This window comes from Glycine soja, chromosome 12, assembly GCF_004193775.1.
Source record: "Glycine soja cultivar W05 chromosome 12, ASM419377v2, whole genome shotgun sequence".
Lineage (NCBI taxonomy): Eukaryota > Viridiplantae > Streptophyta > Magnoliopsida > Fabales > Fabaceae > Glycine > Glycine soja.
The window spans coordinates 7,526,366-7,598,030 of record NC_041013.1 but is presented as its reverse complement, the minus strand read 5'-3'; the positions used below and the strand labels follow the sequence as shown (position 1 = coordinate 7,598,030).

General features: G+C 32.7%; 6 protein-coding genes across 11 annotated transcripts; 4 read left to right on the top strand and 2 right to left on the bottom strand.

Moving 5' to 3' along the window:
• The first annotated feature begins 682 nt into the window (after positions 1–682).
• Positions 683–1,562, top strand: LOC114378168 (germin-like protein 9-3). Its single transcript, XM_028336715.1, has one exon. The coding sequence runs from the start codon at positions 745–747 to the stop codon at positions 1,366–1,368; it is 624 nt and encodes a 207-aa protein (XP_028192516.1). The 5' UTR covers positions 683–744; the 3' UTR covers positions 1,369–1,562.
• Positions 1,563–14,449: 12,887 nt separating this feature from the next.
• Positions 14,450–21,566, top strand: LOC114380588 (bifunctional nitrilase/nitrile hydratase NIT4A-like). Its single transcript, XM_028339718.1, has 5 exons — positions 14,450–14,691; positions 14,957–15,136; positions 18,013–18,306; positions 20,215–20,496; positions 21,120–21,566. The coding sequence occupies exons 1-5, from the start codon at positions 14,547–14,549 to the stop codon at positions 21,269–21,271; spliced, it is 1,053 nt and encodes a 350-aa protein (XP_028195519.1). The 5' UTR covers positions 14,450–14,546; the 3' UTR covers positions 21,272–21,566.
• Positions 21,567–22,981: 1,415 nt separating this feature from the next.
• Positions 22,982–26,648, bottom strand: LOC114380231 (uncharacterized protein At5g41620-like). The gene is made up of 3 exons (XM_028339229.1): positions 25,639–26,648; positions 25,394–25,516; positions 22,982–24,557 (listed from the first exon to the last, which is right to left on the bottom strand). Exons 1-3 carry the CDS (start codon positions 26,128–26,130, stop codon positions 23,193–23,195), a joined length of 1,980 nt encoding a protein of 659 aa, XP_028195030.1. The 5' UTR covers positions 26,131–26,648; the 3' UTR covers positions 22,982–23,192.
• A 7,597-nt stretch (positions 26,649–34,245) lies between these two features.
• On the bottom strand, positions 34,246–39,034 carry LOC114380508 (photosystem I subunit O-like). Of its 4 annotated transcripts, none has more exons than XM_028339603.1 (5): positions 38,852–39,034; positions 38,473–38,548; positions 38,170–38,349; positions 36,267–36,371; positions 34,246–34,415 (listed from the first exon to the last, which is right to left on the bottom strand). In XM_028339603.1, exons 1-4 carry the CDS (start codon positions 38,925–38,927, stop codon positions 36,281–36,283), a joined length of 423 nt encoding a protein of 140 aa, XP_028195404.1. In that variant the 5' UTR covers positions 38,928–39,034; the 3' UTR covers positions 34,246–34,415; positions 36,267–36,280. The 4 variants fall into 4 exon arrangements, with proteins under 4 accessions (XP_028195404.1, XP_028195405.1, XP_028195403.1 ...); XM_028339604.1 differs by having other exon boundaries at positions 34,246–34,409; XM_028339602.1 differs by lacking the exon at positions 34,246–34,415 and adding an exon at positions 36,053–36,173.
• A 1,998-nt stretch (positions 39,035–41,032) lies between these two features.
• LOC114380407 lies at positions 41,033–49,502 on the top strand. Of its 3 annotated transcripts, none has more exons than XM_028339445.1 (10): positions 41,033–41,114; positions 45,085–45,258; positions 46,734–46,900; positions 47,070–47,174; positions 47,393–47,449; positions 47,606–47,686; positions 47,905–47,939; positions 48,142–48,231; positions 48,342–48,501; positions 49,063–49,502. In XM_028339445.1, coding segments are annotated over exons 1-10 (990 nt in total). In that variant the 5' UTR covers positions 41,033–41,113; the 3' UTR covers positions 49,183–49,502. The 3 variants fall into 3 exon arrangements, with proteins under 3 accessions (XP_028195246.1, XP_028195245.1, XP_028195244.1); XM_028339444.1 differs by having other exon boundaries at positions 41,047–41,114; positions 45,090–45,258; XM_028339443.1 differs by lacking the exon at positions 41,033–41,114 and having other exon boundaries at positions 45,032–45,258.
• Positions 49,503–58,435: 8,933 nt separating this feature from the next.
• Positions 58,436–70,537, top strand: LOC114379841 (nicalin-like). The gene is made up of 14 exons (XM_028338622.1): positions 58,436–58,971; positions 60,280–60,449; positions 61,614–61,717; positions 62,103–62,169; positions 62,834–62,926; positions 63,005–63,169; positions 63,278–63,418; positions 63,505–63,582; positions 63,952–64,064; positions 64,138–64,198; positions 65,289–65,456; positions 67,942–68,043; positions 69,952–70,041; positions 70,127–70,537. The coding sequence occupies exons 1-14, from the start codon at positions 58,698–58,700 to the stop codon at positions 70,187–70,189; spliced, it is 1,689 nt and encodes a 562-aa protein (XP_028194423.1). The 5' UTR covers positions 58,436–58,697; the 3' UTR covers positions 70,190–70,537.
• The last annotated feature ends 1,128 nt before the right edge of the window (positions 70,538–71,665 follow it).

Below are 71,665 nucleotides of genomic sequence, written 5' to 3'. Positions count from 1 at the left end.
TTTGATTAGTAAGTGGACAACTACTATAAGTAATGTGTAATAGCATTCTGTTAAATAGTTAATGAGAATAATTCATTTTTTCATCATCTGTGTTAGCATTCCATTTTTCTCTCTCAGTTCTCTCTCTTTAGTTTCCCTGACAATTAAGTTGTACAATTCCTCATTTTGCAATCAGTTTCAAAAGTCATTTAGTGTTGGTATTCGTTAAAACTATTTTTCAGTGGACATGAGTTTAATTATGTTAAACTATTAAAGTAAATATAATCTCTCCTGATTAATTTCTTTATACACACACATTGTTAATCTGTGATTAGATGTAGATCAATTAACCAACCTTATCAAAACATTGTACTAGGAATAAGGCTGGACACTATAATTAATTTAGGCGCCACCCAATAACATTTACCAAAGATTCGATGCATGACAGCCTCATTTTTAGCATTGTTATTGCAGTATATATATATACTCCCATGGTGTCTTGCATGTACTTGTTAAATGGCACAACCAAAAACTACAGCTAAGGCTACTTTGTAATCTCCAATAATCTTGGGTATCGTCCGAATGGCCTGCAGGTAGATAGATAGAAATTAGAAATCACCTCTTCCCTTCTAAAAAATTCCCAACCAGATAATAACCCTATATATAGAGACACACACATCATCCCTAATATCCAATATTTGAAGGTGTTCAACATTACTACCACTTTAATTTGCTATTAACTGTGTGTAATATATAAAGCAAAGGATGTCTAATTCCACCACCTTGAAAGTTGTCTCAGTTGTCATATCAGCTTTTGCCATCGTGCAAATGGCACTTGCGGGTGACCCAGACATTCTGAGTGACTTCATAGGCCCAATAAATGGCATGATACCAGATGGGAACTTTTTCACCTACACAGGCTTCCGTGTCCTGGTAGGTCAAAACTCACCACCCTCAACTTTCAAAGTATTGAAAGCAACCATGGCAGAGTTTCCAGCACTGAACGGACAAAGTGTGTCTTATGCTGTTCTTCAGTTCCCAGCAAATACCATCAACCCACCCCACACTCACCCTCGTTCTGCAGAGCTTCTTTTTGTTGCACAAGGTTCTCTTCAAGTAGGGTTTGTGGACACCACCAACAAGCTCTTCACGCAGAGCCTTCAAGCTGGGGACATGTTTGTCTTCCCAAAGGGTCTTGTTCACTTCCAACACAACGCCGATGCTAGTAAGCCTGCCCTTGCTATTTCGTCCTTTGCTAGTGCCAACTCCGGCACGGTTTCTCTTCCCAACACGCTCTTCAACACCTCCATTGATGACACTGTCTTAGCTTTGTCCTTCAAGACTAACGTTGCCACCATTCAGACTTTGAAGAAAGGCTTTGCTCCTTAAACCTGATATCATGTTCATGGAGGCCTGCTTAATTTGTTTCGTTCCTTAGTTTTTAACCTGCTGTTTTTTTTTTCTTCTTCTTTATTTGATTGTTCAATGAGTGCTTAATTGTGCAATTGTTTGATCTTGTTATTGTTTTATGAATAAGGATATGAAATAACAGCATCATTAACATTAGTGCTTTTCACGTCTTACCTTTCTTATTCGATGGCTCATGACTTCAATCTTCTTGACATTGCTTTAAAATATTTATTAAGGGGGATCGATAAGCTAATCTCTTCATAATGCCTATTTCACTTTCACATATCACATTTGTTTTTATTTTTAAAGACATTTAAAAATAATAATTTCTAAGCACTCTCGATGTAAACTAACTAATTAAGAAATTATATAATATTTATGATCTGTAAAAAGTAATTATTTATTATAAAATACAATAAGTTTATCATACATAATAACTTTATCATACATAATAAAAATACAGTATATAATTGATCGTGGATATGGCCTATGCTTGGTATTGCTGCCTGGACACAACCCGACCAAGTCACAAAGCATAAAATAGGTTTTAGAGAATACACTAGGGGAGATTGATGATTATTGAATCAAATTCAACGATGACCATTTTTCCTTACTCGATTTCCTTTTAAGAGAATTATCAACTTCCTCCAAAATAGTCTGAACCAACTATATTCAACAATCTACTTCGATGGTAACCCTTTCAACTTCGGTCATAAGCATTTTCTCAATCACTACTTTGAAAACATGCAAAGTGGGATACAGAGACTAATTTGAAGCCATTGCTAATATGATTGAGAAATTGATTGAGAAATTACCGACGAACAAAACAAGGGTGTCAACTCATTCATTGCTTTATATAACAAAGTAAGTGAATATTTGTAAAGAGAAGGTTACAATTGAAGAGAAAATGAAGAAAATTGAAGCTAAAAAATGACTTTTGAGATATTACAAGACTCGAAATACAAAGTTTGACACATATGGGGAAATTATAAAAAAATGGTTTTTTAATTAGATTAGATCAGATTTTATATTTGATTTTAAAAACTGATCAAATCCAATTTATTTTTAAAGACATTTGAAGAAAGGCTTTGCTTCCTAGCTGCCTGATCATGTTCGTGGGTTTCAACGTCTGTGCCTGCTCTGCTTCGTTCCTTAGTTTTTAATTATTTTTTTTCTTTATTTGACTGTTCAATAAGTGCTTATGTTCAGTTTTTTTTTTTATTTGTCTATTACTTTATTAATAACGATATGAAATAAAATCATCGATAACATTTCCTCATTCATTGTTTTTTGGTGGATGCGTTTTTTTTTCTTGTTTTAAAAGGATTTGTATGACGGACCCAAAAAACAACCGGGGTTAAATAATTTTATCCTAAAATTAGAATAACTGTATTAAAAGTTAGATTCATTTTTTTTCAATTTTGTTCTGTACACAACAAAACTTTGATTAAATATATATTCTTTCCATTATTTTTTACTAATTATATGTGTCTTTGCATTATGTTTTTCCGTCGATGAGGTTCATTCGTCCTCTCTCATAATAAAATAAAGTATTAATTAAGTTTTTACTTCCTGAATTTTTTAAAATCTTAACTTTTAATCTTTAAATAAAAATTTGACCGGTTATGATTCTTTAACTTTTCTTTCTGTTAAGATTTTAATTTTTACCGTTAAATTATTCTGTTAAGACATACACTCAGAGTGTCAAATGTCATTTTTTAATTATTTAATGATAGCTCATTTTCTAGTTATTTTTAGCCGTCAAAAATTGTTTCGCTAAGGCAAACTATGTACGCACGGCCCACAAGTTTGAACAACCCAAGAATTCCAAACCCTCCATTGCCTTTCCCCCGGATCCAAAACCCTCCACTACCTTTCTCCAAAAACAAAAAATAACCAAACAATATATAATAGCAAAAAATCCTCAAACGATAGAGAAAATGTTTCAGAACTGAGGCTATTGATAGAGAGCTTTGTGCAGCAAGGAAATCTGCAAAATATTATTGATGATTATTGAATACAAGGTTGCATACACAGTGCTTTATATCCAGCTTAACAAACTTAGTAACTAACTCCATGCTAACTAATTGCCAACTAATCTAACTATCCTTTAACTGAAATAACTAACTTCATTTCTTCATACAGCTTTAATACCCCTCAAGTTGGAGAGTAAATGTTAATGAGTCCCAACATGCGGATAAAGAAAGAGAAAGCTAGAAGCATTAAGGGTTTTGTGAAGACATCAACAACTTGGTGTTGAGATTTCACATGAACAAGCTTAAGGATGTTGGACTGCACTAACTCACGAATGAAGTGATAATCAATATCAATGTGTTTGGATCATTCATGATGAGCTAGATTGGATGCTAGATCAATTGTAGATTTGCTGTCACAGAAAAGCATGGCAGATGGGATGGTAATCTCAAAGTGCAGTAGCAATTGTCTTAGCCAAATTACTTTACTAGAGACTGAGGAGAAGGCTTGATATTCTGCCTCTGCTAAAGATTTAGACACAGTGGGTTGCTTTTTTTATTTCCATGATATTAAAGCATCTCCTAGAAACACACAGGAACTAGATGTCGATCTGTGTGTGTCCAAACATCCTCCCCAATCAGCATCTGCATAGGTAAATAAGTTGAAGGAGTTACTTGCTGGAAAATGAAGACCCTGACCTGGAGTGCCCTTGATATATTGTAGGAGATGATACACAACATCTAGATGAGGTGTCCTTGGATGTTGAATGTACTGGCTTAGCTTGTTAACAGCAAATGTAATATCCGGCCTTGAAATAGTTAGGTACATGAGACGACCAAGTAAACGCCTGTACATTGAGGGATTGGGCAGTAAATCACCACTGGGCATGTTGAGCTTTAAATTTGGATCCATTGGAAGGGAAGATGGTTTGCAGCCAAGAAAACCAGTATCCTCTAATAGAGAAAGGGCATATTTTCGCTGAGTCAAGACAACGCCCTTGCTGGACTTTGCAACTTCCAGGCCCAGAAAATATTGTAAGGAACCAAGGATCTTCAGTCTAAACAAAGCTTGAAGCTTGGCCTGAATAGAATGAACACATGTAGCACTTGGGCCAGCAAGCAAAATGTCATCTACATAGACCAACAGAACAACCAGGGAAGCACCTTTGCCAATGGTAAAAAGAGAATAGTCATTCTTTGATTGAGAGAAACCATTAGCAATTAATGTTGTTGAGAGTTTACAAAACCACTGTCTAGAAGCTTGTCTAAGGCCATAAATGGATTTGTTGAGCCTGCAAACAAGATTTTTATCAACTGAAGTGTACCCTTTTGGAAGTTCCATATAAACTTCCTCAAATAGATCACCATTCAAGAAGGCATTATCTACATCAAGTTGTAAGATTGGCCAGTTTTTAGCAGCTGCAACAGCCAAAAGGACTCTAATTGATGTAAGTTTAGCAACTGGAGAGAAAGTATCAGAAAAATCAATACCAGCTTGTTGTGTGTAACCCTTAGCTACCAATCTAGCTTTGTGGCGATCCACAGTGCCATCAGGCTTGAATTTCACTTTGTACACGCACTTGCAGCCAATGCATTGTTTACCAATTGGAAGAGGAACCAAAGTCCATGTGTTATTGGATTCCAAAGCTTTGATCTCAGCTGTCATGGCTTGGTGCCACTCTGGAAAAGGAATAGCTTGATGTTAAAATTGTGGCTCATAGATGGTGGAAACCTGAGCAATGAAGTCCTTATAAGGAGAGTTGAGATGAACCAGAGAGCAATGATCTTGTATAGGGTGAGATTTCTGTCTAGGTTGAGGTCTAATGTAATCAAGAAGATAAGGTGGAGGGTTTGATGTTCTAATGGATCTTCTCAAAGAAGGAGAAGGCAAAGCAGATGAGGCACTAATGGTAGTATTGACTGCAGAATCAGATAATTGAATAGGCAGGTTATTTGTGGCATGAGAAATATTGGGTTCAGAGATATTGGTTTCAATGATTCTAGGTTGAATGGTTGAGGACATAGATTCAGGAATAGGTAGGGAAACAGCTAGGTCACTAAGGAAATCAGGTTCTTGAAATGTATTTGGTAAAGTTTGAAAAGGGAAAATGTTCTCATGAAAAACTAGATCCCTTGAAACATAAAATTTTCTAGTCTGCAGGTTATATTGCCTATACCCCTTGATTCCTTGTGGATAACCAACAAACACAGAAGGGATTGCTCTTGGGGAGAACTTATTCCTCTCAGAATTCAAAGTAGCTACAAAGGCAAGGCAACCAAAAGATCTCAAAATTGAATAATCAAGTGCAGAACCATAAAGAACTTGGTATGGAGTATTTTGTTTCAGCAATGGTGAAGGCAATCTATTGATAAGGAAAGTAGCAATAACCACGCACTCTCCCCAAAAGGTACTAGGCACCTTGGACTGAAAAAATAATGATCTAGCAACATTAAGTAAATGTTGATGCTTCCTCTCAACAACAGAATTTTGTTGAGGTCTTTCAACACAAGAAAACTGATGTAAGGTGCCTTGAGATGCTAGGAAATTTGTTAGAGCTAACTCCTGAGCATTATTTGATCTTAGACATTTGATTGAAGCTGCAAATTGAGTCTTTACCATTGCAAAAAACTTCATGATTACAGTTGATGCTTCATATTTATGTTTAAGCATAAAAATCCATGTAAATCGTGAACCGTCATCCACAATTGTTAGAAAGTATTGATAGTTAGCATAATTTGAATGCTTATAAGGTCCCCAAATGTCACAATGAATCAAGTCAAAGGGCTGAGCAGAAACATGATTAACAGAAGGGAAAGATAGTGTACGAAACTTAGCAATAGGACACACGTAACAACTTTTGGTGGAGAACTCATTAGGTAAGGCAAAAGAAATTTTATCACTCAATATTTTTAAAACACTATCTGATACATGGCCAAATCGATTATGCCAATTAATGGCTTGAATACAAGTGCTGGAAACAAAATTTATACAGGAATTATGATCAGAAACATTGCAAGTGGAATGAGTATCCATGAGGTTCAAGACATAAAGTCCATGAAGGAGATCCCCTCTACCAATCTTCTTGCAATGAGGCATTTCCTGTATGACAAATTGGTTGGAAGAAAAACAAACAGAATAAGCTGAATTGGTAAGGAGGGCACTGACTAAAAGGAGATTAAAGGTAAAGTTGGGAATGAAAGACACATTATAGAGAGTTAGAGAAGGAGATAAATGCACAATGCCAACTGCAATGACTGAGACAACTGCATTATTAGGCAATTTAATATTCGATTTGAGACATAGTGATAGGAATCAAATAGATCAATGGCAAAAAACAATGCGAGTGCTTGCACCCGAATCAACAATCCAACAATTTTGAGGAAACTTAGTTAAAGAAGCAGACAAGATCATACCAGTGTTAGAAGATTCAATATCAGGAGTAGCAGCATTTGAAGTGTGTGCTTGAAGCAAACTCATGAGTTGGCTATATTGTTGAGCAGTGAGCTGAAAGTCATGAACAGAAGTGGATGTTGAGACTTGATTCACTATTTTTCTTTTAGTATTAGAATAAGAAGGTTTATTCTTCTTATAATTGGGAGGAAAACCATGTAACTTGAAACACTTATCTTGAGTATGACCAAGTCAACCAGAATGTGCACAGAGAGGTCTATTTCTAGAAATAGCACTAACCTTGTGAACAGACTGATATCTGGAATCCTTAACCGCAAAAGCATGAGATTGTGAAGCATCATTTATGGAGTGGAGAGCAGAAACAAAAGTATCAATCTCTCTCTATTTTTCTTCTTGAACCACTAGAGAAAAAATTCGATTAATGGAAGGGAAAGGATCCATAGAAAGAATCTAACCCCAAATTGAACTATAGGATTCATTGAGTCCCATCAAGAAATGTATGGCATACTCCATCTGCGCATAGTCATGCCAAGTACGAATGCCATTACAGGTGCATGAATGTGCAAACTTTAATTTAGAAATTGATTCCTAAATGGATCGTAGCTTGGAATAATAGGATGAGACAGACATAGAATCCTGCTGCAGATTTGCTAGTTCATGTTTCAAATGGAAAATCAAGGGACCATTCCTCTGTTCAAATCTCTCCTTAAGATCATTCCAAATAGCTTGAGCAGTGGAACAATGAAGGATGCTTACTTGTATCTCCTTTACAAGAGAGTTGAGAAGCCAAGAAGCAACGATGTTGTTATTTCGCTGCCACAAAGCATGACTGGAGTGCTCTAATGGAGGTTCGAGAATGGAACCATCCACAAAACCGAATTTATTTTTGCCAAGAAGAGCCATCTTGATGGCTTTCTTCCAAGAATTATAATTCTCTCCGGATAAAGGATGAGTGACAAGGCTCAAACTAGGATTATCACTGGTTTGTATGAGAAAGGGATTAGAATCATCCATGGCACCCATGAAACCAAAAAGAAAAAGGAGAAGAAAAGCTAGAAGGAAATCAAAGAAAGCGGAAGAAGTGTATTTGTTCTTATACCATATTGATAGAGAGCTTTGTGCAGCAAGGAAATCTGCAAAATATTATTTATGATTATTGAATACAAGGTTGCATACACAGTGCTTTATATCCAGCTTAACAAACTTAGTAACTAACTCCATTATAACTAATTGCCCACTAATCTAACTACCCTCTAACTGAAGTAACTAACTCCATTTCTTCATACAGCTTTAATAGAGGCCCTTTAAGATCAATGGAGGCAAGAGGTTGGCAAAGCTTCTCGACTTCGTCAATGAGGGAGAGGATGTCAAAATCTCATTACAGGGTTGCCAACGAAGTTGGGGCTTAGGGGTGGTCCACATTCATCCGCTGGTCTCGAAGATATTAACTCATGTTTATCAATCGCGTCATCTGTTCATTTCGTTGAGATACTTGTTTCACTGGTTAGCGATGCTAATCGGCAAGTGCACCGAGTCGCACAAGTAATATAAAATAGTAAGAACCGAGTATCGAGTCCACAGGGAACTTGTTTCATTTAGAAAGCATTCATTCAGTAGGTAAACATTTGTATAAAGCCAGTAAATATAAAAAGAGAAGTTGTGTCTACAGGTTTAATTTAACTACAAAATTAACTATCTAAATGTGAGAGATAAATAGATGATTAAAACGGTGAGTCTTTCTACTAAACAAAATGATGTAATTAAGTGTTTTTCTCTATTTAAGGTTGTTTCTGTGTTCTATGCCGAAAACGACTACTCAAACCAAGATCCCTCTAGTGAATGAGTCTAATTCTATTTAAACTTCGTTCTAGATTCCTCTTTGAACTTAGCCTAAATGAATTGCATTAAGATTACATCATATTATAAACTAAATCTCTGCACTCCGTGTCCAGACATACAGTTCTCTAGCCTGCTCTATCTAGTTCTAAGGATTTAAAACACTTTCCAATGCTAAAAATCCTAACTTTACACACAAATGGTTGATCAAGCCACAAGCATGCAAGAATTAAATACAGATAGAAGCAATGAACACATAAAAACATCTTTAAATAGATAATGAAGAGTTTTACATCAAAGATCAGTTGAAATCCCCAACTAGAGATTTAGCCTTCCATTGCAAGTTAGCACCTTTCAGCACCAAGATGAGGTTTTTGAGGGAAACTTAAGATTACAAAGTGGTAGGGATGTCTCCTCCACCTCTAAAAACCTAACAATCACTCCTAAACCTAAAATCCTCTTGAAAGCTGAGGCCTTACTCTGTTTTTCGGCACTGTCACATCTCTCATCCAAAAGAACTCTCTGAGCCCCCGAAAAACTCCCTATTTTTTGTCAACTTCAGTCTTTTAAGGGTTTTTTGATCCTGAAGGCTCGTTTAGCGTCATTTTCCCGCTAAGCGCGAGTTAGTCGATTTTCGCTTAGTGAGTTGGGCGTGAGAAGAGACAAATGACTCGCTGAGTGAGCTGATGGCGTGTTGGGCACGTGCATGAATGGCAGATTCTCTTCCAGATTCTTCCAACTCGCTAAGCAAGCTGAGTGCCTCGCTTAGCAGATGTTACTCGCTAAGCGCATATGCCTTGCTTAGCGAGACACCAGCTGCTTCAACCTTCTTCTTCTTCATCCTTTAGTCTGAAACTGAAGTTGAACCACATTAATTCACAATATTGGGAATATCTACTGAGTAAAATTAAACTAAACATAAAAATATGTACAAACCTACAAAAAGAGCCATAAATTGGGGAAAAGATATAAATTTCATGAAACTTTTCAATACAAAAGTTAGTCGTAAATGACGACTAACATCGTCTCGTCGATGTTGAGATCGCAACCACTGATTTCACCAAGAGAGCAAACCCTCCCACTAGCGTCGAGATTGCAACCAATGACAAAGACAAATTATTCAAAGTTTAAATGTGTACCTGCACAAGGGCAAACAAATAACTTTTGTCATTGAGTCTTTCTTTAGTGGTCTCTCTTTCATAATCTATTCAGCAAGCAAGGATGAGGTACTTACTAAAGGCAATCCAACACTCAAGTAAGGTCTCAATCAAAAACAATAAATGAGAGTATTAAATATGTGTGATCATAGTCTTATCTCAATATTCTCATAATTATTGATACATACCTTAATGGACCTTGTATTCATGGGATTTCGTATATCATTACCTAGTTAGTTAATGTGCCTTTAATCATCATTAGGAGGTTAAAACAACCTCTAATGATTGTTATTAAGACAATCTTGGTGATTTGTTAAGTGGGCAGAGAACCACTTGAGTATTTGACCAAATACTTGAGTACTTTTAGAAGGATCACCTTTGAATTCGAATATCTGAGTATTTTTAGGAGGATCGCCTTTTGGTAACAAGGTAAGGAGAGTACTTAAGTATTTAGTTGAATACTAGAGTACTTCTATAAGGATCACCTTTGAAGACAAGGTGAGGAGAATACCATGGTATTCAGTCTAGTGAGGAGTATCATGGTATTTGGCTAGGCCGAATACCAAAGAACTTTTATAAGGATCACTTTTGGTGACAAGGTGAAGGTGATGAGAGTATGCAGGTATCCTCTTGTGATTTAAAAATATTTCATACAATTTCTAAGTAAATATAATTTTATAGGATGTTAAGGAAAAAAATAAATTTTGTTGAATCTTTGGTATATAGTTGTGTTAATACCCAAAAAAAAAGTCTAATCGCTCGTATCTACGTAACTTAAATATAATTATTTCTTGTGAATAAAATTTATGGTCCCTACAACAAAATAATTAAAACTAATTTAATTTATAATATTATCAATGAATCAATTTAAAACTATTAAGTGATAGAAGTAGATTTAATAATAATTTTGAATGTATCTTATTATATATTCATATAAAAGAATTACTTACTATATAAATATTAATCAACAAATTTTGTATTAGAAGTTACCAAATAAAGATTGATTCAATTGGTAAAGAGCAAACTCAAACTTCCATAAGTATTCTTTGAGTCTTGAGATCTTTTCTAACCCTAGTGATCCCCCGGGGACTCGAACCCAGCTAATCAAAACTTTTACTTATCAAGAAAAAAAAATCAAATATTATTTTGTAAATAACTATATTAACTAATAGATTTAAACTATTTTTTAATATAAATATTTCAACCTCATAAATAAAAATCATTCATCAAAATATGAATATATTTATTAAATTAATTTTAATATATTTATGTAAAAAATTTACATTATCATATAAATATTAATCATCATTAAATTTTTGTGTATAAAATTATAAGTAGGCATGACAATAAAACTCGTACTCGCCCGAACCCACCCTGATTTTAACAGGGAATATCCAAGTTGTTCGGGTACGAATTTGGTTTTTGGGATTACTCAACTTTTTTAATTGGGGTTGGGGATGAGAATGTTATTACCCGCCTCATTCTCGTACCTGTTCCGATGATGAAATTAGTAAAATTTTATTTATTACTTGTTAATTTTATTTTAGAATTTTTACATAATTTAAGATTTTTTTTTATGATTTTTGTAGATAAATGTGTTGTAATGAATTTATTTATATATAAGTAGTTAAAAATAAATGTGTAACAATCAAATTTTTTTTTTCTAAAATCATAACTTCAATATATTTTTTTAAAAAAAAAACTTATTTTACGAGAGAGACGGGAATACCCGATACCCAACAAGTACATAAATGAAATAACAAATTTCAACTTGTCTAGACATCTGGGTATGAGTATCGGGAGTCAGGGTTACAATACTTATCCGTATCGTGTCCCGTTACCATTATCTAATTATAAACATTCATTAAATTAACAAAAAGTTACATTATTATATAAATACTAATAAAAAATTGTATGTGAAAATTTTAAACACATAATCAAATATTATTTGATAATAAATATATTAACTAATTAGATTTAAAATATTTTTTAGTATAAATATTTAAGCCTCATAAAAAAGAATCATTCAACAAAACAAAAATATATTTATCAAATTAATTTTAATATATTTATATAAAAAAATTACAATATCATATAATTATTCATCAACAGTAAATGTTTTGTGAAGTTAGATGCATACAATAAATCAACAAAAAGAAAGTGAGTGAAATTATACAATAATAAAATTAAATTATATAGATTAATAGGCAATAAGATATCACACAAATTTATCATTCAATTAATATAAAAATAACATTCTATATAATACACGGCATAATATATATTAAATATTTTTAAAAATAAAATAACTTGATGATAAAAGTACATTAATTTTTTTATGATTTGACTCAATCAAAATTATTTCCCGTGAAATAAATTTATGTCTTTATCATAAAAAAATTAAAACAACAATTTTTTTTAATACGTAGTTATCATTCAATTAATACTGAGCATTATATATAATACTGAGCATAATTTATTATAAATATTTCAAAAAAAATGAAACAACATGTTAATAAAATTACAATAATTTTCTTATGATTTGAGTCAATCAAATTTGTTTTTGTGATAGATATTTCATGTCTCTATCATAAAAAAATTAATTTAATTTATAATATTATTAATCTATCATTTTAAAATTATTACTGATATAAATATATTTAATAAGTAATTTTAATAAATTTTATTAATAATTATTAATGAGAAAAAAATTGGATTTGAAGGTATTAAAACAGAATCAAATATTGATTTTGTAATTAATATATTAAATAATTATATTTAAATTATTTTTTGTATAAACATGTCAATCTCATAAATAAAAATCATTCATCAAAATAAAAATACGCCTATTAAATTAATTTTAATATATTTATTCTATATTTATATTAAAAAAATTATATTATCATACAAATATTAATCAACATTAAATTTTGTGTGTATGAACTTAGATGCATACAGTAAACCAACAAAAAGAAAGTGAGTGAAATTATACATTAATAATATTAAATTATAGAAATTAATAAGCAATAAGTAATTGTACAAATTTATCATTCAATTAATATAATGGTATATTTAATAAATAAAATTAAATATATCTTATTATATAAATATATACAATGGTTTTAATGATTGCATATGCTAATATAATGAATGTTTATAGTTATTATATAAATCTGTGAGTAAATAAAGAAAATATAAAAAATGAAAGAGGAAAGTGAGGGAGAAAAAAAAAAGGAAGAGAAACCTAAGGATGAGAATGGATAGGTGCGGGATAAGATCTTATAATATTGGTTCTCATATCCACGTTTACAAAAGATTCTCCTACCCGGTGGTATACTTGTGCATATAACAACTTAATTCTCATTCTTGTACACTTTAGGTACGTATATAATCATGCTTGCATTTTATTTATGTATAAAAGTTAATATATCAATAAAAATTAATAAAAATAATTATTACAAGTAAATTAAAAATGAAGTCTTAAATTTAGAAAAAATAACATTAAAAACATCGACACTTAAAAAATGTATTGATTTGATGTACCCGTACTCATAGCGGCATGAATTTATTGATAAATATCTGTTTCCGTACCGGGTCTCAATATACGGGTAATTATCCCACTCCCCTCTCCTTAGGAATATTTTTGGTGGATATCTATAGGATTCGAATACAAGTTGTCCATCTTAAAGGGAGTTAAGCAAGAGAAGATAATTTCTTGTAAAATAAAAGAAAACATAAAAAGAAATTAAGAGAGAGAAAAGAGGGAGAAAAAGAGAGGGGCGATAGGATGAAAGTAAGAGAAATTGTGTAACTTTTAAAATAAAATAAAAAAATATTAGGATATGACAAAAAAACCATGTTTTAGGACACATCACAAAATTAACATAGGTTATTTAAATAATTTTACGGGTCTATTCTATTCTTCTTTTTTATATATAGTAGATATGTTTACATTTTAAAATGTTTATATATAAGAAACATTTTGTTATGAATTCATAAAATATCATGATCGATTCTATGTGTTGGGATTGTGATTCCTTGAAAAAAAATTCAGAAAAATGTCTTTCAATCTATCGTAATAGAAATTATTATACTTTTATTTGGTAAATATAATTTTTTTAGTAAGAAAAGAAAAATATTTTAGCATAATTTTGCAGATATGTGAAAATGATAGGAAAAATACATGAGGTGCCATATTTATTTTTTGTGAAAGAAAGAGATTATAAAGAGATAAATTCGATAAAACAAATAAGAGGGATAATTATTATTTTTCAAACAATTAATATGCTGGTCAAAATTAGTTTAGAGAGAGTATAAAAAAATAGTTTGAAGAGGATAATTAGTACAACCTTGCACATAATAAAAAAGAATACTCTCACCGATTAATATATATATATATATATATATATATATATAATATTATTTTCTTAGTTTTAAATATAAGAAAAGTTTAATTAATTTCATCTTATTTAATGTTATTATATTTAAATACTTTTTTAGTTAAAATGTTAGTTTTAATGATTTTTTATATCAATTTTCAATTGGAGAAAAATAATTTTTCAATTAAAATTGGTATAATTAAATTTGTTAATTAACCTGATTTTTTTTCTTATATTTAAAACTATAATAAGTACTAGTACTATTAATTAGTTATTACGAGCCTAGAAAATTTTCAACTTTCTTACACAAAATAAATACTTGCTATTCGGGATCATGGCGATGTTTGTTTGAAACAACAGCAACGGAGAGGATGAGAAGAGAGTGAAGTTTGTGAAAGAGATGGCACTCGTAACAACAAACCCAACCATCAATGAGGGGCCTCTGTTCGCCGAAGTTGACATGGGTTCCGACTTCAACGCCCCAACGGTTCGAGCTACCGTTGTTCAAGCCTCCACCATCTTCTACGACACACCAGCCACCTTAGGTCCTTTCCCTCTCCCTCAAAAAATTTCCACCTTTCTCTTTTTTATCTGTTACCCTTTTCCATTTGGTGCCAAATTTCTAGTCTTTTTGTGTTTTCGTGTCGAAAGCACCATCTGGGGTGCTCCAAATTGACCCAGTAATGATCCTTTGGCTCGAGAAGTTATCTAATTTGTTGAGTGCTTTTATTGGTTATGGGGAAATGAAATGGGAGCGTTGGTTCTGAATTAGTTGCTAAAATTTATGATGTTTTTTCTTTGTGTGTGTAGATAAGGCTGAGAGGTTGTTGGCTGAAGCTACTAGCTATGGGTCCCAGCTTGTGGTGTTTCCAGAAGCCTTTGTGGGTGGCTACCCGCGTGGTTCAGCTTTTGGTCTTTCGATCGGAAATCGCACTGCTAAGGGTAGAGAGGAGTTTCGCAAGTATCATTCTGCAGCCATTGATGTGCCTGGTAAGAGCTAACTAAGATGAAACACTCCCATCGCACTTGTTGCTAACTTACTTTGTGTTGGAACAAAACTATTACAAAACCTTTTTAAACATAAAGAGGAGTCTAATTACAAAACCTTGTTAACTAACCTTGTTGGATTTTAAGGTAAGGTCGAGAAGTTTGGCGACCTTTGATTATATACATGTATTTTCTTAGTCTAATTCATTGTACTACTGTCAACTAACTGATTGTTTTATTTTTATAAACATAGAAAGGATTAAAGGAATGAATCTGCTGTCTGCTGACATTATTTTATTCGGCCTGAGAATTTTGACCAAGGTCTGTATGGTGTGATGCAAAAATAGAGGTGAAAAATTTACTAATAAATTTTTAATATAATTCTCTTAATAAAACTTATCTACTAATTTATTTTTACCTTTATTTTTGTCTTATACCGAACTGACTTGAGAATCAATTTGGTGTGTTACATTAGAATTGGAGGTGGATAATCTGGGCATGAGTTTTTCTAGTAAAAAATCTTCCCTAGTATTAGAGATACAAATTAATTTAGTTAGTTAGAAATTAGTTATTAATTCAGTTAGTTACAAATTAATTTAGTTAGTTACAAATTATTTATAAGTTTAATTTTATAAGGTTCCATATATTCAAAATTTGCTCATTTTGAGCATTATTCAAAGTAATATTTAATTTTTCTTTTCTCTTATTTTCATCTCTCTACCTTGAATTTTTATCATGGTATCAGAGCAATGAATCCTTCCCAATTATTCTTTTTTCCGCTGCACTTTTTTTTCTTCTTTATCTGGCAAGAAAAATGTCTCGTGGTCGCGGTAGCTTCGTTGGTGTTAACCATGCTCCATGTCCAACTCCTGTTCAGAGTGGCAATCGTGGATTTTGTATTCAGTCCTCGAAGTATTCAACATGAAAACAGTAGTTAATGGGTCTCCTGCTGCTGCCACTGCACCTATGACTAATAGTCTAGGCGGTGATACATGCAATGTGAATGTATGTATACATGATTTTGATGATGTCAAAAGAAGAATTAAACAAAGCTCATTTTGCTTCAAGATTAATACAAGATTGTTTCAACAAACAAAGTCTTGATTCAAGATTTCTTCAAGATCAAGCCTTGCCTCACAATGAAAGGTTTCAAGTCATTCAAGGCACATGTAATCGATTACCAATACATGTAATCGATTACCAATGGTTTGAAAGTGTGTTATCGATTACACATCATATGTAATCGATTACCAGAGACTCTGAACGTTGGAAATTCAAATTTTAAATGAAGGGTCACAACTGTTCAAGAAAAATAACTATGTAATCAATTACACTAATTATGTAATCGATTATCAGAGAGGATTTTCAAGGAATATCGCCAACAATCACATCTTTTCATTAGATTTGTGAATGGCCATCAAAGGCCTATAAATAGGTGACTTGGGCACGAATTTTATGCAGAGAGTTTTGCTTGGCAAAAATGTCTTATCCTCTCAAAAGACAATGAGAGAGATTCCAAAAGAACTTCATTGTCAAATGCTCTCTCAAAAGAAATCCTTGATCAAACACTTGCAAAATCTATAAGGATTCTTACATGATCTTCATTGTAATATTCTTCTCTTGAAGAGAGAATTTTTCTTCCATTCTTCTTATTCAATGAGATTGGTTAAGAGACTGTGAGTCTCTTGTTGTAAAGGATTCCTGAACACAAGGGATGGGTTGCCCATGTGTGGTTCAGACTTTGTAATGGATTTTACAAAGATAGTGGAAATCTCAAGTGGGTTGCTTGAGTACTGGATGTAGGCACGGGAAGTGGCCGAACCAGTATAAAAAATTGTGTTTGCATTCTCTCTTCCCTTATCTCATTTATGTTATTGCAATCAATTTTGCCTTGCATGTTTATAGAACATTATTAAATTGATTGTTGTTGCTTCTTCTGCATTCTAAGCCTATCCCTCTTAAGATTATTGAGGCCACAAGGTCCAACATGCAATGCTCCCACAAAGGCTTTCCAAGATCCTTTTAGGTCTGTTTTGATGATTTTAACTTCTGTCATGGGTGGTTAAGTCTTGGTTATTGTTGGTTCACAAATTGTTTGTGAAAACTCCTCATAGAAGACAAATTTTGTGATTTTTCTATTTTGTTGATGTAAGTTTCTGTCCATGGTGATTAAGCATTGTTTAAGCTTTTGTCATGGATGGTTAAGCATTAAATTGTTGTTTGGCTTCTATTCTTGATGGTTAAGCCTTGTTGCTTCTACCAAATGGTTAAACTTTAAGGTATAGTTTTTATTTGGTGGTTAAGCTTTGAGAGTTTCATGGATTAATGATTTGAGCTTATGCCAAATGGCTTGTTGTTGATTTCGCTTGATGGTTAAGCTTTGATGCTTGCTTTGGACTCTTGGAAGAAGATTGAGAAAGCCGAAGTTGGTTGAAGATTTCTAGAAGTTACAGTTTTGGCCAATGTATTTCTAGTATGTTTAGATATATTTTTCAGACTTTATTTTCATTTCCTTTGATGCAAACGTATTATCTTCTTCAAGCTGGAAGTGTTTTCAACATCTTTCAGCTTGCGGGGGATATTAGAGATATAGATTAGTTTAGTTAGTTATAAATTAGTTATTAGCTTAGTTAGTTATAAGTTAATTTAGTTAGTTACAAATTAGTTACAAGTTTAGTTATATAAGGTTCCATGTATTCATGTAAAAACTGATTTGCTCATTTTAAACATTATTCAAAGTAATATTCAGTTTTTCTTTTCTCTTATTTCAATCTCTCTACCTTAAATTTTTATCACCTAGATTTATCACTTGTTGATTCTAACATATTCAAGTTAGTGTGGGCACACACTTTCTATTAACAAATGTTGTATTGTTGTAGGTCCTGAAGTTGATAGATTGGCAGCAATGGCAGGGAAGTATAAAGTACATTTAGTGATGGGTGTGATAGAGAGGGACGGCTACACACTTTATTGCACCGTTCTGTTCTTTGATTCTCAGGGTCATTACCTAGGAAAGCACAGGAAAATCATGCCAACTGCATTGGAGCGGGTTATCTGGGGATTTGGGGATGGATCAACCATTCCAGTGTTTGAAACTCCCGTTGGAAAAATAGGTGCTGCCATTTGTTGGGAGAACAGAATGCCACTATTAAGGACAGCAATGTATGCCAAAGGTTAGAAATTTTTATGTTGGATAATTAGATTTTTTTCTTCCAATTACACGCTGTGTTGTATGAGAAACATTAAGAAGAGCATTTTAATTAGGATCTTGCTAATCGATACCCTTAGAGTATTGTTTAAGAAACTAAAAGAAGAAAGAAGAAAATATTTGTTGTTGAAATCATGGGCAGTTAAGGTTCTTTTTCTTATACTGGAGCCGGTTGTTTACATTAGTGTAGTGTGTTATTTTGTTTTTGCCAAGTTTATGGGGATTTTAACTAGTTTAAAGATGTATGCACTATGAACTAATTAAAAATCGTGTTAGACATGACTTTTCAAATAATTTAATTTCTATATATTATCGGTGTAAAAAATTTACACTACCAACTGTTAAACTATTGGCAAGTACATCAATTTGTCACAAGTAATAAAGTTAAAACGGAAGTCCAAGTGTTGAGTTCGCATGGACTTTGTTTGTACTTGAATTGGTGTATATCCAATTTTTAAGCAAAAAATTGAAGAGAAGGGAAATTAGAAGTAAAGTAAGATAATTAGAGACAAGAAAAATTAAAATTAGGAAAGACAAGAAAAACAAACACTTTGATGGGAAGGTTAATTCTGCAAATGTGTTAGGGCTTAGCATATCAAACCTACTCTTAATGTAATATTAATAATTTTTTTTTATTTAACATTATCACAATTTTTACCTACATGTATTTAGATACTCTAACCCTGGTCCCTTAAGTGAAAGAGCCTAATTTATCTCATTTTTCCCCTAATCCCTTAAGAAATTAAATTAAACAAATTACATTGGAATTAGAGATGTATGAATAGGCTAAACAATATCATTTGATATGATTCATTTAGATGTCATTTCCTAGTTCTTTAGAAAATAAACATTTTCCAATGCCTAAATCCTAAACAGATGCATGAGTATGGATGATTAGACCACAACCAATGATAAAAGGAATATAAAAGAAGCAATAAAAATTGAAATAATATTAAATAGATAGTAAGAAAAGTAACATCACAAGAGCTTGGTTGCTAGGCTCTCAGCAATGGGGGTTTAGCCTCTCATTGTCATGAGAGGTTTTACAGGGGATTGATAGAGATGGAAGAAGAAGAATAGGGATAGAGAAGGAGGAAAGAGATGACTCTTAGAGAGAGTTCCCTTATTTGAGAATATCAGGTTTTTAGGGTATTCAATAGAAAACTCTGAGTCTCGATGTGTCTTTCTCCTTAGTTTCCTCCTCTTTTTATAGGTGTACTTAGCTTAAAATTTACACATCTCGCGATAGCTGCACTTAGCGAGTATAGCAGTGATTACGCGCTTAGTGCGGGATTCGCGCTAAGTGCCTTCAGGTTTCTTCGTGAGACTTCGTTGCGCTAAACTTGTGTTGTCCGCTAAGTGAGGCATCGCGTTGGACGTGTCTTGAGCGCTGAGCAAGTTTGTCCCTAACTTCAACTTCTTCTTCAAGGCTTCACTTTATTTTTCTGCAACAATAATCTCCAAAGCACTTGTAAATTCATTCTTTTGAACCGTGCTGGTCAAGAATTAAGATAATATTAAAAACCCTCTTATTCACATAAAAACAAGTAGTAAAGGGGAGGAAATCTAACAATTTCTATCTGATTTAAGTATCAATTATACCTGAGTTTTGTAATTATCACCAACCAATCATAAATTATTATTAATATGACTTTTAAAATAGTAATTATAAAAATTAACAAATTCACTATAATGATCAATTATGATGGAATGACAGTATGAAAATCTCTTAGGCTTTCAATGTATTCACTATTTACTCTTTAAAATAACTATAACAAAAGTCAATAACTTACATCACAATCAATAATTGGATGGTGGTATAAAAAAATCTATACAATGTCCGTTTATTCTAATTAAATTATTTGTTTAACAGGTGTGGAGATATATTGTGCTCCAACAGCTGATGCCAGGGATGTGTGGCAGGCATCAATGACCCATATTGCACTTGAAGGTGGATGTTTTGTTTTGTCAGCAAACCAGTTTTGTCGGAGAAGGGATTACCCACCCCCTCCAGAGTATGTTTTTGCTGGCACAGAAGTGGACCTGACACCGGATTCTGTTGTGTGCGCCGGAGGTAGTGTCATTATATCACCATTAGGGGCTGTTCTGGCTGGACCAAATTATGACGGGGAGGCGCTAATCTCAGCAGACCTTGGTATGTCATATTTACTCTTGCTGCTTCAATTCTCTTAACAATGCTCATAAGGATTGTTATTTTCTTTGATGATGTTATGTTAGGGACCAAGGGTATTAAAGTTATGTACCAAATAGTTAGAAAGGCATACTGTTGTACATGATAGTTAGGCGGCATTAGGCAATAACAATGTCTAAAACTCTAACAGTAATAAAAGGATAGCCCATTTTGTTTTATACATATTTTACCCCTTTAACTACTATAGATGCAACTAGTAACTTCATGTGTGTCTTTCGGCTGATATATAAATATAGTGGAATTAGGAGGACAGTGAGATTGACTTGTAACTAACTGATAATTCAGTTGTTGAAAGGACTTTCCCTTGGCAAGGTTACTTTGAATAATAATTCATTGATTCTTGAAGCTTCCCTACTATTTCACTTTTTTCCCCCTCTTGTAAACTCTTAATTCTGGACCTATCATGTTACTGCTCCGCAGCTAGGCAAATACGTAAATGGGTCTACTAAACTAATGTAACTCGTTGAGGTTGTTTTTGGTTGGCTCAGAAATTCTTTGTTGGATCACTTTATTTGTATTAAAAGAATTTGTCTATTAACATTGTGATTCTTGAAAATTTTGCATAGATCTTGGAGAAATTGCAAGAGCTAAGTTTGATTTTGATGTGGTTGGACACTATTCAAGGCCTGAAGTGCTTAGCTTAACTGTAAAGGACCATCAAACGAACCCCGTTACTTTTACATCAACATCGACAAAAATTGAAGACAAGACCAAGTAGTTTCTTCCTTTCATGGCTTGCAACTTCCAAACCTCCAGTTCTGGACCTGTCCACATAGCCTTATTTGACCCCTTGTATGTTAACTCTTGTGTCCATATATGAAAGGTTATTTGGGCATTTTGTCGTGGTTTATATCACCACATTAAAATGACATTGGAACTCATATTTGCTATTTTTCACATAATTTCATAAGCTAAAAATTAAGCTTATGAAAGTAACCTTGCACGAAAGCTTAAGCAAATCAACTGGTTGTTTTAATTATCGAGTTTTTACTAATAAATGGCACTTATAACAATATAGTTTCTTTGACAAGTTCTACTCAAAATTGAAAGCAAACCCGACTTTTTATTTTTTACTGGAAAAGCAAACCCGAGTTACTTACCTAGACATTGAAAAACCTATATTGTGTCCTGTAGAAATGTAAATGAGTCAAGCCGAGTCAAATTCTAAAAAATTCCTTAAATTATTTTTTATCTTTAACAACTTAGTATTTAATAAAACATTTACAAATGAAAATATACATTTACAAATGAAAATATGTGCTCCAACATACGGTATGACAGTGAAATTTACATAATTTAAACTTTTCTTTATCTGTATATATAAACGAGCTATTAATGTTTATTTGACTCATTTAAATAATAATTCAGCCTAATTTTAATGAGTTGAACTTGAATAATTCGTGAATGGCTCAACTCATTTTGCATTCTAGTACTTGGATATACTGTAACGTACTGATTTGAAGCAAGTGCAAATGCCTTTAGCTTATTTTTCACCAAAGCATAGGTTTGTTCTCTAACTTACATGTGCCAAGTGAATTTAGCTCCTAGATATATGAGTAATTAATTTTTTTTGCCTTCAACTCCAAGTCTTTAGCATGTATAACTTGATGACTGAAAATTACGTGTATGTAGGGAAAATGTCAAATGAGTTGGACATCAAACTAGTTATATGCTTGGTATTTCATGTTGTTTAGAAATGAGTACTTTCTCAGTTTCTCTATTAATTTTTTACCGCACGTATTTCTTCTATACGTCCCATAAACAAAGGGTGCTAGAACACAAGCATGTTACTAAACAGATTCCTCTGAGTACATTTGATTCTTTGATCCATATAAATTTTACTATGTGAAGATAAACTCAACATGTATAATTTCAAGAAATAGCAGTTCAATTAATATAAACAGTACAAAGTGCTACGAAAACATTAATATATGGAAATGTTTGTTTTGCAAAAAGTAAAATCCGTTGTTGTCAAATAATATCAAATATGGCCCCACCACACGATGGTTGATTCAAAGTTCCAAACGGAGGCAACATTAGAGTACAGAGAATTCAAATATTTGAATTGTTGGAGTTGGAAGTTTCCAATGATAATGTTATCCGTCACGCTGTCACGGCCAGTACTGTTTCATTTAAATCACCATAGATATATAATTGTGTCCCCAGAATAGTTTTTAGTAGCAGACTCTCTTTGTTCTTATCTCATTTGTTTTGAGGTCAAGCCGAAAAGCCTCCATTATTTCCTTTTGAAACTATAAGGAGAATCAAAATCCATGTGTGGCTATGACATTGTTTGCCAGCAATTTTCGTCCTGGTGGATTATTAACAACTTGTTCAAATTACAATTTTTTTCTTTTAATAGTTATGTCGGCAGAATATTCAAATAGGAAAATTTACTTTGAACTTCAAATGCCAATAAAGCCAGGAGTAGCTAAGCACAAAACTGCAATATGTGACTCTATTCAATATGTACATGTTTCTTGCTATGGCTTTAACAATTACCACACATAACAATGATATTAATATTAAGCCTTGGAACATATTTAACTCATCAAAGACAGCATTTACAGTTTAGAACAGAAATAGTTTAAGCTATCTATATGATAAAAATAAGTTACTAACTACCACTATCAAAATTCTTAACATCCAGATTTTTTTCCTGCAACTTCTTGTTTCAAATTGTCACCTTCCAGGGCAAGAGCATTTTCCCCAGCTTCTCCACCAGCACACTGCAAAGCTAATAATAGATTATTTCTCTTGTCAGAATTGGCACACGACACAGTGTCTTGGAGCCCCTTATTAGACCTATTGCTCTGAGTTTCATCTTTATCATCTTGTAAACTAGCTTGTGAAAGAAATTCAATTGACCTATCAGGATCAAAATGATCGGAAACCTCCTGAATATTTATAGAAAAATCCCTCTTCCTACCACTTGATGTTCCCTTGTTGAAGCAAATACTTCCCCACAGAATTTTCTCAGAGAAAGACTTCCTCCCAATACTCTCTTTGTCAATTGAAAATCTCTTATCTTGACCAACATTTTCACAAGCAAAACTCCACTTGTAGCCTTTGCTGTCATCATCCATGTTTAATTCAATGGAGTGGAGATCACTGTCATCTGAATCATCATCTCCTTCATGCCCTACATCATTTTCAACATCCGAATCATCCTCCTTCTCTGCATTCTGGAATCCCCAACAGACATTTTTGAAATAAGACTCAAGATCCTTGATCTTTTTACATTCGGGAGAAACATCCTCATTCTGTCCATCTTTAGTCCTCATAAAGTCCTCAAGCTCAGTTCTCAGTTTTTCGAGGAAAGCATTTTTCTCCTCAAACTGATACTTAGCCTCTGAAAGCTTCATCTGGACTCTCTCCTCGCGCAAAACATCGGCTAACTGAAGCATTTCCCTTTCCTTCTCCACCTCCTCACGAACTTTAGCTGATTCCCTTTTCAGTTCCTCCACCTGTGCTCTATCTTCCCCAATGCCTTTGGCAAGTTCATCACAAATTTGCTCAAGAATCTCCTTTGCACGCTTCTCCCTTTCAATCTCTTTGGATGCTTTCAAATGGGAAGCTTTTACACTAGCCATTTCTTTGGCAATCTTCTTGTTCAACCTTTCAGTTTGCCTCCTCAACTTCTTCTCCACTGCAAGCTCCTCCGCCACATGTTTTATGGCATGATGAATCCTTTCTCGTTCTTTTCTTTTCCAAGCAGCCTTCTCTTCTGCAAAATGCTTCATCACATACTCAATATCGTTCTGGTTCGAGCACTGTTCGTGGATCAGTTGATCAATTTGGTGGCACACTCGATCAAGCTCACTCCCCAGAGCCAAGACAAGGGGCATGCTTGATGCTTGCTGCTCTCTAAGGCACATTTGACTTAACACCTTTAGAAGCTTCTTTGATGTAGATAGGCCACTTCTAGCCTCCTTCAGACGGTTCCTAACATCACCTGTGCCTTTGCCGCGATTCTTCTTGCTTCTGAGCTGATTTTCTACCTCCTGCATTTCAACTTTTCAACATAGTTCAGTTTCTTCCCTCCCAAAAAAACATAGGAAAAAGAACAAGCCCATCATTACGTGCAACAAAATTGTAAATCATTTAATTGATCAGATCTATATCTATTTTTTCTTGCTGTTGCTTTTTTTCATTTTAATCTAGATACAGCATACAATGTAAAGAACATAATATACCAATTCAGAGTGAATAATAACAGTCTAATCTTTAAACTAGTGATTTCCAATTAAGAAGCTATAAGGTCATGATTGTTAACATTAAATTTAAAACAATTGTTTTTTATATTTTTAAAAAAGTGTCCTAGTAAACAATTTAAAAGGTCTCATGGACAGAACATGCATCAAGTGCCATTTGTTGTAGTTAGACAACTCAAGCCCCTATAAACCCCACATCCCACCCCCTTCTGCACTTTGACTAGTCATGGGCAAACACTACAATGGTCATATCACACCCTCAGTTTGCAGTTGAGAGACATGGTGAAAGACTTTGATACCAGTTGATAAAAACCTTTGGAAAACCACACAACAAAACAAAAGCTAGTTATTGGAAAGCACAAGGCCTAATAAACCCCACACTAAAATTCCATACTTCCAATGTGGGACTATACCTTCCAGTTCTTCCAATGTGGGACTATAACTTCCAGTTGTACCCTAACATAATCTATCTATCTTATTTTAGGTCCATTAAATAAACAAAACCCCCAGATAAAAAAAAAAAAAAAAAAAAAAAACTGGAAGAAAAGAACTTTGTGAAAATGATGACCAATCAGCATGCTTACCACATTTCTAATTGGTCTGATAAATTCAAATTCACTCTTTACCTCAATAAAATTGGCACTGCTATGAGCATCAAGAGCATCCAAATAGTAATCACCAGACAGAAGCTGATGAGAAAACCTCGATACTCTTCTCTTGCAGCTACCCCCTTCAAGCCCCTTCATCCTCTGCACAAACAAAAGCACAAACCAAAAATCACACCACACCAATGAACCAAAACAAACAAAAAACAGAACTTTAACACAAAATCAATCAAAAAAAAAAACAGAACTTTTAACACAAAATTCACCTCTGAGGCAGGACTATGAGATGGATCTGACATCTGTGGCCTTAACAAGCCCGATCTGGACAAACCCACACCCTTCTTCTCTCTGCTTCTAACCTTCTCCTTGCAGCCTCTCATTGGATCAACCTCGAACTCCTTCTTCACCCTCGAAGGGGGCAAATCATTGATTTCCCACAGTGTAGCAGCGAGTTTTCTGGCAGAAACAGAAAGCTCCTTGTCCTTGGAGGGTAACATGGAGCCAGAAGAATGCAACAAAGGCTTCGTGTGGTGTTGTTGTTGCTGTTGTTGTCGTTGAGTAGGAACAGAAGGAGAAGAACTTGTGTTAGTCTTCCACATGGGAACTGGGGTACTTGACCCTCCTTTCTTCCCAACCAAAATGGCTCTCTTGAAACGGTATCTTCTGACCAAAGAGGAAGAGGAAGATGAGGAACAACCTCGTTTCCTAGTCTTGTTGTTGAGGTTGTTGTTGGTGGTGGTGTAATGACTCGAGGGCATGGTGATGAGAAAATTGAGTGAAGGAGTTTGAGGTACCCGAAAATCCCGGGTGTTCGTGATTCACATGAGGATTCGGACACGGGATAAGTGCAGTGCAGTGTAGTGTGGTGTGGTGTGGTGTGGTGTGGTGTGTTACAAAGTTCCTAGGAGCAGCAAGGTGTGCCAGTTGTGGCCAGCATCATCATCATCTTCTCTTTTTTAGCAAAGTGGGTCATCAAAGATCTTCTCTTTCTTATGCTTCTTCTTCTTCTTCTACGATTATTTTTGAACGGCTAAAGAGGGTGGTGGTCGAGGACCAGGGAAAGTAGGAACATGTCAAAAAAATGGAAAGATACGTTTTTAGAGATGGAAATAAACCGAAGCTTTAAGTTGAGTTTTGGTGTGAAGTGGTGTTGTGAGAGGGAAAGAAGAAAAAAAGTGAGAGAGAAAGAGAATATCTTGTGAGAGGGAAGGGTGCACAATAACAGTCTATATCTATGGGTCATGTCATTAAAAAAATAATAATAAATGATAATCGAGTACCAAGTACAAGAATATCAATAAACTTAAAATTAAAATATTTTTATTGAGAGAAAAAAATAATATTATTTATGATTATTTTATATTCTTGTATACTTAATATTTTTTTTAGTTCCTTAAAACGGTGATTAATAGGAAAAAAACTCACTTAAAAAGATGGAAAGAGACAACTGGCAGACACGTGAGGTGCATGTGAGTTCAATCAGGGACGTGCATGTGTTGTGTTACTTAAAAAACTTCAAGGTTCAAGGAAACGTCCACAAGAGTGTATATATTTAATATTGGTACATTAATTGATATCGTTAATTTATTGCCTTGATTTATTGGCTTGATTCTCTGTACTGTATTGATTCATTTCATCAACCTTCTTATTCTGTAGTTCTATAATATATAGTCCGTTTAGCACTTAAACCCTGATCACACCTGGAATGTTCTTCAAATCTGTCCATTGCAGACTTTTCACGGTATCCATGGCATCACCTTCTTGAATTATATTATTTAATCAAATCAAATATATTTTAATAAAATAAATTATTGTTTTAGTCTTGGATGGTGTATAAACAGCTATATTAGTGTCTAAAACTTTTAAAATTCTAAATGTGTTTCTCAACATGCAATTTGTCAATTACTTTAGTTCAAAATTAATTAAAAATAAATAAATTTGTAACTTCAGTAATAAGTGAAAAATGTAAAATCTTCAGTTTCAATGATAAAAAAAAAATACAGTATGATCAAAAAAGACTTGTTAGTTTCAATGATTTGTGTTATAATGTTATACACTTTAAGGTATCAAAATGTTGTAAGTCATAAGTGAAAACTGTAAATTCTTTATAGTTTCAATGATATAAAAATACAGTATGGTAAAAAAAGACTTGTTAGTTTCAAAGATTAGTGTGATAATGTTATACACTTTAAGGAATCAAAATGTTAGTTTACTTTACTTAAATGATATTTTTTTATCATATCAAATATTTTATTTCATACGTATTTTTTTCATATCTCTTTTTATGATTGGATATATTTTTGCTAGCTCGATAAATTGATTTTGTTGTCTAGGAATAACTTTTCTCTTCCTTTTGTCATTAGTCCTTGAAGTTGTAAACTTATTCTAATTGGACCATTCCCAATAATTTCCTTGATATGATTGAAAGATGATTAAGGGTAGGAGAAAGATTAATTATTGTCACGTCTCAGCATGTGGAAGATATTGATGCATTGAATGCTAAATCATTAGCGGTCATATGGCTGATTTATTGTTTTGTTAATTTGACCGCTAGCAAAATTAATCAGCAGATGGAAATAACCATTACAGCCAAATTAAGACAGAATCCCATTGACGTTTATGGAGAAAAGAAGGTAAGGTATGAGATAATTGAAAGGAAGATAAATCAAAAAGAAAAAATAGGATTGTACTTGTAGAGTTAGCCCAAAAAAATTACAAGTACGGAATAATAATTGAGGTGGGGTGTGTAATAAGTAATCCTAGTACTCCTGTGACATAAAACTGTATCAATTATGTCCGTAAGTATAAATAAATTATTTGATTTGAATGATATTCAATTTGATTTTTTTAAAATAAAATCTTGAATTAAAATTTTATGGATGAAAAATATATAATTAGAAAGAAAAATCTAATCAAAATCAATCAATCAAATTTTTTTGATAAAAATTAATTATTAACAAAAATCGATAAATACTTAATAAAAAATCATATCAAAGAGTTTGGGGCCCAGAAAACGGTTCAACGTGGCTTTTAGCAAATATAATGGTGGTAAAGGAAACACACAGAATTTGTTGTATGGGAGGCCCCCACCAAGGGGTTATTTTGCCTATTATTATGATTCTTTTCTTTTGGAATGGGAACATACAGTGTGGTTTCGTTTGGACATTTGGCCTTTATGTATGGAAGTATGCGGGAACTTGCACGGCACTCGCATTAATACCAAGTTATAATCTTCGTCCATTGAGTCAGCACCTTTTATCGCTTGCTTTACTGCATTGTCTATAAGATCTATGGTGTCTACTCAGATTTGCCTTCCAAGGACGTAAAACTCAAAGCTTTTTGTAGGGGGAGGAAGGAAGGAAAACGGGGATATACCAATTGGTATTTCAAATTAGTGTTGTGTCTAAGAGTATCAACAATATTTGTGTGTCAATGCTAGTGGGTACACTTGATTAAGAATTGGCTTAAATAACTTTTATAACTTAACATTTTTTTATTTTTAGTCCAAGTAAGGTTAATGTTTTTTATTTTGATATCTGTAAGTTTATTTTTTTAATTTTAATTTTTGTAAGTTCGTATTTTTTAATTTCGATCCCTTGTAATATATTTTATTCATTTTTACTCCTATAAGTTTACTTCTTTTTTTCAATTTTGGTCCCTATATAAATTAAACATTAGAATATTAAAGGAACTAAAATTAAAAAACATAAAATTACAAAAATTAAAAAAAAAACTTACATAGACCAAAATTAAAAAAAAAAAAGTCAACTTACATTGATTTTTGACTTAGAGACCGCTAAACCATTCTGTCTAATGATGTGAATGAAGGTCTGAAGATGTTTGAAATGTTGGTCAATATTTTGGGAAAAGATTAAAACATCATCTATATAGACAATGACAAATTTTGAATAAGGATTGAAAATATCATTCATATTTTTTTGAAATTCTGAAGGGGCATTCTTCAGTCCGAATGGCATTACATTCCACTCATATTGCCCGAAAGGTACAATGAAGGTTGTTTTGTACCTATTTGATTCTTGGATCCGAATTTGTCAAAATCCAGATTTCATATCAAATTTGGAGAAAATTTTTGCAGAATTTAATCTGTTAAGTAAGTCCCTTTTGTTTGGAATAAGATATCTAATCCACTGTAAGGCTTGATTTAAAGGTTTGTAATTTATGACTAGGCGAGGCATACCCCGCTCAAACTCAGCTTGTTTATTGACATAGAAAGCCACACAAGACCCTGGGCTTTTGCTCTTTCTGATTAAGCCTTTATCAAGCAAATCCTTAATTTCTTTTTGGCAATATTGGAGGAGTTCTTCATTCATTTGGATTGGCCTAGCTTTTGTGGGAATTTGTTTCTCCTTAAAGTCCTTTTCATAAGGAAGATCAACAATGTGTTTTTTCCTATTCCAAAATGCATGTGGCAAGTTGGAACAAATGGTTGATTCGATATGATGTAATAACGATTGAATTTTCTCTTTTATTTGGGGTTTTTCTAATTGCATTTGAATGTTATTAAAGGATACTTCCTCTTTTAAGAAGTTGATTTGGTTGATTTTATTTTGTATGAAATTTATGTTTTTGGAGATTAGTTTAGTAGAAAAAATTAATTTAATTTTCTTCCTAAATGGTTTGTAGTTATTCCCTCTTTAGATATCTGAAGAGGAAAAAGTGCTCTAATAAAGGGAGTACCTAGGATTACTTTGTTCTTAAGGTTTTTTACCAGAAGGAAGTTGGTATTAATCCTAAGACCTTGATTTTCAATGATTGCATTAGATAACTTGTAATTGATCTTTAATTTAGATCCACTCTCTGTACTTTGTTTCTCTGAAGTTTTTTCAAAGAACTTTGTAGGAATTAATCCTTCTAAAATGCAGTTTGAATCAGCCCCTGTATCAAATAGGGCCATTGTGTCTAAGACGAAATCCTTAATAATGATTCTAATGTTTATGTAAAATTTTTGGATTTTAATCTTGTTGATTAATCCCATAAACATTTCATCTTCCAGATTTTCAGTTTCATTTTCTTCATCCTTTTCAATATTCTCAGAATCACTGCTTCCTTCAAGCTGAGAAAGGATGATTTGGTGAATTTCTTGTTGCTGACGAAGTTCTTTAACTTCTCTTTTTAAATTATTAATCTTTGTTTGGAGATCTTGAATTGTGGTTGGTTTTGTCGTAGTATTTTTTAACCTTTTGAATATGTTACTAACATCAAATTTATTATTTGTGATAAAATCTTTTTGTCTAGGTTTGGTTTCTAAAGTTTTCTTTAATTTTTCCAAGAAAACCTTTTCCTGGGGGTCAGGTATGGAATTGATGGCCTCAAACAAGAGATCTTGTTCTCTTGTTAGAGTGTTGATTTGTCTTTCATTGTCACCATCCGTAGATGATAGTTGGTCATCTTGTTGTATTATGTTGAGATTTTCATCGGAGAGTATGGAGGATGAAGTGTTTGTTTCTTCTTCCGAGGTTTCTATGAGCAAATTATTAATCTGCTCTTCAATGGCTGGTTCTAGGTTAAGGTTTCTTAATTTTTTCTTGAACCTACAGTATTTTCTAATGTGACCTTGTTTTCCACAGTTGTAACATGTTATTTTGGATTTTAATTTTGGTTTAGGAGTTTCCATCTCCTTGCTGGTTAAGGGTTTGTGCGAGTATCTTCTTCTTGGAAATCTCTTTTTATGGATAGTTTTATTTTCATGGGATTCTTTTCTAAGATTTTGTTTTTTCTTTTGTTTTGGACAGGCTGATAGTCCAAATTGTTCGCAGAAAATCCTAGATATCTCTTTGTTTGGGTTTTCTCTTTGGCTAATTGCCTTTGAATTTTGTCATCCTGACATATTTTTAAGGCCACTTTCTAGACTAAGAGATTAATTGACCGTAACTTAAGCTCTCATATGGAATGTCTCCATTAGCAGACTGGCTACGGATTTTGTCTCTAACCTTATCTCCTAATGATCTTGGAAGACCGGCTAGAAATTTTTCTTTCCAAAAAGGTTGTTGACTATCTTCTCTGGTGTAGACTCTAGTTAGGAAGGTATCTCTGTACCACATAAAATTGCTAATGTTCTACAATTAAGATTGGATAGTAATTTTATAGACCTATCTTTCCAAAGAGACGGGTCTCCAATAAAATGTTGGGTTATTGTAAATATAAGTGTATTAACAGTGTCAGGAATCTCCTTATTATCGTCATTAGTAATGACTTTTCCATTGAGATCCGTCTTAGCTGCACTGTAAATTTTTTATTTTTCCTTATTAGTGAGATAATTATCCCACCAACCTTTTAACTGCCGGGAAAATCTTGCCACTAAGATATCAATAATGGTTTCTTCCGAACATTCATAGGATGTTTGGTAGGCTGTGGCTGCCATGGTCATATGTTGGAGTGTATTCATGATATTATACTCCGTTTGGGCATCTATATTCCACTCATAGATGTTGTTTGCACTGAAACTCTTAAAATTATTTTCACCTCTTTCTTCTAATAGAAGGTCAAGGGCAGTTGGTCTTTGGTAGTATAATTTGGAAGGTGTTTTCCAGTGTTTGGAATTTATTGGATTTATGTCTTTTTCTTATACGGAACCTATCTCAGTTGTGTTTTTTGAGTTTTGGTCACTATCTTCATTAATGACATTAATTAATTTGGAGGTACTTCTTGTTACCATTTTTTATGTTCCTTCTAAGGGTTGGGGAGTTTCGGGGATGACTCTAAGCAAACTATCAAGCTTATTTAATAATTCGCTATTATTATCACCTACTCCTTCCATAAGGGATTTGTTCTTCCTGAGTTCCCTTATTTTTTATTTGGCTTTGTCAGTAATTTTGAATGGTACATTTGAATAAAGGTTTTTCTATGGGAATATTGGATGGAGTTTCCTCAGGAGTTTTATGTTTGGGAATTATTTTGGTTTTGATGGATTCTCCTAAAACTTGCAAATATTTATTGGTGTAATTTGTTTGTTCCTTTAAGCTTTTAATGTCTTTAGAGGTTACTTCCTCATTGACGTCTTTTGTTTTAAATGGACTGGCCATGACAGGTTTATCATGACTGCATTTGACCTTTGGTAGTTGATATTCGGTTGTGGGAGGTAATTCTGATTGGATTAACTCACCATCCTTAATTTGCCAATTTGTTATCACATTTGTTGTTGGATCACCTATGATGTCTTGCTTCCACGGGTAATCTATATCCTTTTTTATGGTATAAGCATGGAACCAATCAAAGAAAAGGACATTAATTTTGACTCTTTTGACAAAAGCATAGAATTTGTCTTGGATTTGTTTTTTGTTTGAACCCTTAAAATGTTGAAAAAATCATCTCCTTTAAGGTTCATTCTCCAGAGAATAAAAGTCTTTTCTAAGGGTTTCCTTATCAATGCTAAAATTGTCAGATAATATCATAAGGTTCATGCATAGAGGAATAAGTTGGAGATTGGATCGACTTTTGGTCGTCCTCTTGTTCTTGGTTGTACGTTATTCTAGGTATACTAGAAGTGGTATCTAAACCTTGGAGGTTTACAATAGGGAACTGGTTGTGTGACTCAGATCTAGTTAATCCTACTGGAATTGAACGGGTTCTCACCGAGAAAAACCTTCTTGCTGACTCATATTCAGACCTAGAGGCTTGTATCCTTGATGAGAAAGAATTTCTCCTGTTGAAGGTTATCTCTACCTTACCAGAGTTGTCTTGTTTAATTTGTTTTATTGTTGGAGCAGGTCGGGGGACAGACGGTGTGACCTTATCCATGATCCATTTTTTAGGAAGAGTTACCCCATCCCATTTTGTTGTTCTCGGAAGAGAAACATTGGCCTTTGTCATATCAATGATAAACAAAGTTGTCTCTCCTCTTTAAGGCTTTAATAGGACTCTTGCCGCACAAGTGTTCATGACCTTATACTAGATCCTATAGATTAAGGTTGTTGGGATTGATCCTTCTTTCATGTCAAGACCATGAAAGTGGATGTTTAGGAACAGAAAGTCAAGAATGTTTCTATCCATCAGACTCACTGTTTTGTTTGGATAATAATTGAAGTATACCGAACCTTGTCCTAGGCTTGTTTCTACTGTACCTATCAAGGAATCTTCAAATTTGTTATGCCTAATGTCTCTAAGGCACATTAAAATTGCTGCATCTATGCCCATATCAATTAAAGGCTTGATGGCTACTTGTACACAACCGATGTGTAAATATTTGTACTTACGGCTATGTTCATAAATTGAGTTTTTTGAAAGTAAATGAAATTCTTTCCCTGTATCTTGTCCTAGAGAAATATTATTTTCTACAGTTTTAATTATATAATCAAAATTATGTTTGTCTTTAATTGTCTCAGGAACGTACAGTGTATCCTAAGGGATTTATGGAATGTTCCAGTCATCCATGTTTTGATTTATATCTTCAAATTGGACCTCCTCATCGAAGAGATTATGTTTTGGGGCGACCTCGTGGGTCTGGTTTTCTTGTTCTTTGAGGTAATTGATATTTTTTGGTGAAGTATTTGAGGATGATGATGACGAATTGGATCTAAAGGAAATACGAGAAAAAGATCGTAAAAGACGCGACATACTAAAAACATCCTCTAGTATCTTTGCCTTCATGTGATTCCATAGAAATGTTTCCATAAGATTATATGTCACTAAATTTCTTGGATTTGAAAAAAAAAAACTTTAACTTTTTTTTAACAGACAATATAGTTTAAACACTACTCCTATAACCACCAGTTTATTATGTCTTAATATTTTATTTGAATAATACACCTTAGTTTTACTGCTCTTTCTCATCCACGGAACTTACTGCTACAATATCATTCAACTAAAATATCAAACTGTTGTGCTTCTAGAAAATATTGTTCAAACATATACTGTTCAAGTTAAAAGTACTATACATTCTCTAAAACAATTACTGTGCAAAAGTTCAGATCCATGAAATCAGTTAATATATGTCCTTAGAGACAGTATTCCTACTTTCCCATTAGGCTCTGATACCAGAGATCAGCAAAGGAAAAACAATGACCTCTTTCCTTGTGTCCTGTTCCTATGAGACAAGTCACCCGCAAACTTAGAAAAAAATTCAAAGTACTTTTTCTCAATAGAAATGCCAATGGGTACCAAACCGAATGCAATGTTATTTATTTAATCATACATACATAGAGAAGATCAAGTGATTATATGAATAACTCTTCCTTTTCAATTGTAGACAATGTCTTATTAAAAAAAAGGACATTCACTTGTTACATAGAGATTGTGCAATTTGATCCTACTTTTTTTTTTTATCAAAATCAGTAAAAAAAAAAAAAGTGAAAAAAACCCACACTTGTAAAGGTGAAATTTGTAAATAAAAGAATTAATTCCTTTTATCTTGTATCCACGATTAATGCAGTCTTATATGCTTGAACTTTAGATTTATAGTATTAAGCAAAGGTTATACCTATACTTGTGTGGTTAGGTCAATTCTAACCTACTAGTAGTATCGATAGGTTGCATTGGGAAAGAAGCATTATATTTCTGACCAGTAACAAGACTTACCACAAGCGAAATATGATTGAGGATGTTAATTCAAAACCTTCCGATAAAATAAGAACAACCCTCACATTTAAAGCTCTCTTTTTGTGTGTGTTTTTTTAATTATCTCTCTATTATTTCATCTATTATATTTTTCTTTGCATAACCAAACTGAGCGTAGTTGTCTCATTAAAAAAAAAAATTATATACATCATTTTTTATTAATTTAATCGTTGAATATTTTTATATCAACTCAATAATCATGTATATAAAATTTTATAAATGTTTCTTTATCCCCAATCTGTTAATAAGTAATGATTATGCATCCTTTAAACAAAAAAAGAAAGAAAAGACTATAAAAACAAAATAAATAACACTTAAAAAATTGTCTAAAAAGATAAAGAAATAAATAACTAAAAAATAAATATCATTTGGATAAGCTTTTTTCTAAAAAAGATAAAAAAAAATACTTTCTCCATTCCAAAATAAATATCACATTTAAAAAAATATCCCAAAATAAGTGTTATATTAGCTTTTTAATGTAATATTACTTTTTTTTTCTACTAATACATTTCATAAATGTTAGTTTAACTTTTTAATATAATATTAATGTTAAGGTTAGTTTTGTAAAATTATTTTTTATCTCCATTTATTAGTTTTTATTTATCTGTGTTAATTGGGGACTGAATAAGCCAAAAAAATCTGTTATATATCAGTCTGAATTATAAGTAAATCTCAAACTTTATTTTTAGTGTCACTTTTATAATTCTCGATATCAATTTCAATAAATGATAATTTGAAAAATAATTTTAATGAGATTGATTTAATTAAACATGTCAACTAACTTTTTAATTACCGTAAATAATTTTTTTTCATATACTTGATACCAAATATATGAAAAATACTAATTAATTATTTCTTACATTTTCAAAAATTGTCTATTTTAAAAAAATTATCATCATACACATTCCAATATAATCACCATCTTTCTCTTGTCAAATTATTATACATAAAAATCCCGAATATTAAATTATTTAAATAATATATTCCATTCGAAAAAATTATATTCCTAACACTTATATATATATATATATATATATATATATATATATATATTAGACGAATAGAGATTTTTTTTTTCTCTTGATCAATAATTATGATAATGATAGGTTACTGAAACTGCAGGGTTACTTTGGAAATTTTGCAGGACTAGAAGTTGGGACATTGATGAGGAGCAAGTACAACAATAATAATATACAACATTATGAAGGCGATATTACACAGATTTCTCCTAGTAAGAAGGAAAAAGGTAGCATAGAGTTATACATTATAGATTGCAAGGCACAAAAGGGAATGAAGAAAAAAAGAGAAAGCAAAAGCATACCATAAGTTTGGAATTCAAAAGTACTCTTCAGTCCTTCCCTTGAATCCAATTTGCCCAAAAGTGAGGCAGATGAACAAGCCAAGGTGCCACGTAACCAGCCATAACCTGCGCATGACGTATGCCTCGTGTTAATTATCAATATGTCTTCATTGTCTTGAAGAAAATGCTTAGAAAGAGAAAACAGTAGAAGATGTGTTTTATTCATCTTGTTAAATAAACTGCATTTTTCTGTGTGTTTCATTGTCTTCTTTAATAAATTGCAATTTTTATTTCAAAGCTGGTCCCATGGTTTAGTGATCAGGACATTGGACTCTAAATCCAGTAGCCTGAGTTCAAGTTTCGGTGGCACCTTTATTTTCATTAACATTTTGGTGAGAGATTTTATAATATGCTTTTATTTTACCTCACATTTCAAATATCGTTGCAAAAAAGCCTTTTTATGTTGTTGTATTAAGACTTAAGAGGCGATTTGAGTTAAGGTTCTTGCTTTTTCTAATTTTTTTTTTATAGGTTTGTATCGAGAAGTTCATATGAGCTAAATCAGCTTTTCAACACTTGACGAAAATACAAGAATCGATTTGTCCATCCAACAAAAAACAATTGTTGATACATAAATAATAATAATTTAATTATTAATATTAGGCTAAAATGCAATTTTGATCCCTATTTTATAATTAATGATTAATTATATTTTTAATATCAAGTAAAAAAAAAGGGATTTGTCAACCACGGTCATCGTCAAACTTCTCGAATTGAGGTTGTAAAAGAATAGAGCAAACAAGCAGCAGAGACACACAAATGTTCTTTTGTTTTTGGTCAAACATAGAAATGTTCTAATAATTAACACTCTGGCCCACTATAAAAATGGGCTTACAATGTTGAAGCATTTGCACTCTGGGCTCAAGTCCACTCTTCTCATATTTTGTCGTTAAAGTTAGGTAAAAGCAAAACTATTATAAATATTCAAAAGCCATATAAGAAAGTAACTATCATTCATTTTCATTATCAAAAATATTATATTAACACATTCCAATACTATACTGTCTATTGCCACCTTATTCTCTTATTTATTAATATAAGTGAAATAAATAATTATGTGTTGAAATATTAGTGAATAGGATTGTAAAGCCTTTTATACTGTAAGTATATACTACTAAATACTTTGGTTGGAATTATTTTTGAAAAAAAACACTTATTTTATTCAAAAAATTCTTTCTGTAAGTTGGCAAAAGAGGCTACTGTGTACTGACTCTATTTCATCAACTATTTTTCTCGTGAACTCTTTCAGTTATGCAGCCATCTTAAATGTTTAAGATTAGAAAGCAGTGTCAATTAATTAAATCGAGCAAGTCTGAACTACTAGATTTATGTTTGTGAAGCAACTGAGTCCAAAGCAAATGGACATTCAAATAAAGCTACAACAAAATTACTTTGACTTTTTTATATTAAAAAATATAATTTTTCCGTTCAACTTGGATATAATCCGTATCCAAACATATTAAGCTTAAGGTATGTTTGTATATCAGTTTTGTTGAACGTAACTTTCATCTCAACGAGATAAAAAAGACTTTCTTTGCTGTTTTTAACGTTGGAAAGTGTGATTATCCGTATAACAAACTCTAAACAGCAATCCAAACACACACTAGCTAGGTTTTCTCTTTGGGCAAGGTCCAACTCATCCAAGTCGCTCATTTCAATTTCATTTTTCTTTTCATGCCTCTCATCATCATCTTCTTCCTCTTTCTCTTAATATTAATATTAATATAATTATTGTTGTTGCTGTGAAGTAAAGAACCATTGAATAATAATAATAATAATAATAATAATAATAATAATAATAATAATAATAATAATAATAATAAAGAATGAAAGAAAAAAAACTACAAAGGGTGAAGTGACTAACCAAAAGGATGAAGTAAGGGCAGGAGGGGTGGGGAAGTGAGCAAGCTCAGCTCCAATGCTCTCAAAGAAGAGGCCAGTCAGACTTTTACCGTTGATAGCCGGTACGCTTGAGGGTGCTAGCCAACCAATCAACCCAAACCCAATCACACTGTAATCTGCCCGCAGCCAATTCCTCTCGAAGCTTCAACCATCATATATATATATATATACACACACACATGTCATGTCATCATTCATGCATTCATTTTTTTTTTCTTTTTTAATTTCAAAATCAGACAAATTATTAATCTTGTACTAAAATTACCATGTAACCCTCCCATTTCCCATTGCCACAGCTTGCCTCAAGGGATTCCTAGCACTCACTGGCGATTTCACAAACCCTGCAAACAAATTGCAAAACATGCCACACAGCATGCTCATCTTGAATTCTTGATCCTACCCTATAGTTTCACGTTATCCAAAATCACATTGAATTTAGGTAAATATTCTCATATTTGGGTTCTCATTGAATCAATTCTGCTTTTAAAATTGATTTTGAATTGCAATAATTTAAATAACTTTTGTATTAAATCTAAAATTTTATATTTAAAACATTGAAATATAAATTACCTGACTTCAAAATTAATTTTGTAAACACCCATTCTTTACACATTGCATGGCATGTGTATCAATCAATATCATACCTGAGGTGAGACGAGATGAGGTGGATGACAGTGATGCACCACCGAGTCCTGCGACGGTCGCGAAGGTGGTTGTCATTTTCGCTATGCCTAAGAGTTTCTGAATCAGTAGTGGCTATGGTAGTTTTTGGGTTCCTATTCTTGATATTATTTTTGTTGTTTTCTACCAAATGGACTCCATTGAGTTAGATTGGGTTTGGATTGCGTTTGCATGGATGCAAGCGTTATGCAATAACGTTGTGCCACATAGGAGCCTATAAGATAAAGTGGGGTCTACATTAATCCCTTGATAATCCATGGAGCCAAAAACATCAATGAGGTATGGCAACTCGTAGTTCACACTTAAAACTTAAATAATATGATTGATAGCATTTAATTAGATTCAATCTTCATGGTGTTTTAATTATAGTAGATTAGAGAGAGTATTTGATAAATAACTTTTCTTACTTTTTTTATAGATCACATGTTAGTATCTTTCGTTATAGATGATAAAGTTTTTCCTTTAAATATTTAATTCTACACTTAAACACTTAAAGCTTAAATTTTAAACATTTGATGAACTGAAATGATCTCACCATAGTTGATTCACTTGTTTTTATGGGTTTTCTTAAATGTTTTTAGTTCTTAAAATATAAACTTTTTTTTTAGTCTTACATTTATGAAAATGCCTTATATATAAATATAAATATAGTACGTATTTATTTTTAAACTAGAATATAATTTTGGTTCCTCATTAATTGTTAATTTTAGTTTTATAAGTTCAAAGTATATTTGTTATATTAAGTTGATCTTTCCGTCAATTTATAAGACTAATTTGATCTATTTAATGGCATCTAACCATGGTAAAAAAAATTGATGAAAGAATCATTTTAGTTTAAAGTAACATTTTGAGATATTAAAATGAATTTTTGTTAAACTTAAGAGATGAAATTAATTTTAAAAAAATAGATAAAAGACTAAATTTATATTTTAACCTAATTTCTATAAAGGAGTACCAAAAATAAATAATTTTATATCAAAGACAAACTGCATTTTTTTTACAAAGAGTACATCTTACACACATAAATGAAGAATTAAAATAAGATGTTTTATTTTTTAAGGAAAAAAAAACATTATCCTATTTACATGGACTAAAAATATTTAGTGATATATTTTTTTCTTCATTAAATTGTAACTTTAGTTTCTAACTTTTATTGGTGATTTTTTATTCTTCTATTATTTCTTTAGTGATTTCAATTCTGATATTTTAAAAATTTTGTAATTGTGATCCAATTGTTAATTATATATATATATATATATATATATATTTAATTTTAGTCTAATTAAATTCTAAATCTGAATATATCTTTTTAAAATACCCTAAAAATATTTTAATTAATTAAAATATAAAAATATAATAAAATGAATGAATGAAAAATAAAAAATGATACTAGCTCCATTCTTATTTATTAGAACAAAGGTAGTAATAATAAAGTTGTAAATGAATTTGATTTACGAATAATATTTTTAGCAATAATCTCAAGTGGCGTTTGTCTTACGGATGATTATTTTAGTTATGGGAATATAAAATAATAATGTTATTCTCAAGCATTATTAAGAAATATGTTTGATTAACTATTAAAATTAGTTGAAAATATTTTTAATATTCCTAAGAATAATTAAAACATGTGTTTTGTTGAGTTATTTTTTCTTAAAATTATATATTATAATTCCTAAAATAATATAATCTATTTTTAGAGAAATCTGACCCGATTTAGGTCTGATGTAGATTAACTCATAGGTTTTTGATCCTAAACGATTTTCATATACACTAAACAAAAAAAATTATTAATAAAATAATTATAAGAACAAGTGATAGATCTCAAATCAGAATACATCACTTTTTGGTGAAATCTATTGAAGATCTTTTAAGATTTCTTCCATTTTTTCTTTAATGATAAATCTCATTTGAGATCTTAAATAATTTGTTACAAGTCTTATATAAATCTCACTTTTAAATATTTTATTTAATTATTTATTAAATTAAATATACTTAATTATATTATTTTTTTTCCCAACTCTAACGTTCACACTTCCTTCTTTTTCTTCCCAACCATTCCTCCTCCCCTCCACCTTCTTTTTCCTTCTCCTTCCTCCCTCTCCCTCCCCTCCCCTCCACTTCACTTCACGTTGCCTCCCCATCCCCTCACGCGTTCATGCCCCCCCCCCCCTCCCCCTTCCTCCTCCCTCCGCGGCACTTCACCGCGATCGTTTGTGACCACCTCAAGTAAGTTTATTTTTTTCTTCCTCTTCTCTTATTTTCTTCTTCAACGACCTTCTTTCCTTCCGGTTGATCTCTGGTTTTCTGTTCTCAATATTTTTTTTGTTTTTTCTTTTCAAGTATGACAAAAATCTTCACGATTCTTATACAATAATTCATTTTCTACTATAGAGATCTCTGGTTCTCCTTTAATGGAATATCCACACAAGGCCAAATTTTAAATTTAAGATTCTTACTCAGACACTAAAGTTGCTGTAAGAAGACAATTAGTCTCTATGCAAACTAAAATAAAGTATAGTATAATACATATCTTATTTGTTATCAAAATTAAATTTTTATTATTGAGTTTAAAAAAAATGACACATATAATAAATTATGTCTATTAGTAGTTGGTAAAGGGTGAAGAGAGAAACAAGGAAAGAGAGATCTCAAATTTAAATCTCTTGAATTGACATTTCTAACAACAGTACCAAATTAAGGTTCGCCTATAAAAAAAAATGTCTATCATGCATTTGCAAGATGAGAAAACCATTTTCTAAATAAATATATTAGTTTCCACCTCTTCGGCAAAGACAAGATTTCACCTAGTGTAAATTAACGCCCTGTTACAGTAACCTAATAGCTTAATTTTAGCGCTGTGGCTCTAGTGACGCATGTTGCATGTGATAAAATTCCAGTCTTGCAGTTAAACTACAATAGTTCCATATGAGCATATGTTGGCAAGGTCTAAACTGAACCAATTATGTGTTGCCCTGACAATACATGGGATTAAAAAAATCACGATGTGTCAAAAATTGAATTGCAGGCAAAGATTAAATAGCATTTTTCTGTTATAACTGTGGTTAGATTGTATCAATGGTTATTGGTTTAGATACGGTTAATGGTCCTTTACAAATTTACTTATCAATCTATCAACAACTGAATTTATTAAGGAGGGCATTGTTGAAACAATGATTTATGGGTCACTGTCAACTAACCCAATTCCTCGAAACAACTTGCACAGAAGAAAAGTCTTGACTCCTTTTGTTCTAAGCCTGGTCGTTTCCTAGTAACATCCGAAATAGCTAATGCAGTCTCCAATGACAGTGACAAGTTACTACTAGGCAATTAATACATTTTGTCATACCTTCAATAAGAAATCTATAAATCCCAATTGTGTGTGGCTTTGCCAAGTAAGTCAATGAAAATTGAAAGAGAACCATACCGAGGCCTCATGGGGTTTTTCCTTATAATCAACATCACTAACAGCAAAATTAGTACACGATATTACTAGTTGAAGTAAATGAAATGCATGAACTCACCCTCTAGGAAAACTTTGGTATCAATTATTGTGTATCAGAAGGAGATAAATACAATAAAGATTTACACCAACAAACTATGAACAGTCATATAAATAAATTACACTTTAACCCACAATCTTAAAACTCAAATTTATAGGTTTTTTTCTTACTTATATTTCACCTTATATGAAACTTCATTTCATACTTCTACTCTTATAATAATCAATGAATAAAATTCAAGTTGAGACAATACCATGAGACGCTCTTGTCATGAAACATTGGAGCTCTATCTCCATCAACATGATAATATTTGTAGGATGTGAAAGTAAAGTATGAAGAAAGAGGATTTTTTTAAAAAATTTAGGTGAGATTTGATGTTTTCGTTGACAAGTTTTAAGTAGAAAAAAGGTTTAAAATAATTTAAATAGTTCAATTTGTGAAGGTCTTAAATAAAAAGTAGAAGACAATTGATGACATGGTTAAATTTGTTTAATTTTTAAAATAGAATAACTTAATTGACTTGAAAAAATTAAAAACTATAATGATAAATAATTTAAATTATAAAAATCAAATTACAATTAAGCCTTTAAAATGAAAAAAAGAAATATAGTATACAATGCACACACATGAAAAAAGATTTTTCTTAAGAAGTTCTCTTAAAAAGTTTTAAAAAATAATTGTTTTAAAACAAGTTAAATTAAACACATGAAATTTGTAAACTAATATATTAAAAATAGATATTAATTAAAGGCATAAAATTAATAATGTTAACTATAAGTTAATTATTTAAGTAGGAAAATTATCATGATTCAACTTACAAAAAATTAACATTTTTAAAGAATAACATACTAACATATTGCATAAAATTTCAAGAAAAAAAATAGTCTAATAGTGCAAATTACCAAACCAAAATGTCACAATTGAAAATAATCAAATTTCACCTCACATGGGTATCACTACCAATCCTTCATTCCTACAATTAGAAGACTAAAAATAGGGACCAAAGTCCAATATGCATAAAATTTAAAATAAAAAATCATAGTAATGATTAAATTTTGGTACACTTTTGTTATAATACGCGATAAATAGTCAAACTTATTTTCAATAAACTATAATTTTGTAATAAATTGATCCTTAAAAGATAAAAATATAAATTCAACCTTGAATATATAAAAAGTGTGACAAATTATTCCTATTGTTAAATTTGTGAGTCCATTTTGACATTAAGTTGTAATATTTAAAGACCAATTTGATAATAAGTTATAAATTTTTATAACCAATTTGACATTAAGTTGTAAAGTTTAGAGGTCAATTTGTTATTAAAATGCAGGACTTATTTATCACACTTTTTGCATATTTAAATACTAACTTTGAATTTTTCATCTTTTATGGATCAATTTATTAACACATTACACTTTTAAGGATGAATTTGACTATTTATCCTCTAATATTTTTTTTAGGTAAATACTTATTTTCGTCATTGAATCTGTTAGACGTTGATAATTAGATTCCTGAAGGATAAAAAATTTTAAATTTTGTCCCCAAATATGAAAAAAATGTGACAAATACGATTGTGCCTACAACATATTTTCGATGACAATGTGATGGTTGATTGTTGTCACATGTCAAAAAGTTAGACTTTTTTATTTGGTCTTTGAACTTAATATTTTGTTGTCATTTTAGTCCTTGGACCTAATTGCTTAATGACATTTTGATCCTTGAACTTGATTATTTTGATTCCTGAACCTAGTTTTTAAATTTTTAATTAAGTGTCACATTACATATCGTTAACATAATGATAATAAATAAGATTTGTTTATAGTAATATTGATAATAATTATTTATGGTGATGAAAATTGAATAAAAATAAAAAATATTATATTTTATATTTGAAATCATTATTAATTTATTTATTATATTTTATTAAGTTAAAATTCTATCAAATAATATTATAACAGTGACAAACAATAATATATTTCGACATGACTAATATAATGTGTAAATTATATTTTACATTCAATTTTGTAAGTCATATATATTAGACACTTCAACATGATAAATGAAAACTATCTTTTCTATTGAAAATATAATGAGTGAATTATATTTCATGTTTAATTTTATAGATCATATATTTTTAATTTATAATGAGTCATGTCTTCTAGTAGTCAGTTGTTGAATAACAATACAAAAATTACATAAGGATATATAAGAAAATAATTCTAACATTTTTATTTGTTATGTCCTTTTATACTTTATCGTTATAATATGTATCTTAATAATTTCATGCAACAAAAGATTTAATTGAAGACAATAATCTGTTAAATTTATAGATCAAAATATTAGTAAGTAATTAAATTTACTAAATAAAATATCACCAAGTTGTTAAATACAAAAATCAAATAAAAAATTAATTTTTGATACATGACAATCACGTAGATAAGATATAATAAATATGTGATAATCCATCAACACTATCATCATCAAACATGTTACCACATCGGTTTGTGTTTACTGAGGAAAAATTAATGGTAAGGTTAATTTGTCCTACTTTTTTGTAAATTTAAAGAAAAAATTTTAATTTTCTACATTTGAAGACCTAATTGTCAGCGTCACGAATTCAAGACGAAAATGAATATTTAGTTTTTTTTTTTTTCAAAGGTGGTATTGAAATGTGGGTAAGGTAGCTCCATTTTTAGTGCAGGGCTTTCATTACATCGATGCCATGGATACCCTCTCAAGGATTAGATTCCCCCCCACTTGTTACAGCCTTCAGTTACCAAAAATCTCTGCATTATCTCGTTTCCCAAATGCTTTTTCCAAAACCACTCACCAGGTTTCAGTGCTAAGAGTAAGAGCTTCTCGTCCTTCAGGTTTGCCACTCACTCTGTTTCTTGGGTCCCAATTGAACTTGTTTCATTAGTTTTTTTTAATCCCTTTAGTGAGAAAGTTAGCATTTTTGGAGAGGGGAAGGGGTTTGGGGAAATGGGTAATAGACAATTGAAATTGCTGTGTCAAGCTCAGAATGGGGACTATGCACAGGCATAATTATCATGGTTGTAAGTTCTTATTATATGCACATAGTTTGTCTGAAGTCTGAAGAATGTTTCTCTATGCTGGAGAAACACCATCTTCTGTTTGAATTGGAGATACTTTGTATTACAGTTTGTTAAATCAGACCACGCATTGGAAAAAATAATTTAAGACACTCTAAAATTTTGCAATTTGGAAAATTTGGACTTTCTTTAAAAAGTAATTCTGGCTGGCTAGCTCCACATTATTGTTTCAACCGAATATTTTGTCTGAAAAACTTTGAAAATATAATATTGTGCTTGGATTATTTTTAAAAATCCATTTTTTTTTTGCAAGATTAACATGATAACAAGGTTTAAGGTTGACTAAAATCATTATCTCTTTTATGTGCATGTATCTTTTTGGAGTTTGGATTGCAAGAGAATAGGGTTGGACCGTTTGAAAGAAGAGGAGTTTGAAGTGTTAGTTTTCTTGGATGAGTAGTTTGTTGATATATTCAATTTGAGGGTACATCAAAACAACTGTTGTCAAAAACAGGTTTCTGTTATTTGTCGGGAGATTTAATGGCTTCCCTTTCTTATTGTTTCTTATTGTTATTCATTTTTAGTTCTCTTTATTTGTTATTCCTACTATAATTCTGTTAACATATTTTTTGTTATATAGTATATTACTAGATTTATAATAGACTTGCAAAATTTCACCCCAGCTCTTCTCAGTTAAAAGCTAGTGTGGTTTGACATTCTTATCACAATTTTGTTCATTATTCTAGAGCTTTCTTCCTTTGATGTACTGTTCGAAATAAAAACCATTATTCATGTGCTGTAACCTAGTAGCTTATGTTTTTTGGGAGAACTGGCTATTGACAGGGTATTAGAGTCTCTTTGGCGAAGTAAGCAAGAGTTCAGTCCTAGTCATCTGTTGAATTTCAGCACAAGTTAGCTAAGCATAAGCAAGAGTTCAATCCTATCCTGAAGCCAAAAATAGCACTGTTACATGAGCAGGTGTAAATAAAAATTGAATTTGAGCAAAAGGTAGCCAAGTACTCACATTGTGTACTCTTCTGGCTGAAAAAAGGCTCTTTCATGGGTGAAGTGTTCAAAAAATATTCATCAGTTGTAGCTTAATTATTCATTGACAAATACCTCACCCTTGTAACTTCTACTTTTATTGAATTACAAGTTCTGCCACCGTTAGCTCTATCATTTTAGCCCCAACTTAAGTAATACTTAATCCTTGGCACAGTATCTTTTTTCTTGTCACTGTCACTCAGTCCTTGTTTCTGCTGAAAGCTAATTGGTTGAAACTCATTTTTTAGTGAGTAATGCAGACGAGGATGTCTTGCAAATATTTTTTAAGGAGAGAGAATTAAATGGGGATTTTATATCAAGAGCTTCCGATTTACTATGGAGAAGAGATTTCAGAAGTTCTGGTGATTATGATATTAGCGAGCTCACCAACAACACTTCTCAACAAACTGAGCAGGTGCAGCAGACTCATTGTATCTAATTTCAAACCATTCTGGTCCAATTTTATAAATTCTATCAAGTGTCAGTTTTGGCAATTTGTTACCTTGTGCTGATCATTGCAAATTTTGTATATTGATTCATTGGTCTAGTAATTTAGCTTCATGTGCTTTTTCTAATATTTGTAGATCATAGAGACTGACAATGATGCTGGTTTTTTGAAACTTACAAGAACCCAAGAGTGGTTAACAGGTGACAATTCTCCACCAATAAACACGAAGGTGACTGCTAAGGTATGCTTTAGAGTAGTTTTCATTTTACATCCCAACTTTCAGTTTCTTATGTATGTTATTATCTTGTCAGGGAAATTGGATATGAAATATGAAATTCATGTGTTGCAATGCATAGTTTATTTTTGTCAAATGTTTTTCAAATTCACCTTCTCGCTGTGGTAATAAATAATAACTTAGGCATCCAATAATGTTGGAAACTTAACTTCATATATCAACAGGCGTTGCAGGACAGCAGCGCAAGACGCAAGAAACTGAACATGCTCAAATATGAATCTGTACAATACCTCACTTGACCTCGTTATTGTTCTTTGTTAGCTCACATTTAGTGACATCAATGATTTCTTACATCAAGGCATGTAGGTTTTGATCAATTACAGTTGTTCAGAGGTTGTGTAAGCTGCTTATTCTGTCACTTTTATTCTTAATTGTAGCTCAAGAGGGAATTACTGCTTCTATCTGTGGGTATTGGATTGGCTTGTAGTGGATATTGCTTGGTTATTTTGTCCGTACAGGTAAACTTTACATTTGCATGCTCTGTCTCAAAAAATAAAAATAAAAAGTCTTATCCATTTGCTATTATAATTCAGAACCAGATCATTTTTGTGCTTCTTACCACTCAATTATGTTCTCTTTCTTCATGATCAGTCTAACTTTAGATGGATGCCAATGTCTTACCATAATGATTTAACTTCAAATTTCGCTGATGTGTGGCTGTTTCCTAAATGTGTAGGTTGCTATAAGTTATGCGATTGGAGTCCTTTTCAGGTTTGTTATTGGATTTTATTATATGTGGATACTGTCTTACCGAAGTATTCGTTGATGAGCTTAAGGGCCACTAGTGTGACTGTTAGAGCCTTAGTTGATATTGTTCATCATTGTTTCTTTGTGGGTTAGAGAAAAGAAAAGATGTAGCTGTTCTTACGATTGCTTATTATTATACTTAACTGGTATATCATTTTCAATGCAGTTGCTTGTACCTTCAACTCTTGTATCAACATGCAGACAACCTATCCAGTGAAGATGTTCCTCAAATATTCAAGAAAAAGAAGTCAAAGAAGTACAAATGAAAACTTGTGCTTTGAATTTGATCTAATTGTGCTAGTTAGCATTCTCTGTAGTTGACATTTTCTTATCCCTTGTTTTGGTCAAACAATATTTCTTAACCAGAATTGGTATAAGAAGTGAAGACCTTGAAGATTTCTTGGAGAGGACAATCAAGGGTAGCGGTATATCACTTTCATCTCCTAGGCTAGTTATTCCAGCAACAATATATGGACTTTGGATTCTGTTTCATCAGTATTTTACCAATGACATTTTTGATTTCCAGGTAATCCTTGGCAGCATGTATATCAAAAAAAGTTATCTTAAGTCGCTAAGATTTCCTGTTTGGATAAATTTCTCCATAAACACTTATAGAAGAAGAAAATAAGAAGATAAAATAAATTAAGCATCTCCTTTGAGTTAAAATCAACTCATCCACCTAACTTCTATAAAAGCAGTCTCATTTAACTGCTCTAAAAGTTAAAGTGCATAATAGGGCAGTTTGTTTAAACTTATTTGCTAAAATAAGTGCTTATTTTAATAAAATAAACAGCTTTTTATTTTTTTAGTGTATTTGTCTAAATTGTTTATGCTTAAAAAAATAATTTTGACTTATTTTAAGAAGCAAATCCTTTCTGTTTCTTAAAAAAACGCTTATATAAAAAACACTTATTTTAAAGTTTAAACAAACTCACTTTCAGCTTATAGGAGAAAATCAATTCATTTTATTTTCATATTTTCTTCTCCTATATGTACGTATGGAGAAGTTTATCCAATGATGGCCTTACTATTCAACATTGGTCAAACACATTGGTCATTTATTTATATTGTCTCTTGTTCACCCTAGCTTGTGCCAGCCATGTTCGGAATGTTTGTCTACAAGGCTGCTGTTCTGGTGCAAGCTTATAGAGATAATGAACGCTTACGGCTTGTATTTCCAGAAAATGAAGAGGGATCAAGCTATTGAAAAATATTTATTTTGCTACGCTCAGCACTCAGCAGAGTACACTACTCACTATATCCCCGAACATTGGAAATGCTGAGCTGCATCCTTAACTGAGCACTGATTACAAGTTACAGTCCTTCACTACATTCATCTTCTTGTTGAATTTTGCCCACTTTTATTTTGTACCCATAAAAATTGACATTGATGTTGAAAGAATGGAAGACAATTTGAAATGGTAAAATGTGGTTGTTAGTATTCCCCGTGTAGTCCCAATCTATAATCTTGTATTGGTTATGAGATGTAAATATACACTGATATCTAGTTGTTTTGCTTGCGTGTCATTATGCATGGTCGAACCATGCATGGGTGTTAGCAATCAGGTTAATTATGTAAAATTATACACATCTAAACATGTAAATCTATTTAAATGTCATATTCAGATCAAATAGTGGAAGCAAAAGTGTATCTCCAGTCATTGCAGATCGAACCCGAAGACAACTTTGTTTTTCTAGACCCTTATTCACTCTAAAATAGATGATGTATTTTTTCTGAATAGAGAAGTAGACTTGATGATACAAAACTGAGAACATCATATTCTATTTATAAAGTTTGTCCATCACAGAGCTCAACCAATTCGTTATCAGAAAGTGGGCTTAAGGACATAGACGTGAGTTTGTTATTGAACGTTGCAGAGATAAGAGTTGAACGTGGAAGGAAAATGGATCAGATTCAAAAAATAAATTCCCGAAAAATTGCAATGGAAAAAAACAAAAAAAATAGTTAAAACAGAACCTGGGCCATCCAAAAATTCCATCATTCTTCCACTTGGTCCATTTAACTCAACATCAACCGTAACAAGAAACATAATATATGAGTCATAGCAATATGTCCTCTGATAATGAGTATTATCTTTCATGTATCACAATATATCAAGTCTCTCAACACTAGCTCTCAACTTAATGAATAAACCATATGTTTATTCTAGATCTAAATCGAATGATTTTTCTCGAAATAAATAAATATGTGCACAAAACCATATGAGAAAATATCTAAGAGTTTCATTGAAAATAACAAATATACGTACAATGAAATTACATCATGGAACCAAGTTCCATTCGTACTACATGATCCTTAAAATTCTTTGGTGACATGCCTTTAGTTAAAGGATCAGCAATCATCAACTCAGTGTTGATGTGTTCAATGACCACTTTCTTCTTTTTAACACGTTCTCTAATGGCTAAGTACTTGATGTCAAAGTGTTTACTTCGACTTCCACTTTTGTTATTTTTAGCCATAAACACCGCAGCAGAGTTGTCACAGTACAACTTTAATGGCCTGGAAATAGAGTCCACAACTCTAAGGCCAGACATGAAACTTTTCAACCATACACCATGCGAGGTAGCCTCAAAACAAGAAAGGAACTCAGCCTCCATAGTGGAAGTAGCAGTTAAGATTTGCTTGGCACTTCTCCAAGATACAGCTCCACCGGCTAACATAAAAATATAACCAGACGTTGATCTTCGTGAATCAATGCAATCAGCAAAGTCTGAGTCGGAGTAGCCAATCACTTCCAGACAATCAGTTCGTCTATACATGAGCATGTAATCCTTTGTCCCTTGAAGATATCTCATCACTTTCTTTGCAGCTTTCCAATGGTCAATACCTGAATTACTTTGATATCTTCCCAAAACTCCAATAGCATATGCATTGTCAGGTCTGGTGCAAATCTGAGCATAAATAAGGCTTCCAACAGCTAAAGCATATGGAGTATTCTTCATGTGTTCCCGCTCAAAATTATTTTTCGGGCACTGACTCAAAGCGAGTTTGTCACCCTTCACAATGAGAGCTATACTTGGTGAACAATCTTTCATGTTAAATCTCTCTAAAACTTTGTTAATATAAGTCTTTTGAGACAAACCCAAAATGCCTCAAGATCTTTCCCTATGGATCTTAATGCCAATGACATAAGATGTCTTTCCCATATCCTTCATATCAAAGTTCTTTGAGAGAAATTGTTTTACCTCATATAACAAACCCTTATCATTAGTTACAAGCAAAATGTCATCCACGTATAACACAAGAAAGCAAATCTTACTTCCACTAACCTTTTGGTATATACATTGATCCATGATGTTCTCTTCAAAGCCAAATGAAGTGATAACATCATGAAACTTCAGATACCATTGGCGGAAGGCTTGCTTCAAGCCATAGATTGATTTATTAAGCTTGCAAACTAAGTGCTCACCTTTAGTAGAGGAGAATCCTTCAGGTTGTTTCATGTAAACCTCTTCCTCCAGATGACCATTAAGGAATGTCGTTTTCACATCCATTTGATGTAACTCAAAGTCAAAATGAGCTATTAATGCCATAATTACTCGGAAAGAATCTTTCTTAGATACAGGAGAAAAAGTCTTTGTGTAATCAATTCCTTCTCTTTGAGTGAACCCTTTGGCAACAAGTCTTGCCTTATGTCTCTCAATGTTGTCTTGTGAGTCTTTCTTGGTTTTAAAAACCCATCTACATCTAATGGCTTTTACACCACTAGGCAACAGTACAAGATCCCAGACTTGGTTAAACGCCATAGAATCCATCTCATCTTTCATGGCATTGTGCCACAGGTTTGATTCTTTAGAACTCATGGCCTGTGAAAACGTTTCAGGATCATTTGCAGCTCCAATGTTGTAGTCTGATTCTTGTAAATACACTACATAATCACTAGAAATTGCTGACCTTTTGACTCTAGTAGATCTTCTTAATGTTACCTCATCACTTTCTTGAGGAACTTGTTGCTCAACCAGTTGTTCAATAAGTTGTTCAACATTATCTTGATATTCCTCATCAATAACTTGATTTGTATGATTGTTTCCAATAATTTGTGGATTTTCAATCATTGGTTGTCTAACACTTGTTTGTACTTGAGGGGTGTGAATGACAATCAATTTGTCACTTGAGCTAGAGGGTTGAGCTTCATAATGATCCTTTTCAACAACAATGTCCTGAAATTAATCACTCCCACTAATTAAGTCATTCTTAAGAAATTTTGCGTTTCTTGATTCCACAATCCTAGTTTTATGTGATGGACAATAGAATCTATACCCTTTGGACTTTTCAGCATATCCAATGAAATACCCACTAATAGTCCTTGGGTCTAGTTTCTTTTCTTGTAGGATATAAACTCTCACTTCAGATGGGCATCCCCAAACGCGTATATGTCGCAAACTCGGTTTCCAACCTTTGAATAACTCGAAAGGTGTCTTTAAGACAACCTTGGTTGGAACTCGGTTTAATATATACATAGCCGTCTTTAATGTTTCAATCCACAAGAATTGAGGAAGTTTTCTATTACTTCTCATACTTCTTAGCATGTCCATTAAAGTTCGATTTCTTCTTTCTGCCACACCATTCTGATCCGAAGAACCAGACATAGTGTACTGGGCAACAATCCCATGTTCTTGAAGAAACTTCGCAAACAGACTAGGTGCTTGTCCATTCTCCGTGTATCTACCATAGTACTCTCCACCTCGATCATATCTCACGATCTTAATTTGCTTTCCACATTGTTTCTCGATTTCAGCCTTAAAATTTTTAAAGGCATCCAAAGCTTCATCCTTAGTACGAAGTAAGTAGAGATACATATATCGTGAATAATCGTCTATAAAGGTGATAAAGTATTTTGGACTACTTGCACCCATATCTGGACAACAAATATCTGTATGTATGATTTCTAATAGGTTTAAGCTCCTTTTTGTACCCTTTTTAGACTTGTTAGTTTGCTTACCCTTAATGCAATTCATGCAAGTCTCGAAATCAGCAAAATCCAAAGTACTAAGTACTCATTCATTTACCAATCTCTTAATTCTCTCAATAGAGATGTGTCCTAATCTACGGTGCCACAACATAGAGGATTCCTCATTCACAACACATCGTTTAACCCCGACGGTAACATGCATAGAATTATAAGCAACATCATTTTGCAATTCAATATAGTAAAGACCATCGAGTAATGCACCAGAACCAATAATTCTAGATTTATTAATTAAAGTAAAACCAGAATCCGAAAAATTAAAAGAAAAACTCAATGGTGCAAGTCTTGATTAAGAAATCAAATTCTTAGAAAAACTTGGAACATAAAAAGTCTTTTCTAAATGTAAAATGAAACCGCTGCTTAAAACCAAATTGCACGTCCCAATGGATTCCACATGTGAGCTCATCTTGCCTCCTGAATAGATGTGTTGCTCACTTCCCACTGGCCTCCTTAGGTTTTCCATTTCCTGCAAGGTATTAGAAACATGGATTGTAGAACCAGAATCAACCCACCATGTGTTATGATTAATACTAACCATATTAGATTCATAACAAACAAAAGCAAATGAAGTACCTTTCTTGTCCATCCAGCTCTTAAACTTTAAGCATTCTTTCTTCATGTGTCATTTCTTCTTGCAAAAGAAACACTTGGACTCTTTCTTTATGACTAGTTGAGCAGGAATCTTGCCCTTGTTTTTGGGTTGATTCCCTTTCTTCTTTCCATGAACAGTTAAGTTCACCCTTTTGCCCTCTTCCATAATTAACTTTTCCTCTTGAACACACATGGTCATCAACTCATTAATTGACCATTTGTCTTTATGTGTGTTATAAGAGATTTTGAAGGGAGCATATTGCAAGGGCATAGTACACAAAATATAGTGTACTAGGAAAGAATCAGACATGGTAACCTCCAAGGCTTTTAGTTGAGCCACTATATCCCTCATGCGTATGATGTGATCACATACACCCCTTATCCCTTGGAGCTTTAAGGATGAGAACTACATTATAAGGGTACTGGCAAGGGCCTTATCAGATGTAATAAACTGATCATTAATGGCCTTCAAAAGATCCTTGACTTTTTCATGCTGATCGACGGAACTACAAATACTAGCAGATATATTAGTCTTTATGAACATTACGGACAGACGATTAGATTTCTCCCACTTTTCATAAAGATCGACAGCATCTGGAGTGCTAGTTTCAGTAATGCCTAGCGGCTCGTCTTTCCTAATAGCATAGTCAATATCCATCCAACCTAAATGAAGGAGAATTCTCTCCCTCCAAACCTTATAATTGTTCCTATTCAGTTCGGGAATATCACACTTAATATCAGAAATGTTTGCAAATTGATTAACTATAAAGTTCAAGAATACATTCTCATTATTCATAATTTGAGACTCAATAAATTGTCATGTTTTACCAATGTAAAATATGTATTAGTTCATGAACCTAGTGACATACAACTTACCTGTGGGTCAAAGTCTTACTCAATTAGATTCATACTTATGATAAAACTATCAAATTATGCTCATTTTTCTCAATTCTTGTGGGTAAATTAAGAAATATAACCTGATATTTTATTCTAATTAATCATGCAAACATAACAAAATTCCTGTGGGTATATTTTATCACATTAAATATGATTAATCACAACCAATGTTTTTAAATGTGATTTTTTTATACTTAATATATAAACCTAATCAATTAAAGATGTTGTGACTATTCTTTAATTAATTAAATCATATTAATCACTTAACATTAATTCTTAATAAGAGCTAAATATTTACATAATATTCTAAATAATGTAAACAAATTGAATAACATTGCATAAAAATATTCAAGATAATTTCGCATGTATAAAATCATAAAATCATACACACAAAACTTCAAAAGTAAATAAATAATATATGCATATGATTATCCAATATTTAAAACATATAAGCTCTTAACCATTAAATTTAATGTGCATAAATTATTTAGCTTAATATTACATGCTTAAATACCAAAATAAACATACAATTAATCTTAATAAATAATTCGAACACACTAATATGTAAGTTTATGCTTTCAAAAGGTTTATGCTTTTAATATTTAGAATATTAAACTCAACTTTCAAGAATGAGAAGTGTACGCTTTCAAAAGGTTTAGGCTTTTAATATTTAGAATATTAAACTCAACTTTCAAGAATGACAGGATCCAAAATCTTTTTTTTTAATATATAAAAGTTTACGCTTTCAAACTTTCATTTTACACTTTGTGCCGTATTGTACCTTATTCTAAAGCACCATTACATTGTTCATCTTTCTTCTTTACTCCATATAATTCCAAAACAGAAGCAAGACAGAGGCAACAAACAAGCTCTGATACCAAATGTAAAAGTATACACATACTGATCTAAACATGTAAATCAATTTAAATGTCATATTTTGATCAAACAGCGGAAGCAAAAGAAGCACAAGCGTACCTCCATCAATTGCAGCTCGAACGCGCGAAGCGGCGCAAACACGAACCCGAAGACAACTTTATTTTTCCAGATCCTTACTCACTCTGAAATAAATGGTGTATTTTTCTGAATATAGAAGTAGGTTTGGTGATACAAAATTGAGAACACCCCATCCTATTTATAGAGTTTGTCAATCACAGAACTCAACCAATTCATGATCAGAACGTGGGCTTGAGGATAGGGATGTGAGTTTGTTACTGAACGTTGCAGAGATAAGGGTTGAACGTGCAAGAAAAATAGATCAGATTTAGAAAATAAATTCCCAAAAAATTGCAACGGGAAAAAACAAAAAAAAATAGTTGAAACAGAACGTAGACCATCCAAAAATTCTATCAAATTAATCATCAAAATGATAGGAGTATTTATTAATATTTTCCTCACATATTTCCATGTCATCACTGTTATGGGTCACACTAGTCCTTTTGTTACTCATAGTACTCAAATAAAATTATTTTGAGTGAAGGATACATCTGATTTAAAAAAAAAAACTAATCTTTTCTTTTTCTTTTTCAAAATCAATGATTTATTTCACTTAATACAACTTAATGTGACTGTATGTTATTATTATGTGCAACTGGCATCAGATGTTATTTTCATGGAATTAGCTCTACTAATAAAGCATTTATTACAAGGTTCATTAAGTATTTAGTTATTTACCGTGCAAATGATGATTCATGGCCAAAATCCAAAAATCTTAATTAGCCTCACACATCCAATGGTAACGTTAACCTTTAAACCTCATCCAGGCACGTAAAGGGAATGTCATACTCATCTTTGGGGAAATCGTTTTTTTTGCTATAAATATTCTTCTCCGAATTGAACCCCAGCACTAGGGGTGGGAATAGGCCAGGCCAGACCAGACTTTAAAAGGCCTGAGTCTAACCTACGATTAATTTTTGAGGCATGAGCCTGACCTATAGCCTATCAAAGGCTTTTATTTTGGCTCGGCCTGGTCTTTTTAAAAGCCTAGCCAGACTTGGTAGCCTATTTAAAAGTCTTCTTCACATTAAATCTTTAATATTCCTAGTTGTTTTTACCAAAAAAAAAAAATAACACACCTTCTATAATAGGCTAAACACAGAATGTTAATTACCTCTATCAAAAAGGATATGATTTTTGTTTGGTTAGGAACGTAATAGGAAAGTTAATAAAAAAAAGGAAACCTGATAGAAAAAGGATATGATTTTTGTATAGGAACTTAATAAGATATGATAGGATATGATTTTTGTATATGAACGTAATATGATATGATAGGATATGATTTTTGTTTGGTTAGGAAAGGGAAGTTAAAAAAAAAAAAAAAGGAAACCAGATAGAAAAAGGATATGATTTTTGTATAGGAACGTAATAGGATATAATAGGATATGATTTTTGTATAGAAACGTAATAGGATATGATAAGATATGATTTTTATTTGCTCTAGAATACAGGAACGTAATAAAAGAAAAATGAAACCTAATAGGAATAGAAGAAGGAACTCTTAACAGAAATAGGAAAACTAATAAAAATAATGAGAAATATAAAGGAACACGTGACTCACACCTTGTAATTAAAATTTTACTTAACTATAGGGATGAAATTTGCTAGTTTTTTAAAAAATAATATTAATTGTACCCAAAAAATAATATATATATATATATATATATATATATATATGTATATATATATAGGTCAGGTCAGGCTAAACTTTATGTAGGTCAGGTCATAGGCCCCTGTAGGCCGACCTAGCCTATTCCCACCCCTACCCAGCACACTTAATCATAAATGTTCAAGCTGAATCAAGTTTTCTCTTTAATTTTTGTGTCCGGCCCATGCATGTTAGTTGATCTTGAAAGTTACCTTACCATATTTGTATCCTCCATCAGTGTAAAAATGTCGTGTAGGAGTATTTTTATATTTTTTAAAAAAATATTAAAATTGTTTTTTCCCTTTAAAACTATATAATTACCATAAAATTATATTTACATATTTTTAATTAAAATTCATTTTAAAATTTTTTTAAACGGATCGCTCTAATATATTTATTTCTCTTTCATCAGCATATTTATTACATTTTTAAAGTTAAATTAGTTTATTAGTCATATAATTTATTTTTTAGGTTTGATTTGATCCTCATGGGGAACATCATTTATCGTCTACCACATTCTATATATATGTTTATAATGGTTTGCTCATGAAACTTTGGATACCTTACTATCGATAAATGATGGCGAATTCCATAATTGCCTCAGAGCCTGTCTATGCAAGAACATAACATATTCTCGTGGGATATCTTATGATCTTGAGTAAGATGAGATATGACCAAATTGAATTGATTCTAAAAATTAGAGGACTAAATTGAAAAAAAAAATTAAAAGATTAAATCAAACCAATATTAAAAATTAGAAAATCAAATTGAATAAAAAAATCAAATCAAATATTAAAAATAAATTAAAAGACAAAAACTAATTTAACCTTTTTTTTACTAAGACTTATTTTCTTGTAAAGTGGAGCATCGACTTGCATTTATAAAACATGTAATTATTCAAGTTCTTCATCATGGATTTAAAACTCAAAATTAGTAGTTTGAAACACAACTTGAGAGTTTCAGAAATATAAAATTTAATGAAATTTAATTCGAGCTTCCCGAACCATTCAACCAACCAAACATATGAGCATTAAAAAAAAAACAGTTGGGTTATTCATATAACAATTAATATAATAAATTTTTCTTATTTTCTCTACCACATTCTATATATATGTTTTTCTCTTTTTTGTCATTGGTGGAAAAATTAGTTGTGCACATAAATTTTTTCTTTAAATGTTATTGTGGTTGTAATTTTTCTTAAGTTTCCACGAGATTTACCAGAAAGAGAAAGAAAAGAAAAATATTAAAAATATTTTTTTTTATCAAAATGAAAAAAAAAGATAAAAAAAAAGAAAATCCACTACTACTAGTACTACTCACTAAAGTGTAACATGCTATGCTACTATACCTGGTTTCCCTCATCTTCTCCCTCTTGAATCAGCGTCACTCACTTTCTCTCTAGCTTCATTTTGTACCTACGTTCTGCTGAAATGGAAAATTAAATATAATTAATATTATTATATTGATCGATAGAAACAGGCTGACATATTTAAGCGTAGATCGGCATCGTGGTGCTGTATCCACTTGTCAATCGCAAATTCGGAAACCCTAGCTAGCTAGCTAGCAGCAGCAGCAGATCTGATCTCACGTTCGTTCGTGGTTATGGCGCCAAGGAAACCTCGCGAGCGTGAAATGCTGCTCGAGTCCGTTATCGCGCTCATCTTCATCTTCGTCGCCTGCGTCGACCTCTGCGACGGCGCCACTGTCGTCGACGTCTACCGCCTCATCCAGTACGACATGTCCGGAGTCCCCTTCGGATCTCGACTCGCCAGCCTCAACCACCACGCCGCCTCGCTCCACTTCTCTCCACACGTCGATCTCTCTCGCACCGTCCTCCTCATACCACTTCGCGAACTCAACATGTCTTTTGTCAAAGGTTCTTCTTCTACTTTCTGCTTTTTGTTTTAAAATTTTAATTTTCGGTTTTATTATTTATTGTTGTTATTTATTTTTTGGTTGATTGTGCTGAGACTAAGTGTGTGTTTGGTTTCACGTCAGATTTTGAGAAGTTGATTTTAAGTAATTTTTCATATGTTTGGTTCCGTGTGGAGAAATTGATTGTTAGTTCCGAATTGATTTTAAGTTTAGGCAATAGCTTTTACGTTAGATAAAATGTTTTATATTAAGTTTTACTAACTTGCATTTATAATAAAAACATTCAAACAATCAGCAAAAATAAAAAAAATTCAAACATATACTACATCACTTTAAAATCGATTTTGCAAAATCAATTTTGTGAACACTCTTCAGATACATACTTAATTGTTGTGTGTGATGTTGATGGGTAACATAATTCAGAACTACGCTAGTTAGGGACGGTTTTTGCGAAACTGCAGATTTGTTGTTGCAGTGTCACTGATGATTTCTTTGCTTCAATACTTTTTCTTTTGTAATTATTGATTTTGATTTTATCGTTTACCTCTTGCGTATGGAAAAGATGAAGTTGCATAATTCTTGGAAGAAATCAACATTCAATATTTAAAACGATTTATATATACTTGTCTGAGAAGTATATAGAGGAGGAAGGAAGTGGTGCTACTGGCAGTACCAGAAATAACAAATATTAAATTGGTTAAGATTTTACCCATAATAGTCTATGGGAAGTACTTTACTTTGTATACCTGTAAAAATGGCTTAGGAGGCTACAGGACGTTTAGCTAAACTAATTAATTAAGCACTTATTGAATAAGTGTTTATCATGTAAACACTTGTGTATAAGTTGCTTCTATAATCGAAGAGAAAATAGGGTTAAACTCTTTCCGTATATGTTATAAACTATCTTAGAGAGAGCTTATGGAAATAAGTTGAAAACCACTTTTGAACGTATTTTAAGCTATTTTCATAAACTCTTCTAAACACTTGTACAAGTACTTATGTTATTCTTCCAAATTCACCCTCATTAGGTTATATGCTGTAGGTATTAAGTTTGAAGAGGCTCTTGTTCAGTAGGCAAGCAGGAAAAGTTATATTGTTATTGTGTTTATAAAATTGACTTGGTTGCTGTGTTTTGCCCCAACCTAATATTATCCATTTTATTCAAAGTTTGAACTGTGTTCTATATTGTTCTAGTTGAATGCTTAAAATTTCTTGTCCCTGTCATTTATGTTGATCATTATTTGAAGAATGTCATTTTGTCTCACTTATTATTTAACAAGATCGAAATCTTGTGACTGCAATATGGCAGAATATATTGCTGAAAGCAAGCCTCTTGGGGGTTTAATATTTTTGCTTCCCCGGATGTTCAGTTTTGAAAACAAAGATGGTATGGGAAGTAATCATCAAGATGAGAGTAAAGAATTGCTGAAGAATGCATTGGATGAACTTGAACAAATACTTATACACGCCAACTTACCTGTGAGTAAATTTCAAACAACAACTCCTTTGTTTTCATTCTTTTTCTTTTGGAATTTCATATAAAATAAAAATTTTGCCTTCTGGAAATGAGAAAGCAATCTTTGATTGATTTGTTCATGAATTATGAGTTCCTTTACATTAGAATAATTGTGGTGATTTTTTTTTCCAACTACTATGTTCTCAAGTTATATATCTTTAAAGTAGTTTGTGCAGTGATTGACCAACTAAGCTGTATTCTCCTCCAATCTCCTAAATGATTTTATAAACAAATTTATTACTTTCTATTGTTCTTGATTCGTTTGATTAAGGGAAATTGGCCTTGTAAGTGTCCCAACAATCTGATGATGATTGAAGACTTTGGATAGCCTCATAATGTGCATGTCAAACTTGTTCGAGTTTCAAATGTCATTGTGTGCATGTAGTGGTGGTCCACAGACCTTGCACATTCACTTGCAGCAGATGATTTATTTATCGAGTTTAATCTTTGTACACTGATAGTGTAAATACCAATTAGAAATCACCATAGATATAACTTTTAAAGTAATTATTACAAAAGTAAACAATCTTACCATACATAGCAACTATGATTGGATGACAGTATAAAAAACCTTTACACTGTCTCATTATTTTAATTAAATTATTATTTATTTATATTTTAGTTGTGGACTTGCGGTAAATGATTTATAAACCTACTATCATATGGCTATGCTTCTCTAGTTGGCCTTATGTGCTTGCTTGCATATTAGGTCCTTGACTGATCAGTTAGTGCTGAGAATTAGTTGCAAAACTTTAAAATTTTCTTAACTTCTATTTTCCACCTAGCTTCTGCTCTAGCACCATTTTTCTAGTTTACAGCATGAACTTCTAGTGATTCCTAAAGTATGTCTTGTAGTCAATGCACAACATAGTTAATGAACTACTGAAATTGGTTACTCAATTATCTAGAAGACCTATATCAGTGTGCTGTGCACACTTCTTTGAATTTAATTGTTCTTCCATAAATTAATGTTTTTTCCATTTATCTAAGGGAAAAAGTGTGACATGACATCCTTTTCTGTGTATGTGAGGAAGCATGTCCCCCCCCTCCCCAATTACATTATCATGTATCATTTTATTTTTGTTATTTTGAGAGAAATTTAACTTAGGTGCTGCATCTTGTTGCAGTATCCTGTTTATTTTGCATTTGAGGATGATAACATTGATGCTGTGTTAACTGATATCAAGAAGAATGATGTCACTGGTCAGCCTGCTACGGCAACAACTGGCGGGTGAGTTCAAATCAGTGAATAAAGCTTTCACTGCTTTAATTAAATTTTGCAAAATTCTCTAGATGATCAAAGCAAGTGATGTGGAACTTTATGGCTTGACCCATTGGATCTTACATATGGGATTACCTTGTATATTTCCAACTTCTGGGTATTAGATCTTGTGTTATTGAATACCTTCTCTTCTATTTGTTTGGATTATGTTCCAATTATCTATTCGTTTCGTAGTTGCTGCTTTTCTTATATTTTTAATTCTCTTTCTTGGAGTTTCTTTCTGTAGTAAGTTAATTTGCATGTATGTTGAGTTATTGTATTACCAAGTTTATGTTTCTTTTGGGAGTGACATTTTCAATGATTTCTTTCCTTTTTCTTTTTTGAGATGTTGCAGATACAAATTTGTTGTTTCAGCCCCAGAACCAAAGAAAGTTGTATCTCCTCCCATTACAAATATTCAGGTGTTTGTTCAACCTTCTTTTTAGAAAAATTCAATGTGGTTGAAATGCTAAATAAAACTAATGTTGTATGAATATAATCTGCTTCTTGTATTATTCTTTTTCCAGGATGGTGAATTTAATTTTCTCCATGCATTTTAATTACCACTTAAGTGTTTGATAGCATTTTGTAAACTTATAGTAACCTGTTTAAATAATCAATTATATGATTATGAACTCCTCAGTTACTTCCTGATGGATTAATTTATCTTGCACGACTCTATTTTTCAACTTTATTATTTTCTTCCTCTTGATCATTTCTTTTTTCCTAGAACACTTTCTTCATTATAGGGCTACTTTTTTTTAATTGCTTGAATGATCATTTTCTAAAGTTTGTGCAAGCTGCAGATTAATTATAGATATTGAAATTTGAACTTGTGATTTATATTTAAGCATGGAAAAATACAGCTTCTTCTTGATAAAATAAAACAGTTGAAGACATGTTTCACACTCATCATGGTAATCACAACTTGTGATATTTATGTGCAAATGATTATGCTCCTACATATGCTTCTGTATTACACAGAAAACATTTACAATCTATCTTCAATCTCATAAGTCTTTTAAAATTGGTGTTCTTTGAATAGAACTTGTATGGATGTTGGATGTATCTTTTATATGGTTGCAGGGATGGTTGGCAGGACTGAAGACAGATGATGATGCTCATCAATTACCCACCATTGCAATAGTTGCATCATATGACACCTTTGGGGCTGCTCCTGTATGTTATTTATGAATTCTGCCTATAAAACCAAACCGTTTGAAATGCATGATTATGTTAAAACATCTGTAATTGCAGGCATTATCAGTGGGAAGCGATAGTAATGGAAGTGGCATTGTGGCTCTTCTTGAAGTAGCTAGGTTGTTTTCTCTCTTATATTCTAATCCAAAGACAAGAGGTCAATACAATCTGCTGTTTGGGCTAACTTCTGGTGGGCCTTATAACTACAATGGAACCCATAAGGTAAGATTTCCTGTTTGGAAGTTCATTTATTTGCTGATAGAACTTTAACACGTAGTCAACCTTCCCTTTTGTTATGCTTTTTGTTACATACAATTCTGCATTTTTCAGTGGCTTAGGAGCTTTGATCAACGTCTGCGTGAGAGCATTGACTATGCTATTTGCTTGGATAGTATTGGCTCTTGGGAAAATGAATTGTGGATTCATGTGTCTAAGCCTCCGGAAAATGCCTTTATTAAGAAAATTCATGAAGTAAGTGAGTAGTCAAAGTGGTGCAGGCTTTACTAAATGGAGTTTCTTACAGTTTTATCTTCATGACTTAATGGAAAATATTGTAGGATTTTTCAAGGGTTGCAGAAGAATTAGGCTTTAAAGTGAATCTGAAGCATAAGAAAATTAACATTTCCAATCCTCGAGTAAGTGATATATTCTCAATGTTCTGTTTCACCTGCCTAGCTCTTTAGTAATTTATAGTTATACTTAGCTTTTGCTCAATCTCAATGTGGTTGTATTTTCAGACAATTGCCATTGTCCCATTATTTTATTACAATATTACCATGTACAAACACCTTATATATGGTTTACACATTTTATAAAAAAAGGTTTGGAAACTGCAATGTATCTTGTCTTCTAATTTTCTACAGCTGCCTTTCACTTCCTGTTCTCAGTCATATCAGCTTGTGCTTCATGTTTTATTGAAATATTTCCCGATAGCAAGCACATGCTTCCAGCATTTTGTCCAAATGCTACCTCTAATAGTTATTAAAGATGGTCATCTGCTGTAGGTAGCTTGGGAGCATGAACAGTTTTCAAGGCTGAGAGTTACTGCGGCCACCCTTTCTGAACTCTCTACAGCACCTGAATTGCTAGGGAAGACTGGTGGTTTGGTTGATGGCAGGTTCATCTCTGGACCTAAATGCCAGAATTTTATTATTTCTGTACATTTTTGCTGACTGAGCTTCATTCTGCAGGCATTTTGTCAATGAAGCGGCTATTGTCAGAAGTGTGAAATTAATTGCTGAGAGTCTTGCGGTAAGATTAATTTTACCTCAAAAAGTAGAAGTCAATGCACACACACAAGAAAACCCCAAAAGATTAGGAATGTAACCTTTTGGTGTTTGTAATTTTTTCCTTCTAATAATTTGGCGTAAGAGTTATGCGGAGTGTTTTGTTGTTTGTTTGTCCTGGGCACTGATTCTTAATTATGCTTGGAAAATCTAGTATTTATTTACCATATTTTCTTGTAGTATGTATTTCTAATAATGTCAAAACTTGTCTCTTTTGTGATTGTGTATAATATTTAATGTGAGTTTGTTTGGTAGATACTTTTTGATATATGCACCAGGTGGTTTGCATCTTTTGATGCTACTTTGTCTTATCCAACAAACACCCGTGAATGGAGCTAAATTTTAGCTAATTATTAATGCCTGTGTAGCACTGTGCATATGGATGATACTGATTCATAAATGACATGCTCTTCATTATATATAATAGCATTGTGTTAAGGGTTGTTGATGAGATTTCACTAACATGATTCCTTGAATATGCAAAGTTTCCATTCTGTAGTTTGATTCATTCTAACTTAAACAGCGGGTTACTCGTGGCACAGATTTTACTTCCTCTCTCTTTCCATCATGGATTCATGTGTTCCTCCTCATCTTTCCATTATCCATCTTTTAAGTAAAAAGCATAGAGAGAGTGGGGAGAGAGACAAGAGAATGAGGAGTAATTTTTTTAAAATGCTCCTTTACCTATCCTTTTTTAAAAAGCTACCATTTATAAAAATTAAGTTGCTTAATCTTTTAAGAGATTTTCAGAAAATGTTTGGCCTACTTTTCCTTTTAAGAAAAAAGCTGAAAAAAAGGGTCAAGCACAACCTTTATTGATTATTGCAAACTGGCTTAATTAGTGAGGCTGTAGTATAAATTGAGTAGATGTTCATGAACTCAGGTGATTATTTATCATCCTTTTTTAAAGAATTGCCCGGAAATTAAAAATTATGTTAGAGGTATATATTGGATTTCCAGTATCTTTTGATGTGACATGTGTCATCAGCTTCATATATTTTTTATGAGAAGCCAACTTCATTGTTTTAAATGTTCTTCTGATCTACTTTCTGCAGAGGCATATCTATGGACATCAAGGAAAGAACATTCAGATCTTTGCAGACAACAGTAACTTGGCTGTCAATCCTTCTTATGTTCAATCATGGTTAGATGTTTTGTCCCAAACGCCTCGAGTAGCTCCATTTTTGTCAAAAGGTGATCCTTTTGTAATGGCACTGAAAAAGGTATTATTGCATTATTTTTGCTTTTTGTTTCTTAAAAGTATTGCTGCAATGTGTATAGTTTTATCATGGATTTTGCTGTTGTTTCAAGTTAAAGGATTACCCACAATATGATGGTTTTGGTTGTGGATCAGCATTGGGAATCTTTGTAGCTTTAGGGAGCACAAATACAAGAGACACATACTATATGATATATGGCAAATTTATAAATCATGAAGACACGGCATGACTATAATAGAACACAAATAAGTAAAATAAAATAAAAAAACCTTCAATCACAACAAAGAATTCATGTTCTAGAAGTATGAGCCATTGTAAACATAATAAAATGCCAAGATTTATCTAATTATTATGGTATTTCAATTTGTATTGATATAAAAGTTAAACTAAAAAATTATAAAACAACAACAACAACAACAACGCCTTATCCCACTAGGTGGGGTCGGCTACATGGATCAACTTCCGCCATAATGTTCTATCAAGTACCATACTTCTATCCAAACCATTAATTTCGAGATCCTTTTTGATAACCTCTCTTATAGTCTTTTTGGGTCTTCCTCTGCCTCGAATTGTTTGTCTTCTCTCCATCTGGTCTACTCTCCTCACTACAGAGTCTACCGGTCTTCTCTCTACATGCCCAAACCACCTAAGTCTATTTTCCACCATCTTCTCTACAATAGGCGCTACTCCAACCCTCTCTCTAATAGCTTCGTTTCTAATTTTATCCTGTCGAGTCTTACCACACATCCACCGCAACATCCTCATCTCCGCTACACCTACTTTATTCTCATGTTGGCTCTTGACCGCCCAACATTCTATTCCGTACAAAATCGCCGGTCTTACCGCAGTCCGATAAAACTTTCCCTTTAGCTTGATCGGTACCTTTGCATCACATAACACCCCCGATGCTTTTCTCCATTTCATCCATCCTGCTTGAATGCGATGATTCACATCCCCTTCAATTTCCCCATCATCCTGTATTACAGACCCAAGATATTTAAACCGTGTGACTTGAGGGATAATATGGTCTCCTATTTTCACCTCTGAGTTAGAAACCCTCCTTCTTTTGTTGAACTTACATTCCATATACTCCGATTTACTTCTGCTTAGGCGAAAGCCATGTGTTTCTAGAGCTCGTCTCCAAGTTTCCAACCTCTCATTCAACTCCTCCCTCGACTCTCCAAGGAGGACTATGTCATCTGCAAAAAGCATGCATCTCGACGCTATCTCTTGGATTTGTTCCGTGAGGACATCCAAAATTAAGGTAAAAAGGTAGGGGCTAAGGGTTGACCCTTGATGTAAACCAATTGTGATGGGAAAATCGTCTGACTCTTCACCCTGTGTCCTAACACTAGTCGATACCCTATCATACATATCTTGGATAGCTCGAATATATGCAACCCTAACCCCTTTCTTCTCTAGAGCTTTCCACAAAATCTCTCTAGGCACTCTATCATACGCTTTCTCCAAGTCAATAAAAATCAAGTGCAAGTCTTGTTGGGCCATGCGATATTGCTCCATCACCCGCCGTAATAAATAAATCGCTTCCATGGTCGACCTTCCCGGCATGAAACCAAATTGATTCTCAGTAACTTGAGTCTCCTTTCTTAATCTCTGTTCGATCACTCTTTCCCATAATTTCATGGTATGACTCATGAGCTTGATTCCCCTATAATTTGCACAATTTTGTATATCCCCCTTGTTCTTATAGATTGGCACTAACGTGCTTCTCCTCCATTCCTCCGGCATGCGTTTTGACCTCATAATTTCGTTAAAGAGTTCGGTGAGCCACTCAAGACCTCTATCTCCAAGAGTTTTCCACACTTCAATAGGTATGTTGTCTGGCCCCACCGCCTTACCATTACTCATTCTTTTCAACGCTTCCTTTACTTCCTGTTTCTGAATCCGACGATAGTACTTGTAGTTCCGGTCCTCTTCTCTTGTGTCTAGACTGCTAGAGTCATATCCATATCCATCATTAAATAAGTTGTGGAAATACACCTTCCACCTTTCCTTGATATCTTTTTCATGCACTAAGACTTTGCCTTCTTCATCCTTAACACACTTTACTTGATCCAAATCTCTAGTCTTCCTCTCTCTACCCTTAGCAAGCCTATATATAGATCTTTCTCCGTCCCTGGTTCCTAGAGCTTGGTATAGTCCGTCAAAAGCTTGGGCTCTTGAAGACGTATACACAGTTACAACTCAACACGACATAGCTACTATTTAGAAGTGTATGTGCATCTTAATTTGTAGCAATATTAAAATTTGTACAGTTTTTTATTTTTTTGTTGATAAGGGAGATTATATGTGCTAATATTGTGTAACGTTTCTGGAAAAGAAAAGGCCAAGAATTCACTTCTTGTCCCATTTTAATAGAAAATTATAATGCAACTGGATTAGAGTTAAGTTGAGGGTGCTCACTTCTCAATTCTCGATACCTGGAGTTTCACTCCTGTACTTACCCAAGTGTCTTACATGTATGTAGGAATTAGAAGACCATACTGATGAGGTAAATCTACATAGAGATGTGCTTGATGGGATGTTCACTTTCTATGATTCAACCAGGGCAAAGCTGAACATATATCAGGTATTTGAAGTTATTTGCTTTGTACCTTGTTCTGTATACAAAGGTTAGCCATTATTAGTGGCTGAATCAACTTAGTGGATCATTGATGGAGTCTTGCTTATTAGACAATCTTCGTTCCTAAGTCCTGACCATGTTTGTAAATGGGCGCAACATTTTTTTGGTTATTTGACTGACCTTTTTTCCCTTATCTTTTTTAAAGGACATCTTTTCCTGGTTAAAAAGGAGGGAATTTTCAGGACAAACAAAATCTGTATTATTTTTTAAATAAATTCATGTTTGGTTGAGCTATTCTTAGAAGAAAAAAAATATTCAAAATCTCTTAAGGTGTACAAAAAGGTTATTTAAGGCCCCAAAACGTTAATCCAAACATGCTTTGAGTATTTTACTTTTGTCTTCATAATTAAATGTTGCCTTGTATAACAGGATTTACTGTGTAATGTTGTGTATCCAAGATGACCACACTAAGCCTTTATTTATAATGAGCAAATAGGATAAGTGTTGATTACATAGGATCAATCTAATGAGTAATAAGGACCAAATCGCAAATTACTATCTAATCATAAATAACAAAATAATATGTAATCTTAACACTCCCCCTCCTATGAATCGAGCTTGTTACAAATGTGGTCAACCCGATAGAAATTAAAGGTGGTTCGTTGGAGACGCGTCACATGTCGTGTGCGTGAACTTCACGTGCCAAGGCCCTGCGTGGGGCCGCATGCACCCATATTTTGAGTTGGTTGCGCACATGAACGATGTGGCGGTCTTTGGCGATGATGATGGGCACTCTTCACCTGTGAAAAACAGAAAGGCCTACCAAGGACCTCTTGAGGCAGAGGGAGAGAAGACCAGTGTAATGCTGGCCGAAGATGCATCACGCGTTGTGTGCGACTTAATGCGCCAGAGTCCTACGTGTGGTGGTTTTTTGAGTTGGCTGCAAACATGGATGATGTGGCGGTCTTTGACGAGTTGGTGGCGTTGGGTTCGCCGGAGGGAGATGCTTTCGGTCTTTTAGGCACACCGGCGAAAAGGCAACATGGTGGTGGTGTAATGGTGCTTGCAGCGGTCGTAGTACTGTTCACACGAAAAGGGGGGTTGGGGCTAAGAAAAGAGGGAAAAAAAACAAAAAGCGATTCTAGCCATGCGGTCATGCCAGATAAATGATGGCTTGGTAGCAGCCAACGGAGGTCTGCAGTTGCAATGGGTATTGTTCATCCGTGACAAGAGCACGGGTAAGAGTGTGAGATGCCCACGTGTGGGGGCACATGTGGTGGCAGACGGTGACGCAATTAGAGTCAGGGTCGTCGAAAAGGCTGCAAAACTAGGGCAGTCGTGTGGTACTTTTCACTTTGAAGAAGGGCTGCAAGGACTGGGCTTTGTGCGCCTCAGTTTGGCGAGCTTGGCTCTGTAAACGAGAATCGGATCGGTGGTCATACATGTCAGGAACAGGGACTGTTTGGCACAGAAAAAGGATGTGTGTGAGAGCATGTTGGTGGTTGTTTCAAGACACCGTCAATGGTGTGATGTAGATTGGTAGAAGGTGGTTCAGATCCACAGGTTGTTGGCAGGAAAGTTCACCGAAAAAGCTTAAACATGTTGCTGGAAAGAGATGACGAGCGGAGGTCCAACTAGGGACAGTGGGTCCCCGGTGAGACATGATTTTTGTGATACCTCAACCAACAATAACTAGCTCTGATACCATATAACAGGGTTTACTGTGTACTGTTGTGAATAGATGATCACACTAAGCCTTTATTTATAATGAGCAAATAGGATCAGTATTGATTACATAGGATCAATTTAATAATGAGTAATAAGGATTAAATCACTAATTACTATATAATCATAAATAACAGAATAATATGTAATCTTAACACCTTGGAAGTAATTGTTTTATGGGTTTTACAGGTTGCCAGTGTCACATTTGACTTGCTGTTGCTTCTAGTGCTGGGATCGTATTTGATTGTGCTCTTCAGTTTCTTGGTCATCACCACTAGGGTATCTTTTTATCATCTAACGTCATTTTCAAAACTTTAGGTATCCAATTTGTATGCACTCAATCTTAATGGATGCTGTTTGACAGGGTCTTGATGATCTAATCAGTCTATTTCGGCGGCCTCCCTCTCGAAAAGTGAAAACTGCATAGTGGCTAGCAGGATTTTGCCAACATAGTTCTGAAGTTCTAAATAGTTTCTTAGGATGGAGGTTTCTAATGAAAAAGTTTTGTAGCGGATTTTTTTCGCCCTTTGCTGAAGTTGGTTGCTTTAGTGGTTAAAAACAGCAAGATATTTATTTTTGGCCGTGTGAAATTAACGACGCCAAAGTTTTGATATTTTTTGCCCGTTTCATTTGGCGCATTTTTGTTGTGGTAAAAAAAATGCTTACTAATTCATGCCTTTTGAACACAGGGTTACCCGGGTTGTTATAGGCAAGGCTTGTTTACATGTTACTTAGTTTCGGCTCAATAAAGGATCCGTTTGGTTGATTTGTCAAATATATGTTTGCTGCGTGCTTAATAAACCGACACCGCATAAGATTGCAATCGAAAGACCTATTGTAATAAAATTCATTTGTCCAGTCGTGTCAACTGTTACATCATTTTTTTTAATTTAAAAAGTTTAAAGAAAAAGGATTGAGCATAAAAAGTTTTATATCATTATTTAATCATAATTTGTTATATACGATGAATTTGTGATTGAATGATAATGTAAAATTATTTTTCAATGTTAGTGTATAGGTATTAAATTCAAAAGTTTAATCTATAATTGTTATCAAAATCCCAAACTCAAAAGTGATTGGATTAGGGGACTTTATACAATTTTATGGGAGCTGAATTGGGTATGAAACTACCCTATTTTCCATAACGCTCGGGGTTAAGGATGATGGTACGCAAAACTTGTTTATATATAGAATACAGATAATTTTATAAAGGTTTAGGGCTGAGACAACATGTATCTTAATAGTGTATTTTAATAGTGTATTTGGAAGTAAAGATAGAAATAATATTGGAAAGAAATATTGTAATTTTTTTTTTAGTAGAATTCACACTTTTTACATTCTATTTTTATTCAAGAGTTTGCGACAAAATGAAGATGTAAGATTGATTTGGTGATAAATAAAGTAAGGAGGGCAAAAGAGGTTATTAGTTTGAATCTTCCTGTTAACAAAAATAAATAAATAAACAACTAATATTGTTAAAAAAATGGAGAACCAAGATATATAAGCTTGGCAATAGAGAAAATAAGACAAGAAATTTGGATCAACATGCATGAAGGATACAGAAGGGAAATTTCTGGTCACAAATACAATATCAAAAGAGTGATGGAGGAATTACTTTTATAAGCTTTTTAATGATGTACAGAGATAGGATACTAATATAGAAGGAATAGAAATTCAAAAGAACGAACAAATTTTGGGTTATTACCGTAGAATTCGGATAGAAAAGGTAAAAGAGACCCTTAAAAAAACGAATGAAGTAAAATTATTGGTTCAGTAGTTACAAACCTATGTATAGTCCCAAGGGTGTGCAAATGCACCCTAACTTGGCTTCATTCCTTGCTAATTTGTCAAATAGGTTTTATGACAAACAAAATTTGCATTTGCATTAGATTTGATTTACATT

Bases quoted from the DNA above. Each gene is read 5' to 3' on its own strand.
- LOC114380407 (XM_028339445.1), top strand. The intron at 45,259-46,733 runs GTTTGCCACTCA...CTCATTTTTTAG, and splicing joins AAGAGCTTCTCGTCCTTCAG to TGAGTAATGCAGACGAGGAT. The intron at 47,687-47,904 runs GTAAACTTTACA...CTAAATGTGTAG, and splicing joins TGGTTATTTTGTCCGTACAG to GTTGCTATAAGTTATGCGAT.
- LOC114380508 (XM_028339603.1), bottom strand. From the start codon at position 38,927: ATGACAACCACCTTCGCGACCGTCGCAGGACTCGGTGGTGCATCACTG. The intron at 38,350-38,472 runs GTAATTTTAGTA...TGATGGTTGAAG, and splicing joins GGAAATGGGAGGGTTACATG to CTTCGAGAGGAATTGGCTGC. The intron at 36,372-38,169 runs GTTAGTCACTTC...CGTCATGCGCAG, and splicing joins GCCCTTACTTCATCCTTTTG to GTTATGGCTGGTTACGTGGC.
- LOC114380231 (XM_028339229.1), bottom strand. From the start codon at position 26,130: ATGCCCTCGAGTCATTACACCACCACCAACAACAACCTCAACAACAAG. The intron at 25,517-25,638 runs GTGAATTTTGTG...TTGTTTGTGCAG, and splicing joins CTCATAGTCCTGCCTCAGAG to AGGATGAAGGGGCTTGAAGG. The intron at 24,558-25,393 runs GTAAAGAGTGAA...GTTGAAATGCAG, and splicing joins GCAGTGCCAATTTTATTGAG to GAGGTAGAAAATCAGCTCAG.
- LOC114378168 (XM_028336715.1), top strand. From the start codon at position 745: ATGTCTAATTCCACCACCTTGAAAGTTGTCTCAGTTGTCATATCAGCT.
- LOC114379841 (XM_028338622.1), top strand. From the start codon at position 58,698: ATGGCGCCAAGGAAACCTCGCGAGCGTGAAATGCTGCTCGAGTCCGTT. The intron at 62,927-63,004 runs GTATGTTATTTA...CTGTAATTGCAG, and splicing joins ACACCTTTGGGGCTGCTCCT to GCATTATCAGTGGGAAGCGA. The intron at 64,199-65,288 runs GTAAGATTAATT...TACTTTCTGCAG, and splicing joins TAATTGCTGAGAGTCTTGCG to AGGCATATCTATGGACATCA.
- LOC114380588 (XM_028339718.1), top strand. From the start codon at position 14,547: ATGGCACTCGTAACAACAAACCCAACCATCAATGAGGGGCCTCTGTTC. The intron at 14,692-14,956 runs GTCCTTTCCCTC...TTGTGTGTGTAG, and splicing joins CGACACACCAGCCACCTTAG to ATAAGGCTGAGAGGTTGTTG. The intron at 15,137-18,012 runs GTAAGAGCTAAC...GTATTGTTGTAG, and splicing joins TGCAGCCATTGATGTGCCTG to GTCCTGAAGTTGATAGATTG.